The sequence below is a fragment of the Siniperca chuatsi genome, linkage group LG19 (genome assembly GCF_020085105.1).
Source record: "Siniperca chuatsi isolate FFG_IHB_CAS linkage group LG19, ASM2008510v1, whole genome shotgun sequence".
In the NCBI taxonomy this organism is placed as follows: domain Eukaryota; kingdom Metazoa; phylum Chordata; class Actinopteri; order Centrarchiformes; family Sinipercidae; genus Siniperca; species Siniperca chuatsi.
Genome location: NC_058060.1, coordinates 17,299,396 through 17,371,484, shown reverse-complemented (window position 1 = coordinate 17,371,484; position 72,089 = coordinate 17,299,396). Strand labels below are relative to the sequence as shown.

Here is a 72,089-nt window from a genome sequence, read left to right as displayed (position 1 = left end):
ACACAAGACATGGATCATTAGAGACAATGACAACATGTAAAACTACATCACCTAAGATATGAACTGTAGAGGAAGTCATATTCAAACCATTTAAGTAAATAAAAGTTGCATAACCGCAATGTACAAATACTCTGTTACAAGTAGAAGTACAAGTAGTTGTAGAAATCCTGCAAATCAAAATCAAGTAAAAGCACAGACGTATGATCGGCAATATGTACATATAATAACTAATATGTAAAAGTAGTCATTATGTGGGAAAATGCCCCCTGCGGGTGTTGGTATATTATATATTATGTTATTGGATTAGCATTACTGATCCAGGCTGTGTAGGCTGTTGGAGCTGATGTCAGGGTGGAGTTGTTTTGAGCTACATTATATACTGCTGGATAACTTAATCTATAATAATGCATCATATTTTATAAGCCTGTCATATGTTTTGCATGTAAAATCTTAATTAGCAAAGTAACTATAGCTGTCAGAGTAATGTAGTGGAGTAAAAAGTAGAATATTTCCCTATTAAATGTACTGGAGTAGAAGTCTAAAGTAGCAGAAAATGGTACCTCAAAATTTTGCTTAGGTACAGTTCTTCTATTGGCAAATTACATTATACTGTAATATTAGATTTTGTCTGTATTACAGCCTACGTTGTATATACAGCGTTCGTGTTCTCAGTCTGTGGCCCTCCGTGTTGGATCTCACGTTTTATCTTTTTCTTTAAGTGCTTCTCCACCTTTTCCCCCCACGTGATAAAAGAGTAATCACCTTAGATACTATTTACACTCAGGGCCGAGGACTACCATTACCCTTCCATCAATATCAGCACTTAAAGTTCATAAAACTGTGATGCAGACCTCCAGCCTGTAATTTTCATAGTCCCTAATTCACGGTGAGAAGAAATAATATTACAGGGTATTCAGCTAAATAGTGATGACACTCACAAGTAATTGTGAGAGGCAACAAGAACTCTCACTGGTTACAAAAGCCACACTACATTGACGCCTATTTATATAAGGAAGTGTTTGCGTCATAACAATATAGGATGAAATTCATTCTGTGGGAAAATACTAGGTAACAGACAGGTTCTTCCTTTCTGAATGCATACACTGTGGCCATTTCATTAGGTACATCTTCCTGTTTATACACACAGCTTGATCCTGCAGACAGTGAGTCAGCAGTTAGTTTATATTTTACTAAATGTGAGAAAGGGCAAGACGTGTGATTTAGGCAACTTTGAACATGATATGATTGCTGATGCCAGGCGCGTCAGCTCCAGCAGACATGGGATTTTTAAGTACAGTGACTTGAATTCGCCAATTTTGGTTCAATAAACATCCAATTAGTGGCAGACCTTTGGATTAAACCGACTGATGAGAAGACAATAGCAGCTCGGTGATGTGTAGAAGGCCACTTCAGGACACACAACTCAATGAACTTTGATGCGAAAAGGCTGCAGCAGCAGACGACCATGCTGGCAGGAGTTACACTGCTGCCAATGCAGAGTGAGAATTTGGCTTCAGCATCATGAATCCAGTTTCAGTGGTGCAGGCAGCCACTGGTGATTTAAAGGAAACATATTCAACAAATGTCAGGATCTTCTAAACACCTGAACATTGCTGTTGACTGGTTGCACTGGTCATTTGAAGCAAACATCGTCTCAAGACAGGCACAGACAATATTCCCTTTTAAACCCTTTCTTGAATCCTTGATGGAATGAGACTAAAGTTGGCAACTTTTACCTTTTAAACCCCAGCTTAAATTTTCCGTTTAATTAGTTTGATTAAAAGAAATACAATTTTTCCCTATTGTTTGGGATATCACATATACAGTGTATATGCTGCACGTATCAGCTTGTTCCCACACTTAACTGATGCTAATTGATGTCAACGATGAGTAAAACGATTTAAACTTGGCAAAACACAAAAAATATAGACCTGATGTGCCTCATTTCATACATTTCAGAATGATTGCTCAGTGTCTTTGGAAACTCTGGGATCTCCAGTAGAAATTAAAATTCAGTTCTGTGGGTTTGAACAGTGCTTGGCTGCGTGATGTGAGTTTTGTAAAGATGTACCCACCAGTGGATACGTCAGAGATCAAGAGGTTATACCAAAGGATTCTAAAGGGACCACTAGTGGTCAACCTAGTTTTCTATAAAACAAAGAATGAAATGTAAAAAAAAAAAAAAAAGCTTGCTGACTGCTTACCTCTAACAGGTTTTTTAAACTGTAGAGAAAGATCTCTAATGGTGAAAAGACTCCTAACCCGCCCATGGACAGATTCTGTCTTACAGGTCTACAATAAACTGGGATGAAAATCTTGTATATTGCAGGCTCTGACAAATCTCACAGGAATGTCTTATTGATCTCAACTCCTGATGTGCTAATTAATAACATCTCAGATTACACTGTAGACACGTCATGTAATATATTGTGATTTACGTATAGGCCTAATGTGTTTTAACTGCAACAGACAGTTAAGCGGGAGAGGAAGCTACTTGGCGGCGAGTGTGTGACCTGAGGCGATTCGAACAGTGCGAGGAAATGCTGCTTACTCACTGATCTGACTGATGATATCATAACTGAATTTACAGCTTGTCTTTAATGTTATCAATTCACTGCTGAAGTTTAAATGGACTTGAGATCTCATTTTAATGACCAAAAATAACCTTTGATACAACATTTAGTCCTGCTGGATTTGGTATTTTATAGTCCCCATGTGAATTTCTGAGTGCTAATAAAAAGCACAAATGAGTTTGTAGTATAAGTATAGTAACCTAACCTCCTCAAATAACATGTTAAATTACAAGAAATCTGCATGACAGGCAGGTAATTGTTATTGCTTTTAAAAATGAAGTAAGAAAATTGGTATTGATTTTAAGCTTAGTGATACTCAGATAGAGAGTCACTATATATTGTTAGACGCAATTTCTTGGAAGTTATAAAGTGTACTTTGGCAGACTCGTTAGCAGGGAGAGGTAAATATTTGCTGTCCTGGACTCCAATAACTGTAAATTCATCCTTATCACTTGTGTGACTAAACAACATATGGCCATGCTGAGGTGCTTCATTTCCTTCTCCAGCTCTGGACCAGAACAGATAAGCATGAGGGGAACTCGGGCCTACATAAACATATGCTGTATAAACAACATGATTTGCTAAACTTTATTTTTGAATTTAGTAAAAAGACAAAGACAAAAAAATTATGAAGAATATGAACAAAGCTGTTTTTGCAGTCCTCCATTAGTTACTGTTTTAGTATTTTATTGTCTTTTGTTACAGATGATACTTGAAATTTCTGAATTGCAATTGTGAATCATCCTAAAGAAATCTTATCCTCCAGTTATTGATCTTGTTCTGTTTGTTGTCAGGTTTTTAAAATAACAGACTTTAAGATATCTAATTAAAAGAATCCTTTTACATTTGAGCACTGAAAGCATTTAAAATGATTTACACATGTCATAAATAGCATTTATTTTTGTCAGCACCTCATTTTAAACATGTAAGAACACGTCAAGAACATTTAATACCCGTAAGCGTGTTATGAAAATAGAGGCTGATACTTTCTTCAGACCAGTGTGAAAACAATGGCCCAACAACAACATTTCTATCCACCATATTCAGTGATTTTCCTAAGCATAACATTAATTATTGAGATGTGTTTTAGAGGAACTAATGGCACTCTTTTCCCTAGACAGATGTCGATATGGAGGATAGAGAAAATAGATGTTGCACTATAAAACTGTCAAACAACTCTTCAGGGGATATAATTGCTTCTTCCTGCACCCTGGTCTTGTCATTCCCACCCTGTGTGTAGACACATTGAAAGCTTCCTCATTTCCCCCCAAAATCCACCAACTTACCAAACTCCTCTAGACTATCCTGAGATACTCATTTTCCCCCACAGCATTACCCATGATTGAAAAGCATCTGCTAAATGATAAAAGGCACCGTCGTTGCCAAATTAGCACCACATTCAAAAGTTCTGAAAGGCTGCTGAATGTCAACAATGGAGGCTGAGCAGCAAAAGCTTAATTATCCTAAATGTGTGTGTGGGTGTGTGAGTGCGGTTGTATACAGTATGCATGTGTGTGTGTGTGTGTGTGTGTGTGTGTGTGTGTGTGTGTGTGTGTGCTCTCTACCCAGGTTTAGTACCAATGATGTAATATCATATATCTGTATTTGTCTCTGGATGAGCATTACATCATTGATACCTCTGGCTGCCAGTGAGGCAGAGATGCTCAGGCTGCACTGACGCTGGAGCTGAAACAGCGAAGGCAGCCGGAGAATCTGTTACACAGCAACCATGACTCCTAGAAATGATGTTTGTATAATACTAATGTGCAACAGCAAATACATTTTGAAGGAAACATAATGTAGCCCGGATTACATTTTTATCAACATAATTAGGAAAAGACGTAAACATATCTCATCTCAGTAAAAAGTTCACTGACAACATATTGTAGCAACTACAGCATTATTTAGCTTTTTTTATAATTATGTTTAGATACTCACAGCACTTAGTTAAGGTTAGGGAAAGAATGCAGTCTTGGTTTAATACAGAAAAAGTCTGCAGTCACTTGAAGCAAGAGCAACAACGTGGTTACTGTACTGATATTTAACCAAAACCAGGATTTTTTTTCCTAACTTTCACCAAAGTGCTGTTGTTGTGTGAACCTAACCATGTGTGGGACTCAGGATGCAGTGCTGTGCAGTACAAAAACGTACCTTCACTCGAAAAAACGTCGGTGAACATAATTCTGCCAGCAATTCCATTTCTTATCACAGTGTTAACAAGTTATTTCTTGGACACGGGGAGTTCATCAGGGTTCATCAGGGGTGCTTGAGAGGATAAAACATGAAAGCAAGCAATGACACAACCCCTGAGATAACTTCCTGGATTAATTTACTTATTTTAACCCAAACCATGATCTTTTCCTAAACCTAACCAATTAGTTTTGTACCTAAACCTAACCAAACTGCGACCATTTCGAGCGAGGGGTTCTTTCTACATTTACCATTTTCTACAATATTCAGTATCATACTAAGAATGTTGACAGGTACCAGTTTTGTAAAGAACAGAACTCTCTTTTTCTTGACTGGAAAAAACACGCAGTCTTGCCATCATGCTCTTGCTACCGCTGTTGCAATGGTACCTTTGAAGATTTGAAACTTAAAATGCTCCATCAGAAAATATCTCTTTTGATGATACATCATAAAAACATCTGGGAAGAATTCATCTTTTAAATACACAGATTACATTATCACAATAACTGTTCTGATCACTGTATTAGTCTCCTTACTTGCAGTGTGTACAGTTGCAGTTCTGTACTAAATCACAACAACAAAAAAAGTAGTAGGGCCAAGATACAATCTTATTTCATTGTACTTGAATTGTGTGGGGCTTTGACATTAAAACTTCTGCAGCACCATTGTTAGCAAGCTAGAAAACAACCAGCTAACCAGCCTCTCAACAATCCAGGCCACCAGCCTGCTTTTTCATTCTGTCAGTGTCACGGACTGACAACCACATTTACAATCAATAATGAATCTCATTTCATGTTGTGCATATCACAGCGGCAGGTAAACTGTAGCTAATGCAAAGTTTTTAGCTCACTTGACAGCTCACACAACCAGAGGCATAACTTCATCTGTCACGCTCTAATAAACTGACACCGACTGTGATGTCGTCTGCTTTTCCTCCTGACAAATTTATTACTTTTAAGTGAAGCGCTCGGTGTCGAGCGCACCCTTTGATCAACACTGGGGGAAAGACTCATCGGTAGCTCCATTTCTGTGAGTTAAGGCAGAGAAAAAACACTGTTCTGAATCATATTAGTCCCCTGATCAGCTCAGTTGGCTAAAAAAAGCAACAGCCAATCATGTTGGGAGATGATTATTGCCTGTACAGTGGCAGTCAATTTTCTGACCAGCTTGGAGCGTGATTTGTTTTCTACACATTTTAAGTATTTAGGTGTTCTGTGAGAGCAAAACGGTCCCTGGATTAAGTGTGCGTGCAGCTATGAGTAAGTTCACTCCTGATATAGCTAAATATTGTTTTTATTGTTTAAAGAAGGTTTTCGCTAATACTGTGTCAGATAAGGAAGATTGTTGGCCTATTGTGGAGCATTTGCAGAGTTGATTTAATCAGTACATCTTTTTAAGTGTGAGTATTTCTATTATGTATTATTTCCCTTTTAGAACCACAATTGTACACAGACTAGAATAAATGTGCATAGAAATAAAGATTCATTGGTAGAGTTAAAGCCATGTTCAAGTGCATTTTTTTACCAATGCCCCAGAGCTACAGTGATCACAATCTGACTAACCAGCTATCACAGACAAAAAATTAAAGCTTCATATCATACTGATTGTTTAATGACACTGTTAGTTTTCCAGTAGACACTGCAGAGGTAAAACTCAAAGTTGGTTGTTGGTCACATCTTTCCTAATCAAACTGCATTTGATATTACCAGGCTTTAACACTAACCTGAGGATTGACAAATGTGTTAAGTTTGGTATCATTAAAATGTCAAGAAAGACAGGGCCCCCAAATACAGACAATTTGGGGGCCCTGTGACAGAGGAAGTTGGGTGTTTAGGCACTCAAAACCTTCTCTTCAGCTACTGTATAGAGAAACATTTGTCCATTGGAGGTATATGGGAGGAAGACAGGAGGAGAAAGTGAACTGTATTTAGTGCTTTTTTGTCCATTTAGTGCTTCTTACTCTCTCTCTCTCTCTCTCTCTCTCTCTCTCTCTCTCTCTCACACACACACACACACACACACACACACACACACACACACACACACACACACACACCGATGGAGGAGCCAGAAATTGAACCACCAATAGCAGCCCATGACTCCACACAATGCCGTGACTCTACTTCCTGCCTATCACCTGCTTTGATCCACTGTCAGCATCTCACAGGAAATGAAAAGGTGCCGGGTGTGCTCAAATCTCATTTTACTGCTATGAGGCAGACAAAACCTTACACGACACATAAGTGGATTCTTAGGACAAAATTTCACACATAAACAAACACACACAGTCTCACACTCCACTGCAAAAAGTGCTTTGTCATTTATTATTTCTGCAATTTATAATCCTTAATATACTTTCCTCTTTGGCAAAGGCAGAGCAATGGGTTCAACCAAGACATTTCTGAATTATGAGCCAAGCAAAAAAAAAAAAAAAAAAACGGTTTTAGAACTTGGCTGGAATTAAGTTTGCTTCGATGACATCATTACACAATTTAAGTAATCACTGCAACTGAGTCACACACACATTTAGAATAATGCAACTGGGAATGTAATATTGCAAAGTATTGATATTTCATTTTCATTATTTGGTAACTTTCCGTCGAAGACTGTGGATGAAAATGGCTATGCCCCGAGTTAATTACTTGACTTGGAAACACATCCTGTGTTCAAAGGTTGGAGCAGAGAACATAAAAAAAAATCAGGCATGATCATCTATGTAAAACTTCACAGTGGCCCTTCATCTTTGACAGCAGCCAGCTCTACTTAGTAAGCCACAAGAAAGTGTGGCTGACAGTGTGCAGGAGCCCTCCTGTAATTCTTACTGATACCTGTGCATTAAGCTACCTCTCCCCCGTGGAAGAACACATCAAACGGAGATTAAAATTAAAACTAACAACAAGGCGATCCAATGTATGGTTAAGTCTGCAGATGATAAGCTCTATCCGGAAATTCAAAACAAAAACCGAGACTTGAAAATTACCGTAATGGAAGTGTACAAAACTGAAGTGAGCTACAGGGTTTTTTTTCTCTCCAGGGTTCTGCAGGTGCCATAAATGATGCAATGTGGACAACCACAAAATATCAAGTGACCGTTTTATCACAATGCACGACCAACACTGGATTCAGAGATGATGTCTGTTGTGCAGTGCCAGTCACCCAAACCAAAAGATCAGAGAGAAAGAGAAGGAGGGGGGTCAGCAACAACATGTTTGTCTGGCGGAGTAAATTGATCACCGTGTGGATGTCACATAGCTTGTGTTATCCCCTTTTGGAGCCACAGAGAGGGTCATTGTTGTATTGTGAATACATGAATACAGATGTATGGCTTTCTTCTGGGTTTTCTTAAGACCCTGAATGCATCAATGCAGACTGTAAACATGCCCAGTCCTGCGCCTGAGCTCAAACATACAGGAATTATGAAGGGCAAAACTTAAAAATGTGTTGCCACGCTGATACCCCCAGACACCATTCAACCACACAGCCATAATTAATACTTTATTCCCCAGCAGTTGCCTTCATGAGGAACAGATGCAGGGAAGATGACCTGAGATTGGGAAACCACATGTGAAGAGGCAGCATGGAAGCGAGGTATCATGTTTACTTTCATAAATATGGCAATCCCCCCCAATCATCCCCCTCTCCCCACACCCATTCTCCACCTAGCAATTAAATCCAGTTAGAGATTACTCTCAGCTGCATCCCGGTCTTCACAGAAGTCTCAGCCTCCAGCCTGGACTGATAATAACTATGGTCTGCAGTGTTTCAGCCATTCATTTGATAAAGTGCTTTTCACCTTGCAGCTTTCATTATCCACACACCAGAAAGTGTGTGCATGTGCATGTGTAAGTTTATTTGCTCGGCTTGGAGTGAGTTGATTAAACAAGTGTCATGTCATTATTCTGTAATCAATTTTTCAATTATGATTCAGGCTCTATAACGCTGTAATGGAAGGTGAACTCGGATCTATACCGGAGCAGTGAGGTGATTAGACGTCACTGGAAGCTTTCCAGAGAAGAAAAAAAAAAAAGAGAGAGAGAGGCTTTTTTTTCCAGAGTTAGATCGATCCTGTTGACTGAAACGGCCTTGGTTCATAACAGACCATGTCTGCTAGCAACAGCTTAGCTGGTCCACTGAGGCGTCTGTCCGCACATCTTTTGGGGGTGTTCTTTAAAGACGGTGAGTAAAGCAGTCTCTCTGAGAAAGAAGGAGAAAAAGATGTTTATTGTGATGACCCCGCTTGACACTGTGAGGCTTCTTCCATGGTGCAAAAACATGCTACTCCAGGGCTAGACTTTCAGGCAATCTGTAAGCAAAGACTTCGGAAGCTATATTAACATGGGTATGAAGCAGATCACCTGATTTTTCCAATTATGATATCTTTATTTGAACTCATAGAGGAAGGTCTTTATATGAATTTTTTTTATTACCGCCCTTTTCAAGTCAGATTTGCCCTGAATCAAAATGCTTCTCGTTTCAAGTTTTGTGCAGCGAAACAACGTTTACACTGAGTATATCTGTAAATGCATCCTCTGAGAGGGGTCAAGTACAAAATACATCTAAATGTTTTGTTTTTTCTAAACTTGCACATCCTTAAAGCCGGTTAAGTGCTTCTTCTTCACTGCTGCAGCCAGGCTTATTGTTTTATTATATAACAATAATAATAAAATGTATCACTGGAAAAATGTGTTCAAAGGATAATTCTGGTTTATTACAAGTCGGATGGTATTTTCATGGTATTAGCCATCATTTCTGTGAGTTGTAATATCATTTTACCTACCATGTTAATAAGACCCTTGAAATAAACCAGAACTTTGAACAGTTTTGGTTATTTCACATGAGAGATTTTTATATTTGTGTTTTTGTCCTTGCTGTTCTCATTGGTTTGAAGTGGGCGTGGCTTACTTGGAAAAAGGTGATGTATTTCTGCATCAGAGTTTAGCAACATTTGAATCAAAATGTGATAAAAGTTGCAAGGTTGTTTGATTATGTCACCAGCAATGTCAATCAAACCACACCCACACAGTTCTGATGAAGTAGATTACGTTTTTGACTGTGAAGCTGTTGAACTTTAACTTTGATTGTTTCTTATTTAGTCATTAATATTTATCTAATAAGTAATAGAACATTTTTAGTGCTTTGAATACTAACCTTCAAATCAAGACCTGAGGTATTTTTAAACATATTTTCAATTTATATATATATATATAGCATTAACATTCATACACTGTTGCCTTGCAGAGAGCGAGCAGTGCCAACCTTACATATTAAAACAAAGGAACAGGGTGAATGATTTGCTCTTTAAGAGGGAAGGTTCATCTATGGCTAGATTAGGACTAACCACAAATAGACAAATTGGAAAAACAAGAAAACAGCTAAATAATTTCTTTAACCTGTATTGTAATTTTTCTGACCAGGAGAGATGAGGAAGTACAAAGGTGACCAAATGTCAGCAAAGTCAAATAACTTGCAGCACTATCATTTATAACACTATCACCCCCCCACACACACGCACACACACCCACACACACAGACACTCACACAGTCATCTCACACGTAACTTGTTCCTCCTGAGAAATATTGCTCACTGTACTGGCATGAGTTAGCAAATAATTGCTAGTCGGGGGAGGAGGAAGCTTATAATATGCATTGGGAATTTTAATCTTGACTTTTAATAAGCTTTTGACCTTCTTGCGTCTACAGCCTATAATTAGAAATTCTGGCTGGGCCAGATTGACAGAATGCTGTGTCTTAGGGGAGGTAAAACCTTGTGCGACTGCGGTCAGCAGACCTTCTAAATCATGCGGCTGCATGAGAAATGTTTAATCTAACAAATTGGTTTCAGTTTCCTCTCCTTTTTTTCGTTCTTTCATGCAGTAGGTATTCTGAATATGGAGGTGATGTCATCGTCTCATCCTTTTAAGAGTGACTTTGGACCATATATTCTGAGGGGGAGGCAGAGAATCAGGACCTAATGGTCTTTCCTCCTTCAGCCAAATCTAATTGTGGCCTTATCTTCTCCAAGTTTAACTGCCCCATTGAAGAGGATTGAGCTGTCTGGACGTTAACTGTTGACTTGCCCATGTGTGTTTTTGCATATGTGAAGTTATATATCAAACTGAGATGCAGCGCTTCTTGATATTTCTGCCATTGACAGCATGCAGGTAACCTGGTTTGAACCTCCTCAAACAGCTGCAGTTGCAGTCTTCTTGTATCCGAGTTAAAATGAACTCTCTCTTCTTCATTGGGCTTTTGCATCTGTCAGGCAGCACAAAATTTAGCAGCTGGCGTTTATTTACTTTATGTCCTTGCTGGTGTGTCCTTGCTAAATGAAGTCGAACAGGACCATCACCATCCAGAGGACAGCACTGCCCAGCCCCTCAGGAGTTGATGGATAACATGGGGATGTATACGTGTGTGTGTGTGTGTGTGTGTGTGTGTGTGTGTGTGTGTGTGCATGAACTGAACAAGAACATACATGTGTGCAAATAATCTAAGTATGCACACACGTGCACACACTCCTTTTGCACGACTGTTTGCAGTAATCCACTCAGATCATACAGCACAGGAAGCTGGTTGCACAGCCAGCCATCACAACAGGCCTGTGTGCCTCCAGTTATACAGGTATTTGAGTTTGTGAAGGTATTCGGGCTTCCAATGTGGCATAGTGGTATTTGCACCTTTGCTGTTTCAGTGTGTCAGTGTTGAGCGCTACACAGTCCTATGGATCAGTGCCTCTGTATGGATCCCCTGGAGCAGCCTCTTGTTCCTTTAACATTCCAGGTACATCCACGCCAGCTCCTTCCTGTCGCTCCCCTTGTGTGGCGCTGACTGACAAGCGTCCGCTTCTCTCAGGCGCATAATCAATCTACTAATTGGTGTCGGAGGGTCGGTTGCTGTTGAAGCGTCCCCCGCTCTTTCTTTGGCTAATTTATCTTTGTCACAGCCAGACTCGCAAAGTACATTAGTTGGGAAAGTTCTGTTTCTGCAGAGCCTTGTCTCTCTCTCTCTCTCTCTCTCTCTCTCTCTCTCTCTCTCTCTCTCTCTCTCTCTCTCTCTCTCTCTCACACAGAGTATGCTACTGTGCTTTGTTCATCCTTTTTCCCCCTACTGCAATACATCACACAAAGGAGTGAGGGTAAATGTTAGCCTTGCACTGTTTCCATTGGTAACCACAGCTCATGAGGTAGAGAAGGAGAACAGTTCAGTCTCTCTATGCAGGATAATTGGTGACAACAATGTGCTTTATCATAATTCACTACAGCAAATACATCACAGAAGCAGAGTGGAGTTATAATTGGTGGGAAGGCTTTTCAAAGTTGCTGAATAGGGTGAATAAAGTCTGATAATGAGCAGATTTTCTTTAAAAAACGTTAAAACTGCATAAATAGTCTATATATGTAGAAAAATGAACAGTATTAAATTAATGTGATTCCTGATAGAAGCAAAACAACATCTATACTTACAGAGAGCTGACTGAGCCCTTGAAACAGCACTTCACATATGATTGATTTACAGGCCGTTTCTACCCAGGGTGCCAATCAAGCCCTGATTAGACATCACTGACTCGTTAATGATGATTCAGACAGCGGCAGCCGTGTCCGCGGTCTCACCAAGCGCAGAAGATTGATTGCACAAGGCCGCCTTGCCCCAGATTAATCTCTGCAAATGACAAAAAAGTCGTGAAGTTTTCATCTCTTTCAGTTTACCAGTTCAAAGTAGGTTCAGTGTAATAGTGGGGAAATAAAAAGAAAGGCTTGTGTGTGTTATTTGAACTACTGCTTGTTCCTAAACTTAAGGATTAGGCCCCCAGTGCCCCCTATTGGCCCCCAAATCATCTGTTGATCCTCTCACACACACTGATCCTCCACATTCATGAGGAAAAACAAGACTTCACACTAAGAAACTATGAATGAACTGTGAAAAATTATTTAATGTTCATCATGACATACAAACGATTCCATTTGGTATTGCTATATAAGACAAACTAAGAAAATATAATGCTTGTATGTATTCTTATTGTGCTCTCCCTCATTTCCACCTACATTTTCTCTTTTTAGTGTCTTTTCTGCTTGCTTCCACTTTCTTTCCCCCTTTTTTCAGGTGCAGTGATATATAGGTGCAGAAGTGAGGTAAGGTGCTCTGATGGGAGGAAATTATGGCGAGCAGCAGGGGAGAAGTCCATATTCTAGCCCTGCCAGCTTCCTTGCTCGCTACAAGACAAGAACAGCAGCTGCACACTGATCATACCCTCATTAAAGTTGTTCACTTTCTCCTTTTTCACTCTTTTTTTTTCTTTGATGCACTCGCTGCTCTTTAAGTGCTTTAAGCACTGCAGCAGTCGCCTCTCTAAAAGTCTGTCTTTGAGCTGTTAACAACTACCTTTTCAACAATGTCAGGACTATCAGAGGATGATTTTATGCAAACTTCTTCTGAAGATCGATCCACCTCCATTACCTCCACCTTTTATTCACTTGCTACTTTTATATTAGTGCCATAAATGTCTTTTCAATGCAAAATAAGGCTCTTAACATAGCTTAGGGATCAGAACAGCACTGATCTTCACATTATTATTATTCATTGCTGTCGTGTGAAAGCCTTACAACTCCAGTTTTGTTGATTTTCAAGTTTTAATTGTTTCTTTTTGACTTTCATTACTTTTACGACCCTGTGTACTTATGAAACTTTTTAAAAACCAACTAGATAAAGATGTATTTCAGCCATTTAGACAAAAGCAAGATTTCCTATTTCCTATCCATCTGCAAAGCATGTCCATTTGTTGTGTGACTGTGATTATTCCTGTTTAATTATTAACGTACAGAATAATCTGATTGAAGGCGATGACATTCATGTTTTATGGTCTTTCAGCCAAAGCTTAAGGTACAGAGTACAATAAGATAAGACTGAAAATAGCTGTGTTTATAAAAATCAACCATTCGATTTTTGAGTAAAACCTTTTAATGAGATTTGGGGAGGACGTCAAGGTGCTTATTGATCCACATTAAAGGACATAAAATACTGCAGACCTCCAACGGGTCATGACCAATTCTATGAGGCCAGAGAGCTTCAAGACACCTCTGATCAGCCTATCTGCAGTGTTGCTTCCTGCCATGCGTCACACTGCACGTTGTTTCAACCCTGACCCAGACATCCAGCCAGACAAACACACTGACAGCGACAAGACCAGTGGACAAGCTGAATACAAATCAGTTTTTCCTCCTTTTATGCAGGTCTTTGTAAATGCAGGTAATTGTTCTCATGAATTCTGGATATTCTTTGCCTACTGCAGATTTACATAAACTAGATTATGAGAGAAAAACAAGCAATCACTGAGCCGTTACTGACATTAAACACAATTAAAACGTCTAAACGTCTAAAAGTCTAAGTCTTATTTTCTGTTTGGACAATAACTCTTCTCTCTGTGTCTCTGACTTTCTGTATTTGAAGAAAAAGCATTCAGGACAGTAAATTCAACACATTTTTGAGCTCCGAGCTCCAGTCTTTTCGGCAGCTTATTCGACAATGTAGCGAGTGGGTGAGTTTTTGCACACTCCCCTGTCAGTTTTCAGGGAGCTACGCAAGCAGAGGATGTGGCGAAGTCTCACACCGGCCCCGACCTTCCCAAAAACTCTGGCGGTTGGAAGCCGGCCTCTGATAGTTTGGTGAGATTATAGAGGAACATAAGAGGGGCTAAACTCAACAAAAACACTTAAAAGAGGTAAAAACAATGAGTACACATAGCTACTGAAAAATATCCTATAATATGACCATAATGTGGAATTTTCTTATGAGAAATGGCTTTAGGTGACGTTATTTGCGAAACAAAAGAGGACCTAAGGTGGGAAAACACCTTTTCTGCAAGAACAGAGCATAAACATCAATTTGAGCAGCACTAAACAATAATCAATCTGTGCTACTATTAAATAATAAGAGCCTTGAGTGAGATAATCTCTGTGAGATTGGCTGTACTGCAAGGTGTTCACCCCGACTCTGAGCAAGTCCATTTCCTGTGCTTTTGATCTGCAGATAGAACACGTCTTCACAAAGCTGAGAGATAATGTACGATATGATATTATGTTCATATGTACACTGTACTAAAACAGCCTTCAGTACACTCTTGAAACACCTGCACAGTCTCCTCTGTGATCCCCTCACCTGTGATCTAAGCCTTTTATAAACCTCTCCACCCTGCAGTAGCACAGTCGAAAAAACTTTCAACCCGTAAACTCCTCCCCTCTACTCCTGACGGGGCAACCGTTCTCTGAGGCAGTAAAGATAAAGGATGAGGAGTTTCCCACCTGCAGACAGGAAGTGGGGAGAAGTTCACTTACAACCAGGGCTGCCAGACACAGGCTTGATTGTACTTTCACCTCTTAGACTTTATCCTGTCCAATTTAGAATATAAACCAACATCCAGGACTACTGTTGGGCTAATGATAAAGTCTGACCTTCTCTGATAACACAAAGAAATATGATGTTTGGGACTTGTTCTGACATGCCCAAGCAGCCCCTTCTTCCCCTATATCCCACCTAAAGCAATGTTCCAGTTTCTTGTTTGTATTGTTGAATTGTATTTAACTCTTGGGGTATTATTTGCAGTGGCAGGACGGGATTAGTCCCAGCTTACCAAGCTGTTCACAGACGCATCGAGAAAGAGAAGCAGTCAGCTCTTTAGACTGTGTGAACCCTGGAGGAGCATGAAAGAATGTAACCGGCTTCAATTTGTACACATGTGAAGGGACAAATAGGGAGAAAAATGACAATTATGTAATTTCATAGATATCATGATATTACGGTGGCCAACAGAGCTCAACTTGAGCTGCACTAATCCATATTTTTTATGTTAACAATGTATCAAATGACTAGATGTGTGAAAATATGAAAGGGATCACTCATAGTGATAAACCCATGGAGAATTACCACCTGACTCCGCGGTTCCCCTCAGCTATTTGAAGCTTTTTAGCGTCTTACAGCTCATTGTTTTAGTTTTATGGCCTGTAAATTTACTGTACTCTCATTGCTCTCATCAGCCTCATTTTCAGCCTAAACAAGTAGCTGTTTTCAGTGAAAAAGCTCTGACAAACCCATTGTATGATACCTGCCCAGTAATAAATGGCAGACATTAGCAACTCACTGGTGAACAGTGGAGCAAGCAGCTAAAGAGCCATATATTTCTCTCAGGAGTTGGTGGAGAGCAAAACAGAGCTAAAAGAAGAGTGAATATTGGACTTCATTCATTAAGTTGCCAGAAACACAACTCCAAATGGAGTTTGGCTTGTTGCGCTGGCCCCAAGAGACCATAAAATCAATTAATGCAAGTTTAAGAAAATAGTAACTTTTGCGCCAGATGGTTTGATGCACAGAACCATCTGAGAAGTCGTCCTTGGAAACTGTTTGGAAAAGGGCAGCGACTTTCAAAAAATACTTGGCAAGTGATTGGATGAACCACCTGTCCATCACCATCTATCACGCACAGGCTAACTTTAACCAATCAGATCAACGAACCATGACGTAGTTGGAGAGCTGAAGCCAGTCAGGAGAAGAGCGAAAACATCTATGCCAAGAAAAGCCTTCAGTGCCGTTCTTTGCTCTTCTTTAAATGAAGAAAAACTCTACAGTTCTGATATGACTGATGCTATAGCAGCATCTACGCTAACCTCTTTAGGAGCCGCCATTGTTGTTTTCGAACGAACAGTCACTTCTCGCTGTCGTCACGCCTAAACCAGGCCCATGGCTGCCAGTAGTTCTTCACAGGACGCTAATTGGTCAGAACCACTGTGGTTTGGCCACAAGCTCATAACTTGAAGCCTGGCTAGATGGATTCTCGCGTGATCTTGCGATCTTGCAAATCCAGCGGCCTTGCAAGGTAAAGAAAATACAACCAAATGGACAAAACATTAGTAGATGAAGAAAAGGACTTCACCTCTTTGACATAAAATATGTCCCATTTAAAAAACGCTGGAAATAAGTAAATACATGCAAACTGAGACACACATTCACCAATGTAACCTGGCATACAGAAATGCACTGCAAATACAGAAAACACAAGCAAATATAGAACCGTGGGGTTCAACACAACAAAAGTCAGTTACAACACGAATCAAATTAAGGTATTTCATCATTTTTTTACACATTGCTTTGGAAAATTTGACAACATGTCAAACCTTCCACTTTATAGAGACTGTCCTCTCAAGGAGAATGACAGAAACAGTCGATTTAGCAAGTGCCCCAAAACGACACGTTTTCGTTCAAGTTACAAAGCCCTCTAGCGGCCGTAGGAATTATGACGGGAGCAAAAGAGGTAGTGGTATTATAGAGTGACAAAGTCCACATTGGGAGGAGGTTGTGATGGATGATGTGTCAACAAAACATCAGACTTTAACACATGAGATTGCTATTTATTCAGGTTTGATTTACTCAACTCTGTATCAGAGACGCAAAGTCCTGTCGCTGGCTGGTGATGAAAGTAACTGTCTGGTCCACAAACTGTGACACAGTCCAAAATAACAAATCAAACAGTTCACCCCTTCCATCGCCTCAGTGTCGTATAACTCAAAATCTCCTGACTACTCCCAGTTATGTCACATCGATGGCTAAATACAAGTCAGGCCCGTCCTTCTATGGGTGACATTAATAATACCCTCTGTCTTACACACACCCTAATATACCAAACTAAAAGACTAATCATAACAATATATCGTTATATTGCCCAAAACAGAGCAGATAGATAGAGATAGACAGATTTCCCCTTTTATGAGGTTATTATAAGCCGTGTGGTAAGAGGTGTGTGTCTGTTTTGTAAACAGACACACCCAAGAGCAATGCCAGACGTCTGTTATGATGTCTGTATCCATCTATCTATCCAGCTATCTATCGCCTCATTTTATTGTCTGTCTGTCAGTTTAATCTGTCTGTTACTGATCAGACATCAAAGAAGTTTTAATGCAGGTCAGTGCCCCACATTTTCTCTCAGGGGACACAAACAGAAGCCTCTGCCACATAAGATAATTAACCCAGAGCCCACACAACCACGCCGGCTAAACAAATCATAAAAATGGGTATGAGAGCCCAGCGGCTGATTGTTTGGCAGCTTTTTATGAAGCTGCCATAAAGGTATTTGGTCCTTCCTTCATTTATTTGAAGTTTCTCAGGGAGTTTCTCCTTGTTAAAAAAATGAATGAAGATGTCTCAAGGTGGATTTTTGTTATTCAGGGTGTCAGTGGAGGAAGAGGTGTGAGAGGCAGAGGTCATCACTAAGGTGGGAGCAAGAGGTGCAGTGCAGTCTGGGTGCTAATCAGACTCGTCCTCCGGAGCAGCGTTTGACATTTCCCATCAACACCGCCTCCCGGCTCGCTCTCTCTCCTCACCTGGGCTCTCTCAGACACTTAGCTCCCAACTAGACTGTCTTCCATACTCTGTTGACACAGGCAGGCTGCTCCGTCAGTCACTCGCCTCATTAACTCCTGTTGGGCTGTTATTCCCTCTGCTATAGCCATACATGCACGTGCCCTCGCATATGCACACTCACGTACATCAACTGAGTCAAAGTTTCCCACTCGGAGGCAGTCGAGTGTTTGTCAGTTTGCACATTTTGACATGTTTTGACGTTTTTCTGCTTGTGTGAATTACTACAGCTGCAGGATTCACTTTCTGTCTGTTATCCTCTGATCAGACGAATTGATTTTGGAGGGTGCTGACAGGTTAAGTGTGTACTTTTTTCCTTGTCTGTTTGGATTAAAGCTCAATAGATACATCACTTTTTCACTCTCACATGATGATTGGGGGGGAGGGCAGTTCAGAAAAGGGGGAAGGTTATCTATTTTTTAATTTTTGCTAAATGAAGTGTAGTCTAATTTTTTTGGGAGAGAGGGTGAAGGTCTTTAGTAACTGAACTTCATTTCTCCAGAGAGCACATCATGTGTCACTATTCTTTAGCAGCTCCCACCTTCACTTTATTCTGTATCTTCACAGAAAGCAAAATAAAAATGTGTTTAAAAAAGTAAATGTGTGACAGCTCTTAGATAAGCATAATTTTATATATGCATAATTATGTCTGCAATAAGTTTGGAAATTGCTAATTCAACTTTTATTGTGCAATTTGGTGGCTATGTGAAAATTATTTTGATTTTACACATCACCATGTCCATGAAAAAAGTCGCATAAAGCCTTTTGTGGCTCCAGAGGGAGCTGCGTGAAATCTGATATATTGCCTCAAGTGATGTTACTTGAGTCGATTGGGTCTGATCCTCATCTCTGCTTGAGGCTTTAGCGAGGCTATAGTAGCCTAACACACCTGAATCTCCAACTGAAATGTCGGTGGTCACGTTGCATTGTGGGTAATGTAGGCGCCAAGTTTTGACAAAGAAGGAGAGAATGTGTGGAATACAAAAGACTGCTGCATCATTTTTTTAATCTTTTTAAAAAACAATATATCCATTGTGTATCCAACAATGTCAGAGGAGTGCAATGCTAAATCAGTGGAGCACTATTTTTAGGTTTAAACTGAAGTACACCATTGCAATTCTATGAACACGTTTGGTTATTAACGGCACAATGAACTGTACCATTTCAATAGTGTTACATTACTTTGAGATATTATAGGAAGGGTGTTTCTCTTAGTCAAAAACCCGGGGAAGTGGTTTGTTCAGACTAAGTTGTTTTTGTACTTTGTATTAATCAGCCAAACCAGGTGCATCTACAGTAAACCATTTGGTTTGAGTAACTGGATGTGACTTCACACATTTAAATAAATCAACAGATATGTATGTATGCCAGAGGAACATTTTGTATGATTGGGTTTCTCATCTCTATCCTTCCACAAAGAGCACTGATCATTACGCAGACCGCAGTATTTAACACAAAATTAATTGCCGCTTTCACTTTGAAACGCCATCAAATATCCAGCTGACAAAGATCTGTGTCCATCCAAAGCCACAACTCATAATTAGATAAGAGGCACTGTCACTTTTGTTCAGCTTCCTTGTTCCTTCCAAGCAATAACTTTGATCAGTAGCAGCAATTTCCTGGATTAGTAAAGTTTGAATGAACGCACAAATGATTGCTATCAACTTTGATTTAACACAAACTGTGACACAACGGAGCGTGCCAGCACTTCCTCTTTTTGATAAATGGGGATATCTGCAGCAAATCATCTTGAAACTGGTTTAAATGAAAGGGGAAATGTAATGCCAAAGAACAGTAAATTATGTTTAGTGATGCAAAATAGAGTTATCCATACTGGAGAAATGCGAAATATGCAAGTAATCTATATTTAACCAACCAACCTAACAAATAAACAACTATGTGTCAGTTTGCTGACAGACACAATGTTTTGCAGATATGATTAAGGCAGATGAGAAAGAGCTGATTGAGGATAGGAATGCCTGAGCGGCATGTTAGCGTATCATAATTGACTATCAGACACACAGGTGGTTACTGTGGTTGGCATGGGTAGTGTAGTAGCCTGCTAACGGGGTGTGATTAAGTTTTCCTGCTGTTTCTTGTGTTCCTACACCTCATTTTCAGAAGGGAATTATAACCTCCATTTTCGTAGCCCGCGGTAAAATGGCAAACACTCAAAAAACTCAGGGCTCATTAGAGAGATAGAATCAGTGTCCTTACTTTAATGAAAACGAATGCTGAAGATATCATGTTGAAGCAGATTGCTCGTCACTAAGAAGTATATTTGATTAGCCGATACTCTCACACCAGTGTGATTAAGTTGGTACGTCAGTAAGTTGTAGACTGTTTCACAACTTTATGTCTTTGAGTCACTGGTGGTGTTTTGATTGAACTGTTTCCTGTAACCTTGTTGATCAACACATTTTTCTGAGTGGTACTTAACAACAGACACACAAAATATTACAAAGGCATCTGAGCTCATATTCAGCCTTTAATTCTACCAGTAGGGTGAGATAATTCAGTTCCTGTCACAGATTTTCTAGAAATGAGTGTCAACATATAGAAACAATATGTTGGAGTACAGATTGCTGCTCTGTAGTGTCAATAAATTGAAATAAAAAATAATGAGATAATGAATTAATCTTACCCTATAGGCACATTTTCCCACTTATTTTAAAGGGACATTCAACCAATTTGAAGTTTGAAGTTCAGTTTACGTGTCATGCAGAGTGCTACTCAACCAGTGAAAACAATGTTTTCTGTGGCTCTGAAGGGAGCTTTGTAAAGTCTGAGAAAATCTTGGATTAGGTTTGAGATTTCATTTTTTTTAACAGAAAGCCTGCGTTACAAACTTGGAGTGTGAAGACTGAAAGAAGTGGGCATTTATCAGGCAGGGAGGGTCTAACGAAAGACGCTATAGAGTTGCACTATGGGAAGTGTAGGATCCAGTGTTTTTGGAGCATGACTCATACAAAGGACTAAGTGTCAGGATATCTCGGCCTCTGCTGCATCAATTTTGACCATTCTTTCTTTCATCTGTCTCTTGGGAGTCCTCCAACTTAATATGCCTTCAAGAAAATAACATTTTATGGCTCATATAAGAGACAAATCAACTTGTTAAGATGTACATTCTTCATTGTTTCTCCTCAGAAACAGAACAGTTTTGCAAATTAAAATTGAGAAAATGATACTAATAAGAAACAAAAGAAATAAACTATCCCAATTGGCAGTTTCTTCTCCCTTGTTTTCAGGAAATAAAGAAAATTCTAGGAGTCAATATCAGACAAATTAATTTTTAAAGGAAAGTTCAACATTTTGGGAAAAGTGTTTATTCACTTTCTTGCAGAGAGTTAATCTGTACATTAAATATTAAACTGGAGCCAGGAGACGGTTAGCGTAGCTTAGCACAAAGACTGGAAACGGGGAAACGACTAGCCTGGCTCTGTTCAAATGTAACAAATTCCAGCACCTCAAGAGCTCACTAATTATTACACTTTATATCTTGTTTGTCTAATCTGTACCAAATCTGAGGCGTAAAAATGCCAGGTTGTGGTTTTTAGGGGGGATTATGTGCTGTACTATTTCTTTACCTAAAGCAGTGACTTCCTGGAGTCTCCACTGGTAGACTGGTAACCTCACGGTGACGACAAGAGTTTCGATAGAGCCAGACTAGCTGTTTCGCCCTGTTTCCTGTCTGTATGCTAAGCTAAGCTAACCACCTTAAGGCTGTAGGTTCATATTTAGCGTACAGATATGACAGTGGTATCAATCTTCTCATCTAACTCTGGGCAAGAATATGAATAGGCGTATTTCCCAAAATGTCTAAATATTCCTTTAAGATGTTGATTCTTTACGGTGTATCCTTTCAGTTAGATAGAAGTGAACTGAAATTAGCCACATGTACTGTCAAGAAAATGAAACTAACAAGTTATTTTAAAAAAGGTGAAATAATCGCCCTTAAAAAAAAGATTTATTAATGAAAATTCTGGTACTCAACCTGTTTAGATGTTAGTTATTCACAGTGTACCCTAAGAAACTTTCAGTCCAGTTATGTCTGAAAATAAACAGCCACATGTACATGTCAATGAGCCTGAGCCCTTCCCTTCTCTGTCACCGTTGCCCAAGATTGTGATGGTGTTGCACGGTGGCCAGCGCTGACTCACCTGGTGAAGTATCGCACACACACCAGCCCCCCGCTCACCACTCACTCACCTCCTTCCCCTCCCACTGAGTTCACCCTGCACTGCAGTTCAAAGTGGTTTTGCCTGTCTAGCCTTGGCGTTTAATGTTTAAGTATTGGGAGCGGCTGGAGAGTGCAAATAAAATGTCTTTACAGACTCCGGGGCACGCTGAGGGCTGTGATTCCAGATAATGTATTGTGAAATTTCCATTGTGCTTGACAGAGTAGCCTCAGGGCACCTGAATCTGTTCAGCTGAATTTTGACTCTTTGCTTCTTCATAATGCTTGATGCGTGCAGCTTAGATAAACCATTTAGAGGAAGATTATTCAAACTTTTATTATGTTGACAAAAGAGTACACATGTTCACGGGATAGACGGCAACGTGTCCGTGCTATAAACTGTTTGTCAAACGTTCAGAACAGGATAAAGGTTTGAATGCCGACCCCACCTGCAAGATCAAACCACAATGAGTTGTGGTATGGCCGCTTTCTGTTGGGCTGGAAGAAAGGAAACCCTATTTGCAGGAAAGGAAAACAACACGGAAAGCCTGACACTACTTATATGTTTGTGCGTGATTATTCTGTAGTTCTAATCCGTCTAACAATGTTACAAAACATTCAGACAGGAGGAGGCTTTAAAGCAGTAATTGGGGGGGACTTACACTGGTAAAACTCTGCTCAACCACTTCTAGTTGCATCTCGCTCGTGCTTGATCGAGACTATGGCACAAGAAATCAAACATGGGTGTGGATTTAGTCTGATTCGAAGCATATCTCTTAATTCCCTTGAATGTCAGGCTGAAGAGGGAGATTTTTAAAGAAAGAGCATAACAGAGTAGTTGTCTCAGACTGGATAGAGGGTTACATGAGGGGATGTGAGGTCTGTGCGTTTTGGGTGGTACGTGTTTTGATGTGACACAGAAGGACCCAAAAACTGATGACTCATTGGCCGTTTTCACGCCTCACGCTGGATTAGCCATCACATGCAATAGGCTTCTTAATGTGAATTGTGTAATGCCCTCAATCCCTGCCGAATTGTTTCATAAAATCGGGCTCTGTTTTGCTGTGTCACCTTCATATGCAGAACCAAGGTCAATGTAAATACAAGGGTAAGAGAACGTCCCATAGCAGTACACATATGGGATTTTGGAAATTGTTTATTTAGTAAAGACCTTTGTTTATACTTTCCTTGTGATGTTCAGATAGCTTTTACAACAGAGGGGTTTCCAAAAAACTTGGATAATGTTGCTGTCAGGTGAAAATATTCCGTTTGTTTGTTCTAACTTAAAATGCAGGATTATGTGCTCCTTTGTGGTTTAGCTGTTGGGCTTATAAAATCCTTTCAAACCCAGTTTGGCAAACTGAAAATGTCTATTTTGAAACTGAAGTGCAAACTCTAAATTGTTCATAAGTGTGTGACTATATATACTGTAAATATATATATATATATATATATATATATATATATATATATATATATATATATATTTCTTGTCTCTGTGTTATTCCTATGATAATCTGGTGGCCTCATTCATCCTGAACGGGAGTAACCCTGTTTAAGTCCAGAACAGGAATTAGCAGATATTGCAAGTATTTTTTGTGTTTGTATTAAGATGTTTGAGGGTTTTTTTTGACAGCATCAACATAAGTTCTCAATCAAAAGTTCATATACTAAATTGATCTTAGATACTTTGATTAATTGTCTAAACGGTCTGCTGTGATTTCCATTGCATTTAGTTGCAACTCCACCCATCTGGCACTGGAGGAGGCGAAAAACAAACAATGAAGTGTAATGTTTGCAAATACTATTTGCCCCAGGTCGGGCTGATAGATGGTTGCTTTCCTCTGTGGCAGAAACTCAAGTTCAAATCCAGTCTGTCAAATCAGCACACCTTGCTCTTTAGGCTGCATTATTCATCGCAATCTCTGCATTATTCTTTTCACTTAGCATCACATTTTGTCACTTGGTTTATTTACAAAGAACCCCTTGAAGTGTCTACAACAACAATAATAATAATTATATACTCTCATCCTTTTATGAATGTGAGGACTGAGGCCTCTATGGACTCCTGCTGCCTCATCTCCTCCGGTCTCTGTGGTTTTGAGGCGTTTGTGTGGCATGCCAGGTTTTATCTCAGAGCTGTGACACTTGAACCAAGACTCTGACCTGGGGCCAAACAGCGCCTCCGGTGTCCCTCAGGGCACCACAACTGCTGTCAGCTCTGTACCAGAGACAACTGCAGAAATATGTCTAGTGCAGACATCTTGAGAATCTCTATGACATTTAACAAAAACAGGGGGAATTCAGTGATATGTAGACTGAAAGCCATCACTGGTAGTAGAATATCTTGGTCTGGGTTACACAGCAGCGTGCCAAGTGCACAAACCATCTTTTGGCCAAGACTTGATGTTCATAGTCTCACTGAGCGGCATGTAGTCTCACCTGCCCTGGTTGCGGTGCCACAAGCCTGGCACAGACTGAACCAGACTGGAGGTCAGCCAGAGTGAGGTTTAATGAGACTGAAGCCACACCAAAGGCTGGCATATCTGTCCTCACTTCAGAGCACCTGTGCCACACTGTCAGTGTGATGAGAGCTAAAGCTGCCCCAAAACAGCCCTTCTTCCTGTAATTACTCTAACTGTTGGTTTGTTATCACACAAATAATTTGCCATTTGAGATATCTGTTTTTGTCTGAACTGATATGGTTTGAATGCGGATACAGTGGTGTTTTATGTGTGATTGTAATGCAGTTTTTAGTCAACACCTACACTAAAATATTTCTTGGCTCTAATCAAACTCAGGAAGGTTGGTGATTGAAATAAAATCTATTTTGACACCCAAGCAACTGGAAAATCATAATACAAGTGGAGAATTAATTACAGAGGGACTGGGTGTTACTGCTTGCCATGAGTGCAAGGAGCCCCCCTCTCTCCTTCTCCTTTAAAGGAGAGACTACAAGAGAAAGTTACACTACTTTGGCCAGTAAATACAGTGGTTACCAAGGCTTGAGCTGTCAATGAAATGGACGATGGAAGGGAGACAGTGTGTAAGAGAGCCTATGGGTGATCCTTGGCCCATAACAGATGCAGGCAGAACATTTAACGTGCTAAATAGGCTGGTTCCAATAAGAACTGGCCTTGGATGAGACGGACAGGCCTGTCTCTAAAGCCTCATCTATGTTGTACTGTACATCTGTCCCGTTCCCACCCTCATTCTTAAGGAGTCTACTTCATGATGTAAGTCAGAGTTGTGACAATATGTACTGTAATTAGATGAATATAGGCCTAAATATAAAAAATGAATCGGATGAAATAATCATTTAAAGAATGAAACCATGCTTTGACGAGTAAAGATGGGGACGCAACAAGGGCGCACAGTGCGCGCACAACACAGATATTAGTGCAGGTTTATTGTCAAGTTTTAGTTAAGTTTGATAGAGTTCGAGTAATGTCACACCAAGCGTTAAATTCCGCTATGTTTGCTCAGATTTATTTACACTTCATTAACCTAAATGGTACGAAACGTATCCTACGTACTTTTCGTGCGTATATTTACGTTGGCTGTTTTACAAAAGTAGGTTCGAAGCTATTTCGAATTTAAATCCACCAGTCTAAGTAAGTAAACTCTTCATTATGCTTATTCATGTATTTGGTGGCTACAGGGTCACAGCAAAATCATCCAGTACAGGCGTGCGCAGTGCGCGTCCACGAGTAGTTTTATTCTCCTGGGAAATGCATTCTGTGCGGAAAGTTATCCCAGACGCAGTTCAATTACCGCACACATACTGAAAGCACTTCACCTAACTACGCTGCTTCAGGTCTGAGCCCAGCACCGTGCCAGTGCTCCCGTCTGTCCTGCCTTCGCCGTGAAATCTGGAAAATGGGAGGGTGAAAAAAGACGGTTTATAATTGATGTTTTCCCATGGAACAGCCCCTCCTCCCCGCAACACAGGCTAACCCTCAGGTGGAAGAAATCTTTTAAGATTTTGTTGTGGGATAACATCAGGAGGGTTTGTCTAGGCGAGCCAATCAAATCCCTCCCCTGCTATAGATCGGTGCTATAATACAAAGCAGTAAAAGCGGTCGCCTCACACAAGCGGCTGCAGCTCGACTAGAGATCCCGTGGCTTTTAATTCCCTCACTACTTTTTTTTTTTAACCCTCCTTCGATGTGCCCCGTTATTACCATTTGTCTGAGGCGTTCATTTCCGCACCTGCCACAGTAGAGACCAGGCGAAGGCGAAGTAGAGGAGGAGACAAGGACATTGCGAGAGCCGGGAGAGGCAGACGGTAGAGATAGCAGCGGCGATTCGTTTGAGATCTTAAAGGACAAAAATGCTGCTCTGGACCAGAATCGTATTGGTCGGTCTCATCTGCTTGTCCTTGGTGTCCTCTGGGATGGGATGCGGACCGGGCAGGGGCTACGGCAGGAGAAGACACCCGAAGAAGCTGACACCTCTTGCGTACAAGCAGTTCATCCCCAACGTGGCGGAGAAGACCCTCGGGGCAAGCGGCAGATACGAAGGCAAGATCACAAGAAACTCCGAGCGATTTAAAGAACTGACTCCCAATTATAACACAGACATCATATTCAAGGATGAGGAGAACACCGGTGCCGACAGGCTAATGACTCAGGTAAGGAGACAGAATAACCTTTTTCCCTACTGCCCGTCTCCTAACGCACCATCACTGCGCACTGCAACAACCTCCTTGTCAGACAGATTGCGCACCTTAAGTGAAGTCTGTTTTACCCGCTGCTGAACTCTTCACACTGAGCCTTTTAACTCCACTGTAAAAGCAGATGCGCTTTATGCACCAGCATGGGAGTTTTCAAAGGTTGCAGGCTTGAAGCGAATGTAGAAATCCAGCTGGAGAAGTGATGTGCAGGCGGACAGTCAGGACACTCGGCCTTCATGATTGTGACAGTGTATTTAAAATATTAATGCGCCTCTCTCCTCATATCTATATTTGTATCTTTGTGAGGCCCTATTTGTTGTTTCACGGGCGCACATTCGTGTTACCTTACATTCCGTGAAGCCATTCAGTATTTGTTGCCTATTTAAGCTTTAACATTGCAGCTTGTTTTAAGCGCCTTTTCTTTATTCCAGCCATGAATACAGAGAGCTGGCGATGCGCACAGCCGGGCTTATTCAGGCATGGCGTGGCTCATTCAGACATTTTCTCGCACAGGCTGCTGAAATTTAGCCTTTCGCATGGTGTGCATCAGTGCATGAAAACAGTGACATTTCTTTGAGAGTGTTCTGAACACTATCAGGACTTCATAAATGGGTGGGACTCGGTCAATTATATGAGCAAAGGCGCACAGGGGTGGTGGTGCCTTACTTGCACGGATGATGACATCTTTTTTTAAATACTCTATCCTCATGTAGGCAGTTAGTTATCAAAGCTCATAGCTCGTTCTGTACAGATAAGACGAGGCTTCACAATACATCGCAGAGATGCAGCCTTGATTTCATTCCAGGCTGCAGGATGCTGCGTCTCTTCAGCATGACTTTTAGCACTCAGATGCTGGTGAATTATTAAAAGCGCTTGGGATATATTGGCTCAGTAATAATAAAATGCCGGTGGTGATGGTGGTGGTGCTGGTGGTGATGAAGCCAGGCGCGCGCCGGAGTCCCTGAACCCGTGCCTCGCACCATGCATGAGCACGAGCTCCGATGAAATATTCACTGTGCGTGCGGTCTCGGCGTCCTTCTCAGCCCTCCCCACATCGCCTCTGTGAGACACCTATAGGTTCTCATACACACAGATTATGAAAATGCAGGCGCGTGGGGATGTGATGGGGTTCAGGGACCCCCACGGATCCCCGAGGAGGTTTCCAGGGTCTCCAGCAAAAAGGGGAACAGTTTGATTTCACTGTTGTTTTATTCATTTGTGAGAATATCGAGTAATATATGTCTGCAAGGCTTTCAATCTGAGTAAAACACCCATTTACAGAAAACACAACAACAGGCTCTAAGTGTGACATGTACATGAAAGGGCTTTTTAGGCACCCGTCACTGGGCCTGAAACGCAATTTGAACTTATGACCTTTGGTCAGCGGGAGGCCATAGTAAGTTAAAACAGGTGATATTGTTCTTATCATACATGACATTGCAAAGCCATCAAATTAGGGTATGAACATCCAAAAGAGGGGGTCTGTAGCTGTTTTGTAGGCTACTCTGCCAGTAGGATAAGCATTATCACATGGGGATTTACGCTGTGCCAACGGTCTTTGCGCTGTTCCACGGCATTACGAATGAACCTAGTGGGTTTTTACGCACGAAGTTTTACGCACGAATATAGTGGACTTTCCTTGTTATCTTACGTTTTATAAAAAAAAGATGTTGTATGTATACATGAAACAAAGCACGTGCCTGCAGTGGCTCCCATTAGGTGTGTGAAATTTAATGAATTAATCAATCAATTCACTAGCCAAGACTATAAAAGACTTGATACTTCGCTTCAACAAGCATCTACTCCCCTTACTATTAAGACAGGAGAGTTGCCAAAAGAGGCGTTTTACAATCATTCACAGATGGTGTTTCCTGGAGGGACGGGGCCTGAGATGAACAGGAACATCACTCTCATATCATCCACAAATTATTGCTTCATGTTCAGTCGGAAAATACTATTTGCCTCAGTATAAAGAGAAAGAACATTTCTCTTGTGGAGTAGCGAGATTGCTCAATCTCCTCAATTCAGCGTGTTTAAAATGAAATTTTCCAGATACAGCTTGTAAAGCAGAATAAGGTGTTGAGTAGATTTTGTGATTAAAAAAAAAAAATCAAGAAAATACCTGATTTGCCCTGAGAGATCATATCACCCACATTGGCAAATGTTACTTGTTAGAAAAGGTCCAATAGGTTTTTTGTTTTTGTTTTGTTTCTTTGCAGTGTAGCACTGTTAGGAGCCTGCAGTCTCTGCCCACAGTGCAAACGCGCCGGAAAAGAGATGAGCTGGCGGCTTGTTTGCACTGACAGGTAGCTGATAAGTGTTTCCTCTAACCAAATCATTTGTGAAAAGATTAAGAGGGAGGCTGTTGAACAACTTTACCCAGAGCACAAAGCGCCGGTCTAGGGCGCCCTGCTGGGCTTCACGGTGGCTGAGCAGAATTTGGCTTGATTTGCGGCACACGACCTAATGAATTAATAAATAGGTTTACGGCTCTTGACTCCGACAGTCCCACTCAGAATGTGGGAGTTTTTTTGGGGGGGGCCGTTTTTTTTATTCAACACATTCTACAAGTGTGATATCCTCATAAAACAACCACTGATATATGTGGAACCCCTTTTTTCTTTTGGGGTCTGTGTGAACATTCTTGCTTTAGGACACACGGGCTGTCCAGAAGGGAAAGGGACAGTGGGTCACACACATAGACGATTCTCTGTGCGCCCATACCACCCCTGGATATTTCACAAGTCTGTCAGTCAGCAGCAGAAACACCTCGACTTAAGGAGGCATGTCACGTCTCCAAGACTTTGCAGGAGAGGAATAATGAAAGTTTCCCTCGACGGTTGGACTGAAAAGACTCTTTGTGATGTTTTATTTGACATATTGGTTGAGGGTTGAGAATAGTTGTCTTGGAGAAGGCGAAGCATCCTCATTGAGAGCGCAGAGAGGTTGGGGTGCGACGATTTATTTATAGGACAAACTCCAGATATTTTAAGGCAGCAGCTGCTCTTGAAGATCATCTTCATATCATCTGCATATCAATTATTGATTTAAAGAAAACAGACAAATTGCAACCAACAAAGGACTCGCTCATTCCATCGCCTAATACAAACTCATGAATTTCTAATGTATGCATGTTGTGTTCGATGCAACACTTTTTGATAGAAAGGGATGCTGCTCGCACCTTTCCAAGACCAAAGACCCATATGTTATAGGCCAGTGAAGCGAATGCGGTGCCTTATCAATATTTCATCAGCAGCTTTCTTATCCGAGATGTGCCCTCTGACGCTGCTGCTCACACTGACAAATGTAAGCTCACATTCAGGATCAGAGCTGAAGCTCAGTCCCAGTGTTTCACCTCAGCTGGGAGGAATCAGGGGCGTAAGTTGGGGATGGAGAGGTGTGGGCGAGGCCTCAGTGAGTCCGAGTTTGATTTGTTTTTTGTTTTTTTATCGCTATCGCCATAATGGACAGCAGATATTAGGCAAACATACCAGATATGTATTAGGAACCGCTATTTATGGGGGGGGGGGGGACTTCCATGTGTGGCGCATGCGGTGTAATGCTTTATTTGTCTGACCAATAGATGTTATATTTTTAGTCAGTTATGAGTACCTGCTACTCTTTGCAACAGAAAATGTGTCAATATAAGAAAGGCTTTGGTGGCAAATGCTGTTCTAGATTCAGACTTTTCCACATTTTATGCCCCTGGACAGCTTATACCTACAAGCTATGGCACAACAGGTGACTAATTGGTCCATTTCTCCTTCCCGCAGAGATGTAAAGACAAGTTGAACTCTCTGGCCATCTCAGTGATGAATCAGTGGCCCGGGGTGAAGCTGCGGGTCACCGAGGGCTGGGACGAAGACGGACACCACTTCGAGGAGTCGCTCCACTACGAGGGCAGGGCCGTGGACATCACCACCTCGGACAGAGACAAGAGCAAATACGGCACTCTGTCCAGGCTGGCGGTGGAAGCCGGATTCGACTGGGTCTATTATGAATCCAAAGCCCACATCCACTGCTCTGTGAAAGCAGGTATGGCTGCAAGATTGAGAGAAAAACCACCTTATTGTACCCAGAGAAAATCTATCATGCGCACTGTGATATGAAAATAACCAGATCCATCACCATTTCCCGTCAGGTGCGATTGTAATCATCTAAAAGAGCAGGTGCGGCTCTGGGAAGCTACTGTCCTGCTTTATCTTCTAAGGATTCATGCAAAATTAGAGTTTCTACAGCTGTTTGTAAGGGAAAAGTAAATTGGACTATGAAATGAGTCCCGAGAGAGAGAAACGAAGGTGAAGCTTGACGGTAGAAATGCAATAAACGTGTCTTAATATCTGTTGATTCATTTATATTGCAAAACTATACATTTAATTTTCATCAATAAACCCCAAATTATCATTGAATTAATGAGTAATCAAAAGAACGTGTACTCAGTATTCATCTGATGAGGTAATTGGAGGGCAGAGATCACATGTTTGAGTATAACCATTCATCTTGACAAGATTTTTGTATTATGAAATATATTTCTATGAATGATGTATGGAGCACATCCCAGTGGCGTTACGAGCGTTTTCCATGCAGCTTATTTCTTGATCTTACATCGCCCCACACTGTCTCCTGGTGGGAACCACGACCATAATCTAACAAGGCTCCTCGGTGTGACCTAGAAAAAGCAAATCATTTTGTTCTCTGGATTTTTGCACACCAGTGGAAACCAAAATAAAATGTTAGGATGTTTTTAGGTAATTAGGTGATATTTTGGATTAGGTCATATAATGGAAAAACGAAAAAAAAATTGCTTGTTAAAGCTTTTTTCTTTCGGATGTTATTCATCACAACTTTGCGATTCAGTTTTTAATTTTAAAACAAGGTTTATTTGGCTCCTTTTTTGGGGTTAAAATAACCTTACAGGCTTTCACTAAGCTAAAGGACACCTACGGCGCTTAGAAACATTTCTTCACACTGATTGATGAACCATGGCACTTTTTCTTAGCCCAGACTTTATTGATAAATCCCTTGCTTATCATTCAACACACACGTTTTGAGATCACAGTATGGGCCAGGCCGACGTGTCATTAGGGGTCATGCGACTTTACCAAAAGGATTTGGCTGAACAATGTTGAATTGGTTGGGGTAAATCTGGTTTTCAGTTGTCACCTTATTTCATGCTCGGGAATCTTAAAAGAAGATTAAAAGCCCCAAATGCTGAGTAGGAAACCCCCTTTTCTGTGTGCAGGACAGTGTGATCCTAGAGACTGGTATGTGAAGAGCTCCACCAAGGCCAAAATTATTGTCATCAAGGCTGACAACAAAGCAGGGAGAGGTGGTAGAAAGAGGGGACATTGATGTTGCACAACAGAACGCATTTAAGAGTCCGGGCCCTCATTTAAATTCAAATCTACAACTCGAGAGGCTTGGAAAAGTGGCTCCACTGGGTAAATAGTAGTTGTGAGTCGCCTATTTGTGTGAATTGTCACATAGAGGTTTCTGCACCTGAGCAAATATGGGAAGAGTAGCTGGGAAAGGCGTAAGTGTTCTTTACCGAGAGAAGCTCGATCCACAAGCTGATTTAGAATAACAATGCCTGCTCTTTATTGGGTTTTTTAATTAAGAATAGATGAGCCAAGGCTTTCAGTTTTCTCGTCTCAGACCAACGTGGGCCAAGCCAATACGCATTTGGCATAGAGGAGCAGACAGTCATCATTATGCAAAATGCATATGGCCCACCATGATGTGTGTAGGCATAAATACAAATACGAGCTAAAAAGGAAGGTTCTTGAATGGGCTTTTGAATGGGGCGGTGGTGTGAACTGCTCAAAGCACCTGTGATTTATTATTTAAGTCCTAAACGTTTTTAAAGGCTTTAAATACTGCTGCTTTGGGACATTTTATGTGTCTTGAAGGTGTTTTTAAAATAACTGTGCAGCACCACAATGGGTTCTACTATAATGGAAGACTTGAACATGTTCTGATGGTGTAAAAACCGTACATGATATTTATTTATAACTTTAACTTTTTATTTTAACAGAAAACTCGGTGGCAGCAAAGTCCGGCGGCTGCTTCCCAGGCTCCTCCACTGTCACCCTTCAGGATGGAACCAAGAAGGCGGTCAAAGACCTCCAAACCGGCGACAGGGTCCTGGCAGCAGATGGCGACGGAAACCCGATTTATACCGACTTCATCATGTTTATAGACCAAGACTCGGCGACCAGGAGGCTTTTCTACGTGATCGAAACCGATTCGGGCCAGAAAATCACCCTCACCGCCGCGCACCTCCTCTTCGTCGGCCACAACACCACGGAAGAGCAGCGGATGTCGGCAATCTTCGCCAGCCAAGTCCAGTCTGGACAAAAGGTGTTCGTGTTTGACGCCGAGCGAAGTCGACTCGAGCCTGTCACCGTAAAACGGATTTACACGCAAGAGCACGAGGGCTCCTTTGCGCCGGTGACCGTGCAGGGGACCGTCGTGGTGGACCAGGTTCTTGCGTCCTGTTACGCAGTGATAGAAGACCACGACCTGGCGCACTGGGCCCTGGCACCTGTCAGGCTCGCCCACTGGGTGTCCTCGTTGCTTTTCAGTTCCCAGCCTCAAGTCAGCGCACAGAACGACGGAGTGCACTGGTACTCCAAGATCCTTTATCAATTAGGAACATGGCTCTTGGACAGCCACTCGATCCATCCACTTGGGATGTCAGTATACCCAAGTTGAAACCTCTACTACGGGAGCAGAATGAGACTTAAATGTAGGACACACGAACTAGATTAAAAAATAAAATAATAATAATAATTAAAAAACGAACGAACAAACAAACAAGACAAAGGCCCCAGCGGAGTTGGGATATTTATTTCAGTGACTTTTCCATGTGTCCCCCCCTTTCAAAGAATGAATGGAGCCTTAAAAAGTTTCTCTTTGAATAATTTATTCTCATGTGAACTCGCTGCTGTCACACAAATGGATTCTGAAACGGTGTGAGCAGCAAATTGTGCATAATCTATTTTTGTATATCTCAAATGCAAAAAAAAAAGACAGAAAAAACGAAGAAAAAAATGAAAAAGAAAAAACAGCGCAAAGAGAAAGACCATGTAGAAAGGAGCTAACTTTGACAGGTTGTAATGTTCATATGTGCATATATGTGCAACTGACTGTTATATTTTGGGGAGAACAAACTTCGCGGGGTTCCATAAATTATATTTTTATACACAGAATTGTAAATTAGATTTTGACAGATCGCTACCGAATCACATTTCGTTATTTGAAATAGTGTAAGATATGAGAATATATTTTAATTTAAATACAGTAGTTGGGAAAGTATTGGAAAAATCTTGTACTGCTTGGTTTATTAAGAATTTTATTATTTTGGAAACTGTTCGTTTAAGTTGTCGGAGAGGGACAGATATTCTGCCTCGTGTCTGCATTCTCTGCTTTTTTTGTTGTGTTTCTATTTTTCTGTTTTCTTCTGAGAAAAATATTAAATGCAGATTCTGACAATTCAGTAACAGTTAAAGTAGTACTGAAACAGTTTCGTTAAATAAATTAATAAGTAACTTCTGTAAATGTACTAAAAATGTATTTTTCTTTTCATATTTTGTAATAGGGAAATAGTTTTATAGAAATGACCTGCGGCAGATGCAAAGTTTGGATAGTCTATAGGCCTATAGCCAGACCATACCAGTTAACTTTCATAACAGGGCGAAGCGTCAAAAATGTCTAGAGTTTATTATTTATATGTTTATTACAAAATGAGATAAAGAAAATCTTCAAACTTGCAGTTGTTACATGTCTTTGTCTGAATGAGCTTCACAGGGAACACAAAGAGGAACATTTGAACGACATTGTGAGGCATTTTCCGGCCAAATTAAGGTCTTAAAAACAGCTCATTGATAAACAAAATCATGATATTTTCCCTTTGGTCTATTTATCTTTTATAACGTACAGAGCCTTCATTTTGGGTGGTTATAATGATAAATACATAACTATATAACTGTTTTACATGGTAGGCTAATTTAATGAGCTTAGCCTACTGGGATAGCTAGCAAACAATTTCGCCCTGTTTGCTAACTTTTACAAAAAGGAGAAAATATTGCGCTTTGAACTACCTTTTGCATGCTTGCGAAATGTTGAGAGCCCATGTCAAATTTAACGAGGCTTGCCCTCCGCAAATAACTTCTAACTTGCAGACAAATTAAACAGAAGTGTGTTTGTTGGCCCTAAATCTGCTTCTCGGTGTCTGCTGGTTCGAGGTCAGGTTGCTCCATCAGTGACTGACAGTCCGGTCCAAAAGAAGAAATACAGCCATTGTCTAAATCACAGCTTAGTAAAACATTTGTCGGTCTTAACAAATAATCCTCCAATATTTTCACAGGGACTTAGAGTGTGCATGTAGCATTTAATAGTGAGGTTTTAGTGATTTATTTTTGTCCTCTTGAGGTGTGCTGTGGTATTAGAAGGCTAGCTAGATCTTTCTGAAATTAAATACAGCATCAGTTTCTTCCCAGTAACTTAATGTTATTAAGTTGTGCAAGTGCGACACCATGTGGTGAAACACCGGTACCGCTGATTGGCAATGCCTGGAAATGCTAGAAAATACTCTACAGCTGGGAGTTGTAAATACTTTTATTTAAAAACTGACTCAAATCACAGGCATGAAGGAGCATTAACTGCTATTTATGAGTTAACTACTAAATAAATTAATTTGTGGGCAGATCTGTGGGCTGATGGGACAAACTGAAGTGGCTTTCAATTTGGTTGTTTTTAAGGATTTAAGTTTGATGCATCAAACTAAATAAATGCACGTGTAGTGAGGAGCAGAAGTGCAAATGAATTACCAAAATATATTAAAATACAAATGAATAACGTGAATCTATTACATTTTTCCAAACAAAATCACAAAAATGATCCCATCCTTCACCCAGACTTACCAAAGGTAAAAGGGGCCACTGAACCTGGGTTTCTGAACACTGTAGCAACATGAGCAGGAATTCCATTTCCTTGTCTCAGGTCGCCCACATTGTGTTTTGTTGTTGATACTGTGAGGTGGAAACTTTAGAGAGGGACAAAGCGGCCCATCTCTGCCGGCACTGTGACCTTGGGTGTCTGACATACAAAAGCGTCCGTGCAGGGCAGCATTCCTTAGAGCAGGTAAACAGAGCCTCCTCTAATCCCTCTGGGGGCCCTCCGTCTGCTGGAGCTCAACAACGGCTTTTACAAATGTTGACATTTGCAAACATGAACAGTCTGGCATTCTGGAAACAAAACTCGCCGTTTCTAAGAGAGTTCTTCAAATGGCTCCGTTCTTTCCAGGCAACATTTACTCCTCTGTGGCAGAGTGCTGAAGACGTGAGTGGTAAGTTGGAGGGAAAAGAAATTGTACAAGGATCTGGACCTAGACATGGTAACACACCTTTACTGCTGCCTCCTACCTTCCTGTCAATAAACTAAAACAATAACTGAAGTACTGAACTGAAGACAGACTAACTAGATGCAAATAGCCTCATGATAGACGGATGGACAAATGGCTGCAGATAACACAGTAGATGGACACAAGTAAAGTTGGATAGATCTTAAGAAATATACTGCACACATTATATATATTTTTTCCAGTAATAAAGATAAACAATCAGAGTTGCCAGATGGAGAAACAATGTAAGGCAATTAAAACCCTTCGATTTCAATCAATTAGTATTATTTCAGAGAGACTTGGTGGGTGCTCAAGTGTAGATGGTCTCAAATCTCTTCAACAGCAGCACTGATTTAAGTTGTGTCTAAACATCACAATCAAAAGTGCAACATTTTGGTCTTTTTCAAAATTATGTCTCAGATATTGGTCTTCAATTTCATGTGAAGACAACTTGAAACCAACAAAAAAAACTTACAATATTGTAGTCGTTGCTGGTTCAAGAATATAAAGTATTATGAGAAGAACACTGCAGTTTCTTTGGAGATTTTAGAGGACATTCCTTCAGATCAGTGGTTTCCAACCAAAGGATTGGGACCCTTGAACGGCTCGCCACATTAAGATGAGTGGTCGCAAGATAATTAATGGGACAGGAAAGAAGGAAAATACTGTTCTACTACTCAAAATTTCCTTTTTTCCTGACTTATCTAATCTTTGCCTTCCCCCCCTTCTCCAACACTAGACAGAGGCCTGAAGAGGTCAATCTGAGAGGTTTAATCACTCGTTGGTTGATCTGCTCACAACTTAAAACATACTGAACCAGTGACGAGGGATCATAAGCAGACACTGCTTCATTTAAAGGGATCACCCGCCAAAAAAAGTGAAGAACCACTGCTTCAGATGACACCCATTCCGGTCTAGGCATTTGCCTCTGACTTAAGGAAACTGGTGGTTTTGATCTGAAAGGAAGTGGTTTTGAACTCACTTGCCAAACACATCCAATCTCACAATAAAAACAAACACAATGCCACTGCTATGTATATCAAAACGTTTATTTTTCTCAAGTTTCTGGTATCAAATTGAACACATTCCATCTCTTTAAGAAATTTTCACTTTTAAAAACATCCAGTCTCTTTAGAAAAATCACATCATTTACAGCCTCAGAACAAATTTCACAGTGATTTCAGAATTTTCCAACACAAAACATGATTACGTCATGTTACACATCAAAGTGTGAACGCACATGACAAGATGGATTGTCAACAGTTTCAGTCAAAACTCGAGGTTGGATTTTCAGTCATTATTTGGTGCACCATACTGTTCGAGATGAGGAAACCACTGTTGTGTCTTTTTCAAAATCCAACCAAACAATGCATTTCAAGAAGCTGGGATGACCTTTGGTGCAGTGAAAGCCATAGAGCGGCTTTAGAGTTACGTGTCTGCTCTGTGAACCCGGCAGTCGTCACAGAGATGGAAACCTCCATCCACTGGGCTAACAAACAATGGTAATCCAGGTAAGGCCACCCTGCTTGATACAGAAGTCTTAAGTTCATTCAACAACAGCAGCATCGAGGAAAAGATGAGCAACTGTCAAATATATGTAAGTTGGAAGAACAGCGATGGCAGGCAAAGCAGAAATTGAAGGAAATGTGGCGGGCCCAATACTCTGAATGCAGTAACATGTATTTAGTGAGGGAAGTAAGCTCAAGTAAAATCTTCATTCCAAGGCCGGACACTGCATGGCTGTAAAAGAACCTAAAGCATTAAGTGAGTGAGTTAAGAAAGGAAAGTGACATAGCAGTATCATGGCTAAAGCTGGTCAATGGCTCCTCTCACCAGTGCGCTGTTGAAAAATGAATGTGTTAATACTAGAGGTCATTTTGTTTTGGTGATGTGGTGACACCTGTAGTGACTGGTGGTCACATCAGGTGCGTGTTCATAACACCGATCGCTATAGTGCCATCCAAAACAAAACATCTGTGCAGCAACAGCCTCAAACAGCCTACGTTTTAAACCAAGAGCACCGCAAGTGTTGGACCATGCCAATGGTTTTGCATGCTTTTGCTCAACCAGCTTGTACCTCTCATGTAATCAATACTTCTACTTGTAAGACTTTTGCATTAATGATTACATTAGAGGATTAGAAGATAAATACTAGGCAAATTAAAAAAGGTCATTTGACAACACTTAACGCTGCTTTTTGCTGGTACAAAAAAACTATCCATCTGGTGTATAGTCAACTTAAATAATCAAGGTGCAACTATTACTTGAACCAAACAAAGACAAAAACTGGAGATGACATGCCGCATCTTCTTGCTTGTTTAGCACAACTCTGGGCAATGTTAAATAAATAAACCTGATTAAAAACTTTCAGTTTGGAGATGTGTTGTATACAACATGCAGCAAATGAATTATTTTCCATACCAGCAGGATAGAAAAGCCTTTGAGAAATCAGGAAATGTCTTCAAAACAGTAGTAAGGGGTTTCAAATGACCTGCTGGGTTTTTCAAAGTTAACCTTAAATTATTACATTAGAGGGACAAACTATAAATTACCCAACTCAAATTTCAGATGTTGGAGCTTTGCATAAGCACCTACACGCATCAACAAGGAACCAATATCATAACAACTGCCTTATCATGCAAATATAACATAACTTTTGACAAAAAGTAAAGCCAACTCATAGTTCAATGTGATGGATTATACTATACAGTGCTAGCATAAACTAAAACCAACACCTGCCTTTAAGTTGGGAAAAGTTGTAGTTACAATTTGTAAAGTGGTCTGTAGTAAATTCTAATACATTTATAATCCAATTTGTTGATTTGCTAAAACATGCCCTTGACATGGTCCCTTAACTTTTGGGGCTAGCAACCACACTGACAGCTTGTGACACTGCTCTGTTGAAGAGGATGTGACCTGAAGAAAAAGAAAGAATGAAATAATTATTTCAGCCAGTCTGCAAAATCTCAGCACCTCTGCTCACCAAATGGACCTGTTGAAAAAAAGTTATGTTAGTGTTGTGTTGAACCCAACCCAGTTGTTCTAGTGTTGCGTAATTGACCGAAAGCTAGTAAACATTCTGATACTAGTCATTAGCAGCAGCCATAATGAAGGTCTCTTATGCAAGCACAAGAAAGCCCCATAGACATGTCAAAAATATCTAAATATCCTACTGCAACCAAATGAGGTAATGTACTTGGGAAAACGTCCTGCTAGTTAAAACAGCTTACTGTAATCCATTTACCTCGAGGAAATTACTTTGAGAAATAGAACATGATATCTACAAGTTCAAGGTAAATACATATGTACGAAATTCTTAAAATTAAGGTACAAATAGATTCAATATGAATCTGTTCTGTCATTACAAGACCATTTGTCTTATAACAATATAGCTATCACCAGCATTGCCGATACTTTTTCAAATCCACAGGATTTATACCACAGCACTAAAAATCAAGTGTAACGCACAACATGAAAGACATTAAATACACATTGTTAGGGAACAAAAACTTCTACATCTCAACGAAAAACAAAAAGGAATAAAACACAAAAGAAGTCAGTTTAGAGCAACTGTACAACATATAAAAAGACTTGAAACCACGCAACCTCAAGTTTTACAAGAAGTTAGAAGGAATTTTAGGAGTTTAGACATTTTGAGACATCCCATTTGTTCCAATACTTTTGAAACTTAGAGCATGTTGAGAATCTTGTGACCTTTACTGGCAAGAATAACGCATGTGCAGCTCATTTTAAAACTGTGGATTGTGAGTTATTTCAAGTAATGGCTAATTTAAGGGAAATACCACTAAATGTATTAATTTGATTTACACATGCAGTCAAGGACAGAGGCCAATAAGTGCTTGTGAATATGAACAACTCTTTTTCAAGTCTTAAAACCAGAGAACCAAGAACTTAAATCTGTGATGTCATCCAGATGCACAGCCAGGAGTTGATTTACTAACAGTAATTAAAGAGACCGAATGTCTACGTGTTAACGCTCCATATTATCTTTGTATTATGGCTTATTCCAACCAAAATAAATCCAGGGAAATCGTTTAAAATGCTGCTACATTCACTTTTCCTATCGCTTTACCTCTAGCATGTCGGGGCTGCACAGAGCTGAACATTAGTATGACATCACAGTTAAATGGGCTGGACAAAAATTCTCGTGTTTCTGGTTATGAAGCAAATAATTTCAATGCCATAATTCAGTGGCTTCCCCCTAAATCTATAAGATATTTCTTGCCATACAAGGTGTTAATATATGCGATATGTTGAAAGTTGAATACCCAGGAACTTACATAATACGCAAAGTATAAATGTATAAAATGCAGCACAAATAAGAAAGATTATTCATCATAAAAAGGCACCAGACACATGGACATCACACACAACCACACATCTTTGGGCTAAAGTTGAACCGGCTTCACATACCTGCATGCTCACGGTATATTGGCCATGTTTTTATTTTCTTGTTTTCCCTCAAACTTTTTGTCAAATGTCTTATAAACAGAAATGTGGTCCAGTCATTCTTCATTTTGGCTCTAAACTAGAAACAAAACACTTGTAAAATGATGTATGTCTGGACACATCAGCATATCCTTACATATAAAAATGTTTAACTTGATACAACACAAGTAAAGAATAACTCAAAAAAAATTGAACAGGATAAATATTGAGTGAAAGTTCTGGTCTACTTATGTACATGATCACTACATAGATAATGGTTGCCCCCTCAGCTTCCTATGTCACATTCCTGCAAATAATGTACACGACATTCACTTCTGAATTTCAGTTATTAGTAAACACGGGTAACGGGTCTGAATATTTAAGTGAACTGCTTTTGTTTAACAAACTTTAAACCCAGAATAGACAAAATGTTGTGTGAAAAAAATCATGGAATTATGGAAAAGTAAATGAACCTGACTTGCTATGTTTACTTTAATAACGATGTCTAATGAAATCAAAATGAGAGCCAGACACGGAAATTAAGTATTTAGAGAATTTAAGGTTTTCAGTGATGTGGTAGCACTCCCCAAACAAGGGCACATGCTCAGAGAAAATTAAAATAAAGTGATGCATTAGAGATTGCGCAACAATTTCTCACATATCTGAAGAAATGTATCTTTATGTAGGAGTACAAAATCAATATGAGTAAGAGCCCAGAATTTACAGAGGATGTCTTTATTATAATAAGGGGAATTCAATTTATGGGGCAAAGTATTACGGTGGCTTTATTTTACTTTTCTGCCAAACATCTACATCAGCAGCTCAGTGTGAAGGCAAACTGTTCAAAGTGCTATTCCAGGTACACTATGCAGCTCAGTGATAATGCACCAAATTATCAACTGATACCCATGCAGATTCGGATCAATTATACCAGAGCGGAGTAAGCCTAATGTATATCCTAGCAAAAATTTACATAATGTGTGTATCCTGTGGAGAATTGTAAGCAATTCTCTCTGATCTACCAAATATACGGTGAACTTTAAATCCCCAATATACATTTTAATTGTAATTATAAAAAATCTTAAATAAACCTTACATACGCATTCCCTCAAAGCACACTCAGAACAGATTACAAACCAAAATCTAATAAACTAACAAATAAACAAACTTCATAATCACACATACAACTAAAATATACATCCAAAAGGCATGACGGATTATTCCAAAATGGATTCCAAGTTACAGTTAAAAGACCTAATAACATTTAGAACAAGGAGCTACGGCAATGACCAAAATGACTAAACTAAATGAGAGATGATCTGAACAATCGGTCCAGAAGAAGCACTGAAAATGAAAAGCACCACAAAATCTACACAAGAGTCACAACATTTACAATTTAGAAAAACTGTGTTCACGTTATAGCCTATGCCATCCTTGGTCCCAGTCACTGCTATGTGTCAAATGCTAAAATCATTCACCTCTGTGCCTGTATACAAGCTCTCCACTAGGTAGTGCCATTCCCCCAAAAACTGCTTGGAGACTCATCTGTACCTGAAAGCAGACTTGAGTCGGAAAAAATTAAGCACCATTCGTGATGAAATACTGCCATCTACAGAGGGGGAGAAACACTACTATGTGAACAGGCTGGCCACAGTCTGCCACAACGATTTCCTGCATCCGAACCTGACAGCGAGCCACAAATAGTGAAAAACTACTATGAAGTGGTCACATCAGAATTACAAAGTTTAAGTGTCCTTTCTGTTTTAATAATGAATCTAATCGAGGAGGGGAGCAACCATTATCCCATGATAAGTTCTACTTAGTGTCCGTGTAAGATGCTCAAAACATTCTTCACAAACTAGATCAAAATAGGATTAACTGTCCAGTGTCTCTCCAGTGCCATTTTACAACAATGGACAATTGGTAGACAAAGTCAAACAATGGCATGCTCGCAGCCAAAGTGTTTATGTTCACTGTTCCAAGTTGATAGAAGAGATGAATGATGCTTCTGTGCAGGGATGTTGACTGCGTGTGAACCCAAAGGGCTGAAGAAATATTCCTATGCCAGGTAGGTTGGAGCGGTGCACGAGAGGCTCCCACGTTGGGAGAAAGTGACTTATTGTAACAGGACTCCCTGGCTCTATTGTGCTCCGCATCCATCAGTCAGCGACACATCGATGTGGGACAAATCAATCATGTGCCTGTGTAGTAATTGTGATAATGTTTGAACCATTGTCTCAGAGGATACTAATGAACACTTATGTTGTGCTGCGTACAATCTGTACGCAGCAAAATATCAAAGACGATCACACTGGCAAAATGTAAAGGCTACGAACTACAGTATGTAATAATTTAATTAGTATCTCTATACAGATGATGAAAAGAGGAAGGAATATTGATTACCTATGGAAACTCATTTGAAAACTTGCTGCATGCTGGGGACTGGAAAATGTGGCGACTGCTTTCCTCTGCTGGGGCATCATTTTGAACATCTGCAATACACAGAAATAGTCAAGTACAAATTGAGTACTACTAGATTCTCCCCTTATCCACAAGAGGGAGTGAGGATGGTGGAAGGAAATTCATTCATTCATGTACATTCTCTACCTACCTATCACTACGACAGAGGGCGCTATGGGATCACACTAAGAACATTTCATTACTGCCACTGTTTTCATCATGAGGTAAGTAGCTTAAATATAAAATCGACATGTAAGTACATATGGCATTAGTTACAGCTTATTTCTGAGTGGCTGCCAAGAATTGTTAGTCTGTATACAAACCAGATGCTTTACAAACATATTAAGTCATAAGAAAGGTACTACAATACAATAAGTGTCAAGATGCAATGCATCCAGAACCTACCTCTATGGGGCCAATGGACCTGAGAAGGTTCTGCAGTTGAACGTCAGTTGTCGATGAGGAGAGGCCCTCTATGGACACAGTACAGCGTTCGCTCTCTGCACTTCTTTGGCTCTGCCTGGTGGACATCGGACGACCTCGACCCATCTGACCACCCCCTCTACCTCGGCCCCGGCCTGACACGACAACCTACACCAACGCCAGGTGTGAGAAAAATTGCCCACATGAGGTAAAAAATACGGGGAAGGGTTAAGAGAAAGACGGCAAAAACACAGACTGAACCTTTCACTGCTTATACAAGCATGTTGATGTTTTAATCCTGCATTCAACTGTGTAGAGAGGAGGTATACGGTTTCTCAGCACAAAGGAAATTTTAAAAACGCTGTGTTTTCCTCTCGCACCTCTCAGACACGCCAAGCTTTCACATGATTGACTTATCATATTTCTACATAGAACATCAACGTCAGAACATGATGCATGTGGCATGGCATATCTTCATTTGAGCTTGAGAGTGAGAGGTATGTTTCTTCAGCTGCAGAGGAAGAGGAGGTGGAGGAGGGAAAGACCCCGAAAAGAGAGGAGAGGAGGTAAAGGGAGTATGTGTGTGTATATGTGTGTTGGGGGCGGAGGAGCATAAAGGGAGAGGAGCCATGCAAGCGTTATGGTGACTGCCTTACCCTGTCAGCGTCAGTGAATATGGTAACTGTGACAGCAGCCTGGTGGTGACAGGCGTGCAGAGAGGCCAGGGGACCTTGTGTAGCCCCCTGTGTTACACTGCTTTCAGCTTGTCAATACTCCTGCACCTGGCATACTGTCCTGTCTTATTACCACTACTGCTCGATTGGTATGTCTACTGAATGCCAGGGTAGCGCCAGCGGCACAGGACAACTTTACAGGAGACATTTCAGCTTCTTTTATTTCAGAACTGCCATTACCCCACAGTCTGCACTATTAATATACATCTTTTAGGTGAAATGGTTGCTGGTGTCCAAAGCACAGAAGAAGGAGAGTGCTAATTTAAGACATACCCTGTTTTGCTGTGGGTTGCCCATGCCCCCTCGGCTAGCCTGCGGTGTTCCGCCTGGTCCCTGTGGCTGCTGTCCTGTCATGGTGACCTTCCTTTGGACGACCTGGTTGAGCGGGGTTGTCGACCAGGTGCCTTGTTGCTGCACTGGGCTGTCAGTGGCCACAGGCCCCTTTCCACTCTGGATGTGGATGATGGAGGACAACACAAATTTAGCACCTTGTAAAAACTTCCAGCCTTTATCTCCATTTGCAGGCATCACACACTTTAGATTAAGCATTTAGGCAAAGTGTTTATGGACAACAGGGAGAAATGCAAGGCCATATCTACAATGCAAACGGAAATCACTCCAGCATTGGAGCTGGATCCGTATCAGACATGCCATAGGGAATAAAGATCAACCCAACAAGGTGATGGTCTCATTATCAAATAAAGTCACAGCTCAACTCTGCTGACATGCGGGGAGGAATTGAAGGTCGTCTCTTCCCCAACTCTGCGGAGAGATGTGACAGATCAATACAGGGGAAGAAAAGAGGCGATATCTCTGACCTGTCCCCAGTTGAGAGTAAATGGATTAATCCCTCCTATAGAAATCACAGCCCCTGATTGCACCCATCAAATGCTAAGCTGCATTACACTGGAACGACAGCAGCTCGATGTGTACCCCATCCCCCTTATACCCGCCCCTCCTCCCCAGCTTTTGTGTCTTGCGCTGCTTTGTATTATCCCTGATGAAAATATAATTTGCCTCTTATCTGTGTGCCTAAGCCATACAAATCCAAATCCTCAAAAGTGGCAACTTTCTTACACAGGTATTATGTTGCCGCCCCCCCTCCCCGTTCAAGCAAGAAAGATTAATTACAAGGGTCTTGGATTGGCATTCTTTTGTTGCCTCGCACCTGAGAGATGGGATGATGGAAAAAAGCAACCGAGGGATGACAGAGAGGAAGAGAGAGAGCAGGAAAAAAGAGAAGAGAGGAGATAACATTGTCAAGCGTCCGTTGATGACAGCAGAACAATGTGGAAGAGGGAGCATCTAGACAATCTTCTTTTCACCACAGCTATAGGCCTTAGCTGTTTCTTTCTGTTTCCATCTTTCTTTCTCCACCTCACATCCCACTCCCCTTTTTTCTCTAAGATGCGGTACATCAGATAGCTCTGCGCAGGTTTCCATTAACGCACTGACACCCAGTTATCTTCATCTGCAGCCAGCCTGCGATTTTGGCTCTGCGGCTTGATCCTCTGGGATGGAGTCGAAAAGCTGCTTATTTCAAATACTATCACATCCCACCAACATGTCTCATCAGTGACAAGTATGAATGTTTAACATGCATGCCTTTGTGGTTTTTCAATAAAGCTTAATGTGTAATTAAGGCCACAGCAGTAACTTATCAAGTGAGTATAAAATAGCCAGCAGTGGTAATTCTGGACTTTGTTGGTGTTACTGTCATTCTTGTTTTAGCCTCTCCAAGGCCTCTGTCTTTAACAGAATACTCTTCTGCCCTTAAAAGAGGATATCAACCTTTAAGAGCAGTGATGAGGTGTCCAACTCAACAGATAAATGTCATTCTGCTCTCAGCCTACAGCTGTTCTGTGTTCTAAAGGTAAAATGTGCATGAAGGCATTGTGGCTTAAATACCAGTTCCCAAAGCTTAAGGGAGGAAATCTCTTAACAGATCAATTTTGCCAAAATGACACAGACATCACCTTGTCATTCCCATAGGTTAGATATCTTTTAGATTACAAAATAGACAGTGTGAGGGCAATCTGTGGCATTTCTTTTCAAAACTGTCGTTTCCCTTGTGGGTGAAATCAGTTGAAGAGTATCAAATAAATGTCGGACCAAAACAAAAAAGGTGTCAGATAAAAATGAAATCGCATGCTCACCGCTCCTGAAAGTTTGACGACTCTGACTTTTTGAGGCACCTGCTGGCCTTCGAAACCAGAATTCTTGGCCCGCTGCATCACAGTTCTTTTAGCTCCAGGTTTAGGTCCTTGTGCCTGCGCCTGCACCTGAGCAGGGCCCACAGAGGGATTTACAGGCATGTTCTTTTGGGGAACCTGATGGGACAGGATCTGAGCACCAGGTCTGTTTACATTCTGCACAGCACTGTTCCTTCGCTGTTGTTGCAGCTGCTGCTGATTTTGTTGGGGCTGTTTCCATTGCTGGTCTGTACCAGGCCCGGGGGTCTGTGGCTGCTGGGTGCTAACTTTTACCATCTGCAGGCGTGTCTTGACATTGGGACGTGGTGTAGGGGTCTGAGCGCTGCCGTTGGGAGGGATGGGGGTGCCTTGATTAGGATTCTTTATTGATTGATTTAATGATTGTGGTGGTCTCTGAGGAAACTGTCTCTGCTGTTGTGGCTGTAGTTGTTGTTGTTGCTGCTGCTTTTGTTCCTGATGCTGCTGTGGTTGTGGTGGTTGTTGTACAGGGTGTGGTGTTTGCTGATTTTGTTGTAAGGGTTGAATCTGTGAAGGAGCTGGGCCTTGGCTCGGTGTGTTTGTCTGGGTATTGAGCCTGTCCAGCAGCTCCTTCTTTCTGACACCAGCCTGCATCTGCCGTCGCAGCTCCTTTCTCTTCAAGATCTCCTCTCTCAGACGCTTCTGCTCCTCAATCTTCAGACGGTACTGCCGTGTCTCCTCATCCTCATCAGGGTCCTGTGGCACAAAACACAAAGTGACAATATGACTGTCGGTCTTCACTTACTGGAAGGGGAGCCATAAGCCACTTTGTCCTATTTCAACCATATTACTTGGCTTGACACTCAGATGTAATCAAAGGCAAAACCCAAGAGAAAAATGCAGTAGTATTGATCTGTTCTTTCCAATGGAATGAGACTGCTGTCATTAACAACCTTATGATTGGGCTTTTAATAAATGGGAGTTCTTCTCAGCACACTAATAAGCTTGGCTGAGCTTACAATTTCTGGGTCGCTGAATTTAGCAGGAAAAAAATACAGTACCATTTCAGAAGAATAAAAAAACATAATACACATTTATCTGAAATAATTCCTCCATTATGTTTTTTTTTTTTGCATGTTAAAAGGCTGACCTGTCTTGCCATGCTGGACAGTGTGCTTGGGATTTCCTTACGAACCACTGTCCTGCCTTCTCCCCCAGGCTGTGATTCAGTCTTGGCAGCAACTTGGCCTCTTCCTCTGCCACCACTAGGCACCGGCTGAGTGTTCTGCACAGGACGCACCCCCTGTGTTGCCTTGGCAACTGGCCTAATGTTGGCGGCGGGGCGGGCACTGTTCATGTTTGTGTTGCCAGGTGCTACAGGGAGCTCCCGTAGGTTGCTGTTGCGCTGCTGCATTTGCTTGGAGACAGGTGTGTTCTGAAGAAAGAGCAAAATATAAAGATTTCATGTACATACAATCAATCTGATCTTTAGATATATATATTTATTTAGTTATACCCATTTTTCACATGCTACTTTTTGTTTATTGAGGAAAGATGCTGATAGAATAATGTACAATTAGCACAGTGATAAAATACGGACCCAATTTTACTGGCTTTCATCAGTTTGAGTAGAAAATAGCTGAGCTAATATGTTAATCTCTCACCATCCTCTGCCTGTTGGACATGTTTCGCTGTTGGGGGTTCTGAGGGCGGGGAGTCATCTGCCTGGGGCTACCATGCGTCTGCTGTTGATGGAAGGGATTCTGGCCATGGTGCATCATGGGGCGAGGCACATTGACATTTAGCTGCTGCTGCTGATGATGATGGGGTAACTCCTGCCTATGATGTTGCTGGTGCTGATGCATGGGCTGATGGGATGGCAAAGGGTCGTGGTGCGGTAGCTGGGAGACAGGAGGGCCGTGCATTAAGCCCTGACATATCAGAGATGAAGAAGACAAACTACAACATGAGTAAACCAGCAAAATGAGAACTTATTGCTACATATAATGTAAAAAGTTCATGTCATTTTAATCGCATTTTTACAACAGCAATGGTATGACTTCTTATCAGTGCTAATCTCAACACTGAATCAGGCAATTCCTGCATATAATTAACCTCCAACTGATGTACTATTATGTAGATACTTGAGGACAACAATAGTGATTCAATCACTAGAGGGAGCTCTTGTCTATGTCTCTTGACAAAATGCCTAGGTGCCAAACAGACATGAGTCTTTTTCCTTAACGCTTCAGTTGCAGTGAATTTGACAACTAGTCTAGTTTATTCATGCGTTCAATACTCTAGTCTAGTCATTGCTCTTGCCGCAGCAATTTTAATAATCTAGAGCAAAGCCGACAAAAATTCATACATTCATGGCAGAGAAAGTGTGTGAATTGTTTGCCGGGCTCCTTTACATGAATTGTCACAGGTAAGAGAGGATGCTTAAAAAAAACCCATCATGATACTTTGATCAAATTACCATATTTAGCAAGTAAATTCAAGAAACAATTAGGGAAGAACTACACAGAAACAGCACACAATTGTTGCACTACATACAGACACAAATACACAGGAATCTATTGGTTATAAAAATCACTTACTCTTAGTCGTACCTGCATCCCAAATGGGACTTGTGGAGGGGGGAAAAGATTCCCCTGCTGACCAAACGGCTGACGAGGGCCCATGAAGGGTCTGGGCTGGTTGGGCGGGCCACCTTGTTGATTCAAGCCGACCATCCCCTGGTGACCTTGGTGGGGAGGGAGGTTGGGTCTTGGGGGTTCTCTCGGAAAAAGTCCTAGCGGACCCTGGCCCGGCTGGTTGAAGACTGGTCCTGGTGGACCGAAGCCCATGTGGCCCTGGCCGGGCAGCTGCTGCTGATGATGGAGGTTGTGGCTGTTGTTCATCAGAGGGCTGGGTCCCTGGTGATCAAACATGTGCTGCCCTGGAAACCGTGTTGACTCTGTGCGCTCTGTGCCCACACGAAGACCAAAACAACAACAGTTGTGAGACAATTTCAATACATGAATAACTCCCTCTCCAGATGTATAATGTTATGGCAAGGGAAACGAAAACAGACAACTCTATCAAGGTAAAAGGGTAAACAAGTGGGTTGTATTTAATTCTGCATTAAGACTGAATGAAAAATCAGAAATGTAGATGTTTAATGCAGTTTCCAAGGCTCAATCAGATATATAAATACATATACACACACATACATTTAACATGAGTACTGCTAACAGAGCAGCACCAGAAAGCTAGCAGCATACCCTAAAGGTATACTGCCAGAGGTGATGTCGAATAGGATTAAATATGCTAAGAGAGCTTTGTAACCCTTGTGAAAGCTGGGTGTGGGACTCACCTCCCATAAAGAGGGGCTCTCTGTCTTGAGGGCCTTGAGGTGGCTGGTTCCTAAAGGGCTCCATGTGATGAGGGGGCCTCTGGGGCTGACCAAAATTACCAGACATGTGCTGCTGGAAGTCTCCCGGTCCCTAGGAAAACACAAAACTCATGAATTATAGGCCATACTGGGAACTCAATAAATCACAAACAAATTAAACTAATGAAAAATGGGAATTTGTTGTGGAGTATTGCATCGGGCAGGGAGCACTTGTAATTGTAGGGCGAGGGTCATTAAAAAGACGCAGAATCCTGAATTGTAAACATCAATATGCATGCCAATATTAAAGAAACCCTTCAGCCTGAATTTGTGAGCAAACCTGCATTAATGCTACTTGAGGCTTTGTTGATAAACCTTCTAAAAGCCTGTCTCTAACAAGGAAAGGGTATTTCAAGAGGGGATAAGTGCCCTCACCTTTGTTTCAACCACTTCGTATGTTCGACAGTTTTCTACTCATTGCATGCACGTTACTCCCCATCTTCCAAGGAAAACTAGATAACAACCCTTTAATCCCTCCTTGGAATTCGAATCCCCCTCATAACTGTCTCCTTTATTCTTTTAAACATCCATCTCTGTTGAAAAATTAACCTGCTATTCAACACGTGGCACTTCCACAAATGGGCTGCTTGCCTCCTTCAAGCCTATTGTAAATTACTTAAGATGCTATCAAGGCTTAATCCATCTTTATTCCACTGCTGCGTGGCGGTATTTAGAGAGGAGAAGCTAGAAGGCCAGAGTCCCAAAAACTTGCTTAACAGAAAGTTAATCAAAGGGGCTTACAAAGACAGGGGATCACAATGAGGGTGCAATCATAGTGTTCTAAAAAGGTCAGACAGGCAGGTTTGCACAATGAGGACTCTGGTGTCCATATAATACCCCTCAAATAACACCTCATCCTCCCACTTTTAATCCTTGATAAACAGGCTGCGGGCTGCTCAATATGTAACTGATACTAGGATAGCTCTCAGCAGTGAGGGGATAACCAAGACATATATAATGGAGAGGGGCCAAATGTCAAAGTATTTAATAAAGAATGGAAATTTTAGTTTAAAGAGATGTTTTGTTTCTGGATTTCATGTTAACTTCTTACAGCTAATACCAATACAGACTGGTGGCATTGAAGCATATTCTTTGTTTTCAGGATTTGGTACTATTCACAAGAGAGTTAAGGAGCTCTGACTGCTACCAATTGCCATTAAGGGAGAATTTAATTATCAAACTGCACAACAAGAAATAAAGGGTTTCCAAAAGGTATTGACTACTAGAAATTCCAGCCCTTACTGACAACATTTCCAAATAGTGTGTATGGTTGCATCTTTAGTTCATGGTTAAACTGAATGTCATTATCTAAACAGATAAAATATTCTAATAACTTTAATTGGCACTGAGATTAATATTTCAAAACCAGTCTCCATCAGCAAAAATTTAATGCAGTAATACTAGAGGCTATGACCCCCCATTCGCCCAGTCTTTTAACAATTAAATTTGATGGGATGATAATGTATGATAATCATGAGTAATCAGGTGCCCACTGGTAAATGGAATGTTGCCGGCTGGTATGTCACCTGCATTTCAAATTGTGTCCTTGGCAACAGCAGCCTAAATGCGATTGACAACTGGGGAATCCAACACTATGTTGTTCATCAGCCCAGTTGTCTGCATACCCTTCCAACTCCACGTTCTACTGTCTGATAAGAGGCAAAACAGCTCCCTGCTACTGTGCTATCAATATCTAGCACAATCACAGACCTCAGGGAACAGGAATTGCATTATACTGACATTGAAGGTTGGAAAAGAGGTAAATAAAAATAAGCTTGTTTTTTGTTGTTGTTTTTTAACAAAGATTGACTCCTATGTGAAAGCCTGGCTCATTTGGCAACAGAGTTGTAAATCCACATGAATGCAATTGGATACAGCTATTTTCCAATGGCTAATTTGCATAAATCCATATAAAATGCACTTTCCAGGAAGATGTCAGTCAGTACCAGCACCACCTGATGCCTGGGCATCATTAACTAGAAGGACGGAGTAACTTAAGGCACTTTGGCTGACTTGCTGGCGAACCATTTCTCTCAATACAGTAATTACTTTAAAGGCATTTCAGTCATCCCTTGGATGGGTTCTTTGTGAATGAAATAAAGGACCTTTTCTTACAGGAAATCACTGACTTAAGAACCCTTTTCTCTGACGTGAAATTCAGCCTTCGGAATATATGGTGCAAGAGGCTCACCCCATCCCCATCAAACCACCACCATGTTTCATTAATTCAAATAGTGTTCAAAAAAGGTCTCCATGCCTTTGGGACACAAACTTGTGGAAAGTGAATTTTAACTGACAGTATATCCTGGTTTCACAATTCCATTATGTGCCAAGCTGGCTAGTCTGAAACCCAGCCCATCCATGAAGAGTTGCTACTAAGTCCCGCCACGGCAGCACCGACCTCCAAAAGTCTACTGCCTAAAGCCCCTATCACGCATTTCCAGTTGTGCAGCCAGACTCGTATCAGTGTTTACAGATTTGCTTTAACAGTATTTGGCCAGGGCAGGCGGTCTAATTGCTGTAATGATATTGCCCTCACAAAAAGGGACGCTAACCGTGTGGAGAGGGAGAGAAAGTGAGGCAAAAGGGAGGGAGAGGAGCAGCTGCTACTCACAGGGAACCTCTGAGGACCCACAGCAGGTCTGGGCTGGCTCTGAGCAGGAGGCATCAAGGGCACTGCAAAGAGATTGGGGGGGCAAGAAAAAAGCGGGTGGAGGGAGGAGGGGGAGAAAAATGAAAATGAGGGGCAGTAGGCAGAGAGAGGGTGGTGATAGTAGAAAGGGAGGAACCGATTAGACATCTCCATGCTAAAGGCTGTTACACAGACATACATGTTAAATTTTATACCAGAGTTGCTCCTCACACCTTTACACAGCTGGGCACGGGCCAAGGAGCTCATTTGAAATATTAAATACATGAGAATAATTTGCCAAATTCAACATATAAAAATGAATAAGACATTTGCTGTTTGACAACATTTGGCACAATACTGGATTTTCATATTGCTGGCATACTGCTTCAAAATAAGAGTTACTGTAATTGTATGTCAACATCTACAACTAGGAAACATTCAATTTGAATTGATCACTTAAATAAATATATAAACTAATAAATATACACAGACATATATACAAACAGATGCACACGCGCACACACACACACAGACTTAAATCATAACCACAGGCAATACCTGATTTTCCACAACACATCTTCCTCTCAGGAGCAAAACCCAAACCCCATGCGCACTTGCACACACACACACACACACACACACACACACACACACACATTAACATGCTTTGCTAACAAAATTTCAAACTTGGCCTGGACAGACAGGCCAGATAAACCCATCTCAGGGATGAAATGGTGATGCCGCCAGAAGAAAAATGGAGGATAAACCCATTACTGACTGAGAGAGCTATTCACTGTCATTCAACCAAACAACAAATTGACATTCTAATCCAGACACCTTTCTGACAGTGTAAGGATAACTGCCAGCCATAACGGCATCATGCACCTCAACTGAGCATCTTGCTGATTAATTAGGGCTGCACAATTTTTGATAAAATGAAAATTATGATTTTCATACTCAGAATTTTGATTATGAATCTTAGAAAAATAATTTCTAAAAAACACATTTTTATTTGTCTTTATACAGAACATTTGTACTTGTATGGGACTGTCACATCAACTTTGCACAAGACAAAGAGCACACTTATGTTATCTTAAACAGAGAGCTTATAGCCAACCTTAAAGAGACAGCACAGAAAATCTCTGGATTTTTAATTGCCCTCTAGAAAAAATACATAAAGATGTCACACTACAGACATGACCCTTTTCTTCATACATAGTACAATTTTATAGTCACCAAGTTTAAACCACAGTTCACCACGTGGTTTAAACTCAGTCTTGTCATTTGTTTAGGCAACTTGTGTACAATTAGGAGAGCTTGGGTTGATGCAACATATCTCCGTGCTAATGTATAGGTGGCAGAACTGTTGTCATTTAAGAATGAGATTGCAAAATCACAGCTTTAATACTATTAATCGTGCAGCACTGTAGTGAACTCAGAATAACACTGGAAACGAGGGGAAATTCTTTTAAAGCCATAGAATTCAAATTTAAAAAAGGCAAATAAAAAGCACTTGAGTGACAGTGGATTAACCTACCTTGCACAGAGGATGATGTGGGCCCTCTGAAATGGGGGTTAATGTGGATATTTTTGGGCTGTGGAGGCTGCTGCTGGTGATGCTGGGGGAAGTTGGGTGGCGGGGAGCTCATCATTCGTGGTGGCGGCTCCATCTGGGGCCGCAACGGTGGGGAGCGGTGAGCCATGTGCGGGGGGATGAGGGGCTGAAGGGGCTGCTGGGCCAGCGGGCGACCATGCTCTTGGAAGGGAGGAGGTCCTCTTGGACGCGAAGGGTGGTGCTGCTGGGACTGGAGTTGCTGCTGATGAAGCTGATGAGGAGGAGGCATTCGGGATGGCTGCTAATTGGCAAGAGATAGGGAAACGGAGAGGAGGGAAAACCAAAACAACCTGTCAAAACACATTTCTTTCTGGGAAGATTCTGCTATCGCTGCTTGCAGCCATGCGATGACACACCAACAAGTCAATTCACCAGCAAGATTGAAGATGGCATCCTAAAGAAATTTTATGCAAGGCTCCCCTGAAGATTAAAAGTACATGTGTTCTTTAGAATTTGTCATAGTGACATAAAACTGAAGGTAACCTTGGTGGGATCACAATCTATATTTTTAAAGTGAGCTACAGCCATTAAGAAGAAGAAACAAAGACCAATGCCAAAAGTCAGTTGTCTGCTAGCATTGGAATATATCAACCAGGGATGCACCAACTGATGTGATGTTTCAAATGGGTCTTTGATAATTGGCCAGTGTTTAAGCTACCAAACAAACAAACAAACAAACATGCCAGTGACCAAATTAATCAAGTGGTTAAACATACAGTATGTTGCAAAACGTATGAGCTCATTAAACAGCAGTCAGCAGAGTGTTTGTGGTGTTGGCATCCTGTCCATTTGTCATTAAATTTTAATTTCCAGTCTAGCTGTTGTGCTTGGAATTTTACAGCCTATTATCATCATCAAATAAAAAATCCAAAATAATGGGAGAGCTGGACTGAAATTCCACGCAGCCTTGAGAAAAATTGCTTCAACACAATGGCATATTGGTATTTTATCATTTATGTACAATACTTTTGCGCACTTTCACACAATATAGCCTTGGGTAAAATGCAGTTTCATTCAGTGATCAAATCAAAAATAACAAAAAATGGAAATGTGGTATTAAAAGGAAGTGATTATGGTAACGACTAAACCTGGCCCAATTCTTAAATCAGATAACCTTCCACCATGTTACCGAAGATCATTACTACTAGTTCTTTTTATTAAAGGTTATTAAGGGTGCTCCGATTAATTGGCCACCGATTGTAATCGGCCAATATTCGTTCTAAATAGTTTGATCAGCGTTCTCTGAAAACTATATATTCTATATTAACGGCCAGTGATCCATTTTAGCATTTCACAGTAAACAGAGAGAGAAAGTGAGATGTTAACCAGAAACATGGATATTTTACAAGCATGGACCAGGTAAAGCAACAGTTACCACAGCTGTTGGTGCCACGATGTAATTCGGTACCATGTTGGTTTCGATCGTTTTGATATGCTACGTCATTAACAACAAGCCTTCTCCACACGCGGCTCATCTGCTGCACCCCCCCAAAACACCACACACACAATTACAGAAACACTGTATATTTGTTAAGCTCTAAGCTGCTCCCAATAACCAAGCATAGGCTATATCGTGAATTGTAATACTTCATAAGCATTGTTAAGAATAGTTAAATAAATAAATAAATAATGTTACACAATAAACAGAAGGCTTCAAATGTACCCCATGATCGGTATCGGCTGATACTGCCTCCAACTATCGGGGCCAAAAATCTTGATCGGAGCACCCTTATAGGTTACATATTCAAAGTGTCTTTTTCCCTAGACCTTCAAAAGGTCTTGTAGGAACTGATGAACCATGTAAATCAAAGGATTAAATGCTTGGAGTGATATCTAATAATAAAAGCCCGCAAGAAACTAAATCCTGGGCAAAGAACAAATTTAATTTTGTATAATATTGTCTAAATGGACTACTGCCAAATGATTTGCTATAATCCATATATCAACATTGATATGGGTGAGTGTTTTTACTTTTTTCATGCGTAAACGACCATAGCTTGGAGGTCTTGGATAGTAAAGAGAGCAGCAGCGAACAAAACACGTCAAGTACAAAGACACCCACCCTCGTAACTGTGACGAATACAAGAAGGTAAAAAGTCGAACCATTTCAAATCATCTTATCCAGTGAAGGCCTTATGCTCCCTTTAACTACTCTCCAAGAAGAGTGGTTCAGTACTGAGTGATGCGTTACTCAGCGTAGCCAAATAGATGATCCCTTAAAAGTTGTTGAGGTGGATAACTGTACAATGGCTTACCTGCATGCCCATATTTCCCATCAGGGGGAGCCTCTGGTCATTCATTCTTCCTCTGTTTCCATCTCTAAAATCTACCATTCCAAAAGCTTGGAAGCCTCCTCTTCCTCTGCCTCCTCGCCCTCCTCCTCTGCCTCGGCCTCCAAAACGGTTTTGTTTCTTTTGCCGTTCTTGTTCCTCAAACTCCATCAGATCTTGCTTGGCCTTCTCTGACAGTTCTAATGATAGGTGGAACGGGAAAACAGAAAAACTTGAAGATGGGATAAAAAAATACAGGTTCAAGTTCAATGTAAAGCTACTATAGTGTAGAGGAGAGATTCAAGATCAGACAATATTTTAGGGATTCACTCCCGCTGTTACTGAATGAAGTATAAATTATGCCCAGCAGGAACAATTTGTACCTAGTGTCTCAGGGATATTCCTCCTTTTACTGCATGCATCACCCAACCGCACAACAGCCCCATCCTTTCTCTCAGATTTGAATCGTATCCGACCAGACTCTTCATCTTCCTCATCCTCCTCATCTGATTCCTCTTTTGTTTCTTCTCCAGGCACAGCTTCACTTTCAACCTGAAGACATTTTCAGAGGTTAAAAACAAAAGTCTACCTTTCTAACGCATATCCATCACCATTTTTACAATGGGCACAACTGTGTGCAAATTCGTGTTAGTGGTGACACATTTCAGTTGCTTGTGTTTAACTTTATTATGGTTTGCAGTGCATCACTAAATCTCATCTCCTGTACTGTTGTCTAGACCTGAAACAGTTAGCCGATTAATCCATTAGGTTTGCTGTGATTCACTGCAGGTATGTTACCGCTGGTAGAGGGGGGAGGGGCTGGTTTGTCTCAGCCAGCAACAAGTTTATAAGAATTTGCCAAATTTTAAAATATGTGACAAACTAAACAGTTAGACTGCATACAGACAGCTTTCGTTTTAGCTTGTAACAATTCGCTATTAGCCAAGCTAGCGTGCTGTGCTTGTGTAAACATAGCGCTGGTGGATTAGACTGCGAACAGAGCAGATTAAATTAAAATATCGCTTTCTACAAGTTCACGTTTATGCTTGTTGAACAGGTATATTGATAAAGTACTGGTGTGTGTGTGTGTGTGTGTGTGTGTCTTTGTGCTCAGCCGACACAAAGAGCAGGTAAGAGGCTGTGGTCTGCAAATAAATTACACAGAGAGGTTTCTTTAGTTTATTTATATGATTTCAACACGGATTTGTTGTTCACAATGTAGAATTGTCGCAGAAAAAATAGGGTGTATCCCCTGGATAGTGAGTTTACTGCGTCCTTTCGGATTTTAATGCATCAGAGACAGAGGACGCATACCTAGCAACATCACTGAGATTCTATAAACTATACTGTATGTTTGATAACGGCTCAAGCCTGATGTTTCCATAGCATTTATTTCTATTGTTGCGTATTTATCTGTTTTTGTATATTGTGAATTTTGTATATTTAATGTGCTTATTGTGTTTTTGACTATCTCCATAGACACTGTATCTTTAATTTGTAGTGCATCATATCTAGGACTACAATTCCCTTGATGTCTAGACACACATTCAACTGATTGACACAAGTGTTGCATTAAAGCTAATCAAGTAATGTCCTTTTAACCTTTTGTACTGCTGCATCCACTTGCTATACGTTTTTGCCGTTCTCTGACCAAAAGCTTGCTAATTAAATAACATTTTTGCACAGATTTGAGTGTGCGGATGCTTTTTTTTTTTAATGTGTTTTATAGTCTATAACTCCAGCACCTCAGCTAAGTCTGATACTGAATCAGCAGTTTTCCTCTATTTGGGCTCCAGCTTCTAAAATGTGAATATTCACCTGCTTTCTCAGTCTTCCATGACATCAAACCAAATATCTTTGGGTTTTGGACTGTGAGCTGGACAAAACAAGACATTTGTAGATGACATCTTTAGTTTTAGGGAATAGTGACGGACTTTTTTGGAATTTTATATTTTATAAATTATTAACCGATTAATTAATTGCGTCCAGTTACGTAATGTTATAGTTCCCTCAAACAATGGAACATTATAACGAAGATGCGTATCAGAGGGGATTTAGAAGTGGGACAGGGTCCGACATAACCGATGGCCCGAGGCCGGTATAAGTTTATGCAGAGCAAATTGATTGGGGCCGACTGGTCCGCTTATGAAAAGACGGTTGCTCTTCTTTAAGAACGGAGTGGATGTTTGAGCCCAATATATTACCAGTGTGTCATGTCGAAGGTAAATTAAAGTTCAGAACTACTGTAAATCTGCTCATTATAATGTTTAGACCCAAAACGTTATTGAGGGTGTCATGTCATATAGCAGTCTAATATTAGCCCTATTATGAGACACAGGCTGAGGTACTTGTGGCTAGCTAGCAATGTAGCCAGCTGCATGGGCTCAACAGCTACAGTACTCACGTTAATATAAAAATCTGAAAATACTGACGTGACCATACAGTCGTCCTTTCTCCCTGTAGCCATTGTTGCGCTTAGGTGTTTTTTATAATCTGCTATGAGATTTGTTTTCAGCAAGAAAACACTTTGACTAATGTTAGGTCAACACTATGCTAACACTAATGCTAGCTAATGTCAACTTTTACTGTAGCTGTCTGTCTAATGTCGAGCGCTGTGGGTTTTAATAGCATCGCTACAATGTACTATATACTTTGTAATGTCTTATAGTGTAAGGATGATTGAAATGTAATTTTACGTTAAGTGTTGCAATATAGGGCCCCTATAATTATTAAATGATTGGGGGGGGGAAGGGTTACCTAAAGCTAGCTAGCCATATCCCAAGATTACCATAGATAACGTTCCATGAAACATCACTGCACAAAGTAACCTAAATCTATAGCTAATATATATATGTTGCAAAATGAATTCATTACTCTATAACAAAATATTCATCACTTGATATGACTGAGTCTGAGTCTCCCTCCACTCGACCATGAAATATGCAGGTTGTGCAACGAACTCTCAACCACTGGAATGGAATGGGAGGGGAGAGCGCCATCTAGTGGCTGGATGTTATCAATGTTATCAATAGCACCTTTAACACTATATGGAAATCTTCAAACCTTCTGCAATTAAAAAAAACTACTTTATACATGAAACTACACTGCTACACTGATATAACTAAAGACTAGTATGTTCATACAATGAGCTATGATGAAGAGTAACAAACATAAATGGTTAACCATCTGCACCCTCTATGCTGGGTTTCAAAAAAATGTAATCAATTCATAGCAACAAAAAGTGGAAGGTGTTGTATGGAGGGTCTCAGCATACCTCCTCTGTGTCAAAGACCTGAGAGCCCTCGACTGTGTCTTCCTCCTCCTCTTCCTGCTGCTCTTCTCCCCCTACCTCTTCCCCCTCGGGGTCCTCCTCCTGTTGGACTCCGTGTTCATCCATGGGCTGATCATTATAGGAGATTTGATATTCATCATCCTTTAAAGATCACATGGATAATATGTATTGATTAGCTAGAGTAGTAACAATGCTTCGATAAGGATCAGCAATGGCCAACTGTAATTCAGCCATTGCTGTCTCTGTTGAAAATAAAAATATCCATTTATGCTAAGCAATGCCATTATATATATATATATATATATATATATATATATATATATATATATATATATATATATATATATATATATATATATATATATATATATATATATATATAAGAGATGCAAGGATGGGTTCAACTGACATCCAAGAGCAAATTTTATGAAATATGGATATATATAAACATGGATGTACATTTTTATCTAATTTGAATAGCAAAAATAAATAAAGTGGGCTTAATGATGCTATACTTGTGCAATTTGGAAGGATAGAAATGTAACTTTTTTTAAAAATAAGAAATAAAGGACAAAAATCATACAGAGCATAAAGGCAAACATTAAAATGTTATGGAGAGGATTTTGGAGAGACACGATGTAGCCCCCCCCAAAACCCAAATTACCATAACAGTGGGAGCCAGGCTTCATTACTATTCCTGACAGCATTTGAAATTCAATGAGATGTAAATGTTTGACATGATATACAGAAATGTAGGCACAGATAAAAACACTCCTCCCCAGTTCAATGATGGTGAAAATATCATTGACTGACTCCTCACAAATCACTCAGTTATTGGCTGCACTGTAAGTTCATGACTCCATGCCAAAAACATCACACAGACATAAACATTCTGGGAGATGACAATTCAGTTTTTACTACTCCATAAGAAAATTTCAGTTCAACTCATGATGCAATAATTTCATATAATCCCAAATACACACCTCAGTCATTCCAGAAAACCAACAAGCACCTTCTACTGGTTTAGGAGTTGCTAGTAATTCAAACATCCTATCTGTATAACACCCTCTAACAAAAACTCATTTCTAAATAAGGTCAGACTGTAGGTCACACCATGGTGTTTGGTGTTGCGCTCCATTAACCTGCCAAACAGCAGCACATATTAATGCAGGAAAAGAAAAAAAAAAACACTCCCAGCAAACCAGATGGATGGACAGGCTGCCCCAAGGGAACACAACAGCTTAATCCTTTAAACTGTTCCACATAGTACTCAATGAATACCATGGCGAGCAAAATGTCAAGGCCAGGCAGTAGTGACCGTGTAAACAGTTATTACACATAATACAAATACACATCCACACCTGCAGACATTTCCCAAAATCCAAAATAGGCATCCACTTGTGCCGCACACCCTCAGTAAGAAGGTCAACATCTTATCTTTGTTTGGAGAAAGGAGGTAGGCTAATATATCTCTGTCAGATGCCAAACACCATCACACCCTGGTAAATGGACCATAACGGACATTTGCACATGGATCTGGTCTTATCTTTGATCCTCTCAGTCCTGGCTAAGAGGGAAGGGAAACAAATAAAAGGGAAACTCGCATCAATCATTAGAAAACTGTATGGGGTGTCCTCAGGAAGGTCAATAATCTTTTCACCTGCATGAGACTTTATCAGATCCAGTCTAAAGCCCGAGATAAAAGCCCCCCACATTAACCTCCGCCGATTGGCAGCATATCTCCCCAACACAAAGCAGCTTCTTACTCCCCCAAAGATACAGGGCCCAAGGTCACAATGGCACAGGGATTTGGAGGCGACAGCAGAGCATTACCTCATGCCAAACAAGCTGTCTACACAAACTTTGTCAGCAAGATGGAGAAATTAACTGGCAGGAAGTGACAATGAATCTAATCCTCCCCTGCCCAAAAACGGCAACAAACATATCCTTCTCCTGAATGGATTTTCAATCCTGACTGTCCCCTTACCGAGACAAGAAAACTGACATTATCTCTTGGATACAATAGAGTTAGACAGAAAAAGGGAGTGTGAGGATGTGTATGTGTACGTGCATCTGCAGGCTTTTACGTGTGAGTAAGCAAATGTGAGAACTCACTTGAAATTCACCATCTATGGGCTCATTGATTTGTATGTCTAGCACTTCATCCTGGTAGCCATCGTCACCCTCAGCTTGCTCTCCAGTGTATTCCATTTGGTCTTCAGGCATCTCTGTGTTGCCGTCCTGGCTGTATTCCTCTGTGTACTCCTCTTCCCCCTCTTGCTGGTACCCCTCCTCCTCTACATCCCCTTCTTCACCCAGGTTCACAACGTCATCTGTGTAGTTTGCTTCCTGTGAGTTGTCCTGCTGGTCATAGGATGTGACCAAGTTGTATGTGGCACTGAGGCTCACATCCTGACCACTGAAAAACAAAAAAAAAAACATTGGGACTTTGCAGAAAACAGAAATGAAGTATGATGGTAAAATATGCAAAATTTGGAGCCTAACTTTGTCAGAATTACAACTAAAAACTTTAAAATGTGGCACCTATGTAATTAGCGTACCTCATATTTACATCTTCATCATCACTTCGCAGAAGGTCATCATTGAGTTCTTCATCTGACACTTCTGAAGGATTCTGAAACCAAAAAAAAGGCACATAATGGTTTGGTCTTTTAAAACTGTATTTTACTCTTCCTCAGTTGTTTGTATGTAAGGTGTGGGGGCAGGGGACCACCTCCAACCCCAAAGGATGCTCTATTCCCATGTGGTGAAGGCAATCTGGGCAGGTCAACACTGTTCTTTTTTGTCCACTGTACTTCCTCCTGGTTCACATCAACACTTCCCCCTGTGGAGGAGCCACCTGCTACAAGTCAACTGTTCACTTCTATTTTCTAAATTTTCTACCAACACTAACACCCAATGTTTTGGATATTATTTTCCATTTCCTGCTTGTAAGCAGAGAAACCATACTGACAAGCCAAGTGTGTTTTAGTACCAAGCATAAAAATAAAAAGTAAACAAAGCAGTGAGACTGAATGAGATTTTGTTTTATCTTACCTTTTTACCTGACAGCCAATCCTCCTCCAACAAATCCTCCTCCAAATCACTTTTAAGGAGAAAAGGCAATAAATAACAGGTTAGAAGAGTCACATAATAGTGCAGAGTATTATGTCTATTTACAAATGATTGAATGCTGGCTTATCTATTTTTTTTGGTAGACTGGTAGGCTTTAATGTCTCTTCCCATAGTCTGATATCCAGGGTATATTAAGCAGGTGGAATACATTGCAATAACAACATTGATTACCATATTTCAAGAGTAATAATCATGTTATTCTGCAATAATAAAGTGCTTGTTTTCACTGTATGTCCCAGTAAGGTATATCAAGTGCTTTTTGTATGTGTGACCAGTCTCAACATTTAACAGTAAAAAAAGTAAACCAGACTAAGTGGTAGTAGACTAAAATAAAGGGTAAAAAGTTGTTCTCTGCACAATACATCTTATCTGTCAATAACCTTAAAACTGACTATCACACTAACACACCACTTAAGCCTGAAGGTAACTGGCTTAACTGGGCAAATTTTGCTACAACCATATTTTTGTGACCTTACAAAGTAAATCGTATTTGTAGTTATTATGGCAACACATAAACTGAAGGATTAAGTGTTCCTTCATGGGATGAAACAATAGGAAGACAGGAGTATTATTCTGCATTTGGCCTGTCTTGATTTTGACTACCTTAGCAAGTTGTGAATTACATACAGCACTCTTCCTGTAGAGACATAAGAACATGATAGGATGATTTACCTCTCTAGATCGTCATCTTCACCTCTCCTCCTGCGTGACCGCTCAGCACCAGGTTTGTCATATTCATCGAAGTCGTAATCTGCAACAGAAAGGCAGCTTTGCTTACAGATTTGCTCCCATCAGAGCAATGGACTATGCTAATAACATGCACCATCATAGGCTGACATCAATCTGTCCTCCTGGCCTGCAAAATCTGAAATGTACAGAGACTATTAGCACACTCGCTACACATGCCTCTCATGCCAATCTGAATCTACAACTTGTGCAGCAAGTACACAAATGCCATGTGTACCAACAGCATGGTACACAGTGGATACTGATAAACACATCATTCTCATGGCTCGTCATGGCTGAATCCAAAAAGAAAGGTATTGTACTATTTTGCCGAGTGTTTTTATCATGTTGGAATTGCCATTTTAAACCTACAGTTTTGCACTTACTTTAATATGTAAACTTTTGTTTATATTTTGTTTTGTGCTGCATTATACAATGACAGACAGTTTGTCAAACTTAAATGAACTTAAATTAAATGGTCTATTTGATTTTTTAGAGAAAATTAATTGTTTAGATTAAAGGATTAAATCAGTAAAATAGTCAATAGATGAAACGATAGAAAAATAGTCGTTACTGGCAGCCCTAATTGAATTGAAGTGTCTCAGTAAGGCCTGTTGCATGCATCTCGAGCCGAGCTCCACAAACATGGACGGGCACCTGCAAACCTCCACAATTACATAATTGCGGCAGGCTTTCGGACCCAGCACATGCTGTCACTGCGAGCTGCAGCAGCCGCCCACCCTGTTAATGATTGCTCGTTGGTCTGTTGTACCCTCCTTCCAATCGCTACCTGATCTGCCTCCTTCAAAAACACACCAATAATCAGATAACCAACTTTATAAAAGACAAGAAGAACACAGAAGCATGTAGAAAACAACACACAAGCTGTACAATGGAAAAACAAAGCCACTGTTGGAAGTTTTAACAAAGAACCATCAGATGCAGTTTTTCCTTGCTTTCTTCTTCTACCATGTGCTTGCTTTAGATTTGTCCATAGCACCCATGCGGACCAAAGTGCAGCTCGCGTGAGTATGCACACAATAGTTGTTGTTGATAGTGCATACACACCCGCGGAGGAGATGGGGTGCAAGTTTCTGCCGGAGTCATTCTGAGAGCTTAAGCTATGACAGTGTTACAGTGAGCCAGCATGCACAATAGCAGGACCCTGAAACCAAAGCAACTAAATGAAATTCAGCCATCATTAATTTTATTATTTACACCTGCACTTTTCTGCTGCGACATGTCAAAATGTCTTCCATGAAAGAGGCATATTACTGGCTTTAAGATGTGGTCATAGATATGGCCAAGATTTAGTCCAAATATGTTGGTTTAACATTTCAGCCTCTGCAATGCTCGAGTCTCTCAAGACCTATTCAGACAAAACTGGCTGATGAAGCTTCTCCATTACAAAAACTGCTAGGAAATGCGGCCTTCTGTTGCATGAATTTCAAAGACAAAGTTGGTGTCTGGTTGGCAGCCTTCAGTATCCCACAATTCATTTTGCACCAGTCAGTGTGCATTCAGGTGATAATCAGTAACTGGTTAATTTAGCAAATTAACTTGACCAAGAGAAAAGTCACTGCATGATGTAAATATTGGAATATATTTTTCTTGCTAGCAGCCTGAATGTTGTTAATCAAAAGGGCAAAACAGAACATTTTTAGTTATATGGACAGATGACCATAACCTGACTATTTGCTTGTTGTCATATTTGAAGTTCAAACTTCATACTCCAAACTGAGTATGTATTATTGGTATTCACACTCATTTTCACATTTAGTCAGTTTTAGACAACTTTCTGTTCAAGTGTGAAATATTAAGTGTATAACTGTAAAGGTTTGATGAGGACTACCCGAATACACCATCAGAATTTGTCTCTGTGAGGCTGTCTCATCTGGAGAAGAGGTGAAGGTCCAACCTGGCCTCAGGTCCCCTGAAGGACCAACCTCCATAAGCCACATCCACATTTTTAGTGAGCTAATGTGTTCACAAGCAAGGTGCATGTATTTCACCACCTCAACTCAAATCCCCTATATAGACTCAGACTATAACTGACATGCTAAGTATCTTCTGAAGGCCACTACAGCACAAGGCTAATCAAAAAAGACAAAGCAAATGTGGAATAAAAACACCGCGTAAACTGCGTCATACACTGGTGCCCTTATACACATGTGCCGTGGTGAGTTCAGTCCCAACCCTGGCGACAAGGCCAGATAATAAAAATCAATGCTTGTGACTAAGAGTTAGGTAACTTAAGTTAAAATGGCCAAAGAACTGCGTGTTCTTTCTAAACGATTGCCTTGTGCGGAATCGGATCAAGGACAGCTTATCAGCAATGTTGCGGCGGCTAACTTTAGCTTACATTTGAGCCCAAACACCTGACGTTATGGAGTCATTATTCACTTTAAAACATCATGTAAACAATTTTAACATTTCAAGAGTAACTTTAATATTGCAAACAGGACGACAGAATTACTCTCGATCAGTTATTCAAGTATGAAATGTGTTCTCATCAGTTAGGAGTTACAAGCTGGCTAGCTAGCTAGCCAGCTAAATTGCGTATGACATTTGCAAGCTCAGCTGCTAACAACCTCAAACCGGAAATTTGATGCTGACATTAGCCCGCGACTTGGCCCTGAATTCACTCGTTTAGCTTGTGGGTAATATAATTCAATGAATACAAACTCTCACGCTAAGTTATATCATATTAATAAACTTCTGTTTACAACCAGGAGTGTCGATCATTGGTGATCACTGATTGTTCAAGGTAAAGCTAATTTAACCTAAACATAGCTGAGGTCCATTATGTGGCCTACCGTCAATACAGCCGTGTTTTAAACCGTTGTTAATAGCAGCTAGCCATGTTAGCTAACTTAGCTACATAGCTAACTTAGCACTGTCGACAAAAACCGCTGACATTACTCACCCTGAGCGTTAGCTGACATGGTGCAAGGCGCGTCCCGCTAAGAGCCTATTACAAAACTGGAGAGTGCATTTAATCTTTAGTATTTAACCATTATGACGGTATAACACTGAGACTGACAAGAGGATAGCTTCTATGCGGCAACGATTTCCATCCACGACCAGAATACAAACATGGCAGACTTGTGTTTGCAGCCAGCGATGATGCATTGTGGGTGGGAAACACCAGCTCCCCCGATCGGTTTGCTGCACAAAAACATGCTGCCTGACAGGTCAGGGAAACACACTGGCTGACTATTATGAATCCTACGTGTATCTGCCCTCCACAACTGCATGTCGTCCATTACAAGTGTTTGTTGTGAAAAATACGTTTGTTATATAATTCAATATTGATTCTATAGACACGTGCCTCATTAATAGGCTTAATTCATTAATTATAAGTTTAGAAATTCTACTGGACCTACAGGTAGGCTATGAATATACAGTATATCCTCATGAGTTTCTTTCTTAACAATGAATTGGAAACACAAAATGTTTCTACACATACAGTAAATGCCTTGCACTCAAGTTTGGCATGACCCTTGTAAATGTCAGTACAGTTAGTGGCTTTATACAAAATATATATATTATAAAAAATATTTAAAAAACTAAGGGTTGCCACCTTTAATATGACATCTGCATATTCAATATTACTTTGTTCTCCGTGCTAACTATTTACAAATAATTATACCAACATGTGTAATCCTGACCTTCTAGTGAGAACTGTGTATGAAAAGATATTTATATTTGTATTGTATTGTAATATAACGATGGCCATTCTATAGAACAGAATACAAACTGCATTGTTATTAATCTATTATGTTTTCTTCTGTTTGCTTTAAGGAGGTATGAAATTCTTATTATGCTACATAAACACCAGGGCACAAGGATAGCATGACGGAGCTTTCTGTGTTTAACAGTAAGTATAAAATGTGCAGATACTGTCACAGAATCACGAGATTCAAACTGAGAAGGTCGGTCATTCGAATAAAAGACTGATTCTCATATGATAGCTGATATTATTACAATACAAAAATATTATTACAACAATATTATGATCTGATTTATACGTGCATGCTTCACATACATCTTAACTGATGTGGCTAGTTCTACTTCATTCAACGCTGTGCAGTATTAGGTTTGGATCATCATCGTGCAGGGTTGACTGGCACTGGTCAGGGTTCAAATATGAGACATACTGTAGGTTGTTCCTACAATGGGGTTTCTGACCTGCTTTGAGTAGAGTTGTCCGAAGGTGACATGAGTTTGACACGTCTGTATGGACTTAACTCACTTTAACCAGTCCCAGCTTTTTTTTACCATTGGAGGCAAGTTTAATAGCACAGTTTAAAAAATATGACCATTCTTGGTTTATATTTTAGTGCTACATCAAAGATGCCATATGTATAAATGCTTGCCCTTTTAAAATATTGGTTAATTTGGCTGAAATTTAAAATGGTGCTTAATCTTTATTCAAGTCAGTCCTTTGATTTTTCTTCCCTGTAAGGTCAAAGCCTTTTTAGTTTTTTCCTCTTTCGTGCTTAAGTCTGGGAGTCAAAGTTGTTGTCTGAGTCTACAGCTAGACTACAGCAGAATTCTAACCCCCAAATTCCTCCTGGGCTGACAAACGTCAACAAAGACCCCGAGAGACACCAAAGAGAGGTGAGCAGTGAACTGAAGCCTCATTGTATTGGCTCATTATGGGGTCCCGCAGTGAGGAAGAAGCTATTTTGTAGCACCACAAGGTCAATATCTGAAAGCCAGGGCGATGGAGGGGATCAGCCGTGAGATTTTTAATTTGAGAAAGCGTAAAGGGGCTTTCCTAGTGAAAGACAGTCTGTGAATTCTAATGGACTGTTGGGATTGTACAGAAAAGATGTCGAGTTGGCAAATGTTTTCCTTTTCTCTTTAAAAGTAATATGAAATGCAATTTATCCGCAGTGTTGCACGCTCCCAGACTCCCAGCTCCTTGTATGTCTTGTGCAGTTACTGCTGAATTCAAGGTAATCAGGCTAATATTTATAATAGTGTGCAAGTTAAAACAAAAATAAAAAATTGCAAGGGCCCAGTGCTGTTGCTCTTTTATTTACATGCTTTCTTAACTTTCTAAAAGTCTGATGTTTTAGCCTCCCAAACTCAAATTTTTTCTGTTGTATGTACATGCACAAGCTCATGGTTCCAGTTTTTCTCCTTGAAATGAATGCAGGTGCAATTCATATCAATATGTATTCCACGCCTTATTAAATATTCACTCTAAACAGCTGTTTCCAAAGCTGTATGAGATATTTCTATGCTCCCTGGATTCACTTTCCCAGGAATTTTGATTTTACTTCCAAATAGATGTGAAAAGGGGAGCTGTCACACTCTATTATGGTGACCTCAATGATTCTGTGCCCTATCCAAATCCAGCGGTTTTCCATAACAATGCAAAATAAAGGGTGCAAAGCCGAAGGAGACAAGACTTGTTATTTTCCACCCAAAGGACAGAGGTTCTTTACAACAAACTTGTCTGTACGCCTTGTGTATTCTTTGACAGAATTTAAATCCAACTTGGAAGTTGTTTTGTGTGAGACAATAAGTTTTTGCTGTCGATTCATAAGGATCAGCAACTGTCTTGAGAAAGTTTTACTGGAGCTGTGGAGTGGGAGTGTATAGGCCTGCAATATATTATTTTGTAAATTAAAGAAATGTAATAAGTTCATTTTTAAAATAATGATGCATTGTGTTTAGCTTCAGACTAACTTTGTCTTTGAGACCATCTGAGACCGATTTGGTGTCCAAGTTGGAGCAGTTTTTGTAATGAGGGTAGGTCAAAGGAATGTGTTACCACATGGCCATACCCGAGAACTATTAATTCAACGGGAAGATTTTTTGTGGATGTCTGTTTCAATCTTACATGGGAGACTGGGGTTTGAATCCCATATCTTTCGCTGGACACTGGTGAGGGATTTGAGCTTCCATTCTGAGCATCTTTTATGCTCATTTATTCTATTTTAATATCCAAGGACAATCCTACACCTTGCTGTACAGCATATGTACACCAGTATCTGTTTGACTTACACTACAAATATATAATATATTACTGGGCACTGTCATTGTACAGTGCATTTGCAATACATATTACAGTTAAAGACAAAGTATTGCATGTATTTACACAATGGCTGCCACATCATGGCAATTGTAACTGGTGTGGCTCCAGTCACAGGGTCAAAAAAGAATCTGTCTGGTTACTTTATAACCTGAGGTCATATTTATATGCTTTTATATGTAATATGGTATATATTTAAAAACATATGAAAAAGGCAAATTATGATTATTTTAGTTAATTGCATCTAAGCCATGTGATGTACAAATAATTGTATAATTTATGTACATGTCTGATGAATGAATGAATAATATTTCTCTGTAATAAACAATACAATGTACAACATTCAATAAAATAAGAAACATTTACTTTCACAAGTTCAACTCGTTAATCTCAGATTTCAAAGAGCTAAATGAGCTCACAAAATTAAAAATACTCCTAGGAGGAGGAGACAGGGCAGATCTTGATGCCCCATATGTACCAACATGCCACAACCTGAGGGACAGTGAATGACCAAGACACACACACACACACACACACATTCATAAAAAAATGTTGCAATGTTTATGTAGTTTTCATTTACTTGTATTTTTAACTGCAAGTCAATATTTATTATTATTATTACTATATTATCTTACTTATCTGTATATATTCTGATACCACATTTTTCTGTTTATGTTTTTATTTCATACATACTTTGGCAATGTTAACATCTGTTTCTCATGCCAATAAAGCCCAATTGAATTAATAATATGCTTCTGCAATGTTCTCAGAGCGAATAGGCTGCAGTCAGTGACCCACATCTCAGTGTAATGAACTGCTTAACTCAGACTGTTGTTTTATTCAGTGCACTGTCAACAGACTGGTGAGTAGGAGGGGGGCGGGGGTTTATACTTATCAGCGACTGTGATTGGATGCTGGATTCGGCGCCTATACGCCATTGGATGCTCGCGCTGTCAGTCTGGATCTGTTGTCACCACTTTCCGCGCCATTCGGCGTGCACGCGCAAGACAAGCAGGCACGTAACCGCTTGGAGACTGTCTGGAGTCTGTCTGAAATTGATAAAATTGGGAGATGGAGTTTTACATCTCTTTGCACATTTACAAGGAAGTCGCCTGTTGGAAATGGGATTTTTTACCCTCCTCCTCAAACGCCTTCGCCCATGAGTCGCCACGCTCAGACAAAATATTTTTTTAGATAAACGCTGTGAAAGTTTTTTCTTCTGCAGTCTATCAGCAGACAGCTCTTTATGCACAGGTAGGTAAGGCAGGCTCCAGAGTGCAAGTTGCCTAACATATAGTGGATACTGCAGCATTACACATTAGCCAAAAAATGTTTGTGAACGTTAGCTGTGCGTTTTTGTTGGAAAACAAAAAACCCAGGATAAGCTTAAAATTTAAACTATCCTGTTCTACCGCAACACACCGTAAGTAGCCCGATTCATTTTACCGTTAAAATAATACGTATGATGTGTGTTTTCTTATTTCTTATGAATTCCACACACTAGCTATTTTGTTTTGGAGGCTTGACCTCATTCACACTACTTCAGGAGGATACGCAGGTGACGCACCTTTGCTGACGTGAGGTTGTTGATTAACCCCACGCGCGCTTAAGCTACCTGTTACTCAGCAGACTCCTGAGGGGGAAAACCCCTGTCTTCTGTGGACTCATCAGTTCTCTGTTTAACCCTTTCAGCTATACCACCATAACAATTTAAGATTACAAAGCACAGAACAATACCTTTTTCAGGCACACGTGCAGTTAACTAATCTAATCTAATCTATGTGGCCTTGAGGTGAGGTAATATGAATCCTGTATGAAATATTTATTTTCCTCTCCTTGTTTATGCTCTGCAGGGGAGCAGCGTCAGCCCTGGAGTTCAAGAGGAGTGCACCATCCAGAAGGCAGCCTGCACCAGCTCAGAAAGGTTGGTTGCTGTACACATTGTATGTTGAGACAGGGGGTAGTGTGTTCACTTTTTAAGGGTTAAGGTCATGTAGGATGATACTGCATAGATATAATAGGGTTTATCAGACCATTACATGCATTCATTTGTCATGATTGCATCTCCCAACAACAACTTTTAGCCACTTGAACTCTAAATGCTTTCAGTATTTACCTTAAATGTCCCACAAGTAGCTTCAAAGTACAATAAAATATTTTTCCACAGTCTGACCACATCGCATAAAATATGTGGGTCTGCTTTCTTTCACACTATATTTCAATCTGTAGCTATAACACAAATATTTAAATGGCATTTAAAATCTGGCTGCATCAATGT

General features: G+C 40.5%; 2 protein-coding genes across 7 annotated transcripts; one reads left to right on the top strand and one right to left on the bottom strand.

Annotated features, from left to right (window-relative positions):
• Window positions 1–26,325: 26,325 nt before the first annotated feature.
• shha (sonic hedgehog signaling molecule a) lies at window positions 26,326–34,790 on the top strand. The gene is made up of 3 exons (XM_044177274.1): window positions 26,326–26,974; window positions 30,790–31,051; window positions 33,051–34,790. Exons 1-3 carry the CDS (start codon window positions 26,675–26,677, stop codon window positions 33,728–33,730), a joined length of 1,242 nt encoding a protein of 413 aa, XP_044033209.1. The 5' UTR covers window positions 26,326–26,674; the 3' UTR covers window positions 33,731–34,790.
• A 2,657-nt stretch (window positions 34,791–37,447) lies between these two features.
• rbm33a (RNA binding motif protein 33a) lies at window positions 37,448–66,973 on the bottom strand. 6 transcript variants are annotated; one of them, XM_044176285.1, is made up of 19 exons: window positions 66,689–66,973; window positions 63,709–63,787; window positions 62,959–63,007; window positions 62,463–62,536; window positions 62,017–62,320; window positions 59,884–60,042; window positions 56,993–57,161; window positions 56,595–56,809; window positions 54,262–54,580; window positions 52,707–52,768; window positions 50,015–50,144; window positions 49,257–49,624; window positions 48,321–48,587; window positions 47,807–48,091; window positions 46,642–47,412; window positions 44,759–44,935; window positions 43,734–43,919; window positions 43,272–43,360; window positions 37,448–43,069 (listed from the first exon to the last, which is right to left on the bottom strand). In XM_044176285.1, exons 1-19 carry the CDS (start codon window positions 66,705–66,707, stop codon window positions 43,009–43,011), a joined length of 3,783 nt encoding a protein of 1,260 aa, XP_044032220.1. In that variant the 5' UTR covers window positions 66,708–66,973; the 3' UTR covers window positions 37,448–43,008. The 6 variants fall into 6 exon arrangements, with proteins under 6 accessions (XP_044032220.1, XP_044032223.1, XP_044032222.1 ...); XM_044176288.1 differs by having other exon boundaries at window positions 48,321–48,557; XM_044176287.1 differs by having other exon boundaries at window positions 49,269–49,624.
• Between the last annotated feature and the right edge of the window lie 5,116 nt (window positions 66,974–72,089).

Excerpts from the sequence above, each read along its gene's own strand:
- shha (XM_044177274.1), top strand. The coding sequence starts at position 26,675 with ATGCTGCTCTGGACCAGAATCGTATTGGTCGGTCTCATCTGCTTGTCC. Across the intron at positions 26,975-30,789 it reads CCGACAGGCTAATGACTCAG|AGATGTAAAGACAAGTTGAA; the intron begins GTAAGGAGACAG and ends TCCTTCCCGCAG. Across the intron at positions 31,052-33,050 it reads CCACTGCTCTGTGAAAGCAG|AAAACTCGGTGGCAGCAAAG; the intron begins GTATGGCTGCAA and ends TTATTTTAACAG.
- rbm33a (XM_044176285.1), bottom strand. Across the intron at positions 63,008-63,708 it reads GAAGATGACGATCTAGAGAG|TGATTTGGAGGAGGATTTGT; the intron begins GTAAATCATCCT and ends TCTCCTTAAAAG. Across the intron at positions 62,321-62,462 it reads GATGAAGATGTAAATATGAG|TGGTCAGGATGTGAGCCTCA; the intron begins GTACGCTAATTA and ends TTTGTTTTTCAG.